This window comes from Malania oleifera, chromosome 6, assembly GCF_029873635.1.
Source record: "Malania oleifera isolate guangnan ecotype guangnan chromosome 6, ASM2987363v1, whole genome shotgun sequence".
Taxonomy (NCBI): Eukaryota; Viridiplantae; Streptophyta; class Magnoliopsida; order Santalales; family Ximeniaceae; genus Malania; species Malania oleifera.
The window spans coordinates 3,033,082-3,096,188 of NC_080422.1; the positions used below are offsets into that span (position 1 = coordinate 3,033,082).

General features: G+C 39.1%; 1 protein-coding gene across 1 annotated transcript; it reads left to right on the forward strand.

Moving 5' to 3' along the window:
* Nucleotides 1-17,457: 17,457 nt before the first annotated feature.
* On the forward strand, nucleotides 17,458-29,226 carry LOC131157602 (uncharacterized). Its single transcript, XM_058111887.1, has 2 exons — nucleotides 17,458-19,765; nucleotides 28,995-29,226. Exon 1 carries the CDS (start codon nucleotides 17,715-17,717, stop codon nucleotides 19,740-19,742), a length of 2,028 nt encoding a protein of 675 aa, XP_057967870.1. The 5' UTR covers nucleotides 17,458-17,714; the 3' UTR covers nucleotides 19,743-19,765; nucleotides 28,995-29,226.
* The last annotated feature ends 33,881 nt before the right edge of the window (nucleotides 29,227-63,107 follow it).

Here is a 63,107-nt window from a genome sequence, read left to right on the forward strand (position 1 = left end):
AATAAACTAATACTAATGTGTGGCAACATAAGTAATCCGTGTTCTACATATAACATACATATCATATCCAATACTGTTTAACAAATCTGGGAAAACATACGTGTATCAAAATCATGGCAGAACATACTGCATTTCATAACATAACTCATCTCATATCATAATAATAACATAAAAACATCCTAGTACGTTAGCTGGCTGTTGTCATGTATTACCCCCACATGACTGGGTTGTGTGGCCCAAAGGCGAGACCTGACAATGGTTAGCCGACCACTGTCAAGTCGATAGTCTAGTCTATAGGTCCGATGGATCTACCCAGACTGGTCCGTACACCAGAGGCAATAACAGCACACTCCTCAAACATAACCACATCGACCATCCAATCTCACACCACTCCGTACAGCGACGTTAACACAGATATCATGATCATGAGAACCATGGACACATAACAACGGTAACGTGCAAGTGCTAGCCTAAACCAAGCCAACTAGGTTCTGATATCATATACATATACTGAAATTGTGATACAGAGATATATCATATCTTTCATTTTCACATTAATCATATCATTTTACATATATAAGTGTATCATGAAAATCATCGGCCCGTACGCCGGTATTACACATTATATCATAGCTCGGCCCATACACCAGCTACATATAGCCCATCTCGTACGCTGGCACATCACATCACATAGCTCGGCCCGTACGCTGGCAAATCACATCACATCGCACGACTTGTATGCCAGCAAATCTCATCACATAGCACGGCCCGTACACCGGCAACTCACACCACATGGCACGGCCCATATGCTGGCAAATCACACAAAATCTCATCATAAAAAATCTCGGCCCATAAGCCGGTTTTCCCATCATAATAACCATATCACCACATTCCCAGAACAACAGTATGTCACAATCATTACTACTCATGCCACACTAAACTAGTTTTCCACGTATACAACATATCATTATCTTCAACAGGGTTTTCTTAAGTATAAAACATATACATTACATATGTATTTTTCCTGAAAACGAGTGTTATAAATATATGCATACATATTACAAAAGAACTAGTTTAGTTTATCCCCTTACCTTATTCCTGGAAAGCCCCTAATAAAATTGCCCCGCACCCGCAGGGTTCCTAACTCAACACCTTGAAAATGAAAAATCTTAGAATTAAAGTTCAGTATTTCGAAACATACAATATTTTCCTTAACTGCTAAAAACTCAAATATTTGGTAGAAAGTTTTCACCCAAAAGCATTCAAGTTTAACACCTGAGGGGTTTCCTGACCAATATTCCGAAACTGAAAACCCCCAGTATTAAATTTCAGTATTTTCATGCGTATGACACTTCTTCTAACTAGCGCAAGACCAAATATGGCTTAAAAAGCCTTCCCTCAACTTTGGGATGATTTCCAACTAGCTTTCTCCCACGATCCGCTCCAGCAGATTTGGAGAGAACTCCGCCAGGAGCGTCGTGGTGACTTCAGATCGCCAATCTGACGACTAGTGGGGCCAGAAACGTAGAGAGAAGGGAGAGGGAGAGAGGAGAAAGAGAGTTTTCTTAAAAATATGATATTTCTCCTAGATTTTTCACTCTTATAAAACAGGATTTCGTCGACGAGCCCGACCTTCGTCGATGAGTCCTTCACAAATTTCGTCGACGAGGCCCTATGTTCGTCGACGAAATTCAGGCTACCTTTGAACCTCTCTCGGTATTTTCTCGTCGACGAAGCCCTGTGTTCGTCGACGAATTCTCTTAAGCCTTCGTTGACGAATACAGGGGATTCGTCGACGAAGCCCTGAAACTCCCTGTCAGCTTTACCGTGATCCCAAGAAGGGGGATGAATTGGTATTTTTAAAATTTATCTCCTAGGTATTCCTCCTAATAGCAGTATGTTCACAAGCCTATGGTTAATCTAGTGCAAATAATGTAAATATACCAGAAATTAAATAAAGTAGTTTAAACAATCACACAAACACCAGAAAGCAGTAAAGAAAGGATAACACGCAGATATGTTATCGAGGTTTGGCCAACTGCCTACGTCCTCGCCTTGGCTAACCAGCACAAGGATTATCACAATAACTTGCTCACTTAAACGAGTGGAGCGGCACCTATACAAACCAGGTCAAATTACCACAGGGCTGACCTCAACCTTTACACCAATCCTTACCGGGCTGGATTACCGCCCCCTCAGGCCACGCCTGGAATCTCTCAGGTATACAATCAAATGGTACAATATATGGTGCTTTCACGTAAAGCAGATTTGTACCACAAATTCGTACAGACACAAACACCACAGATGATTTAAAATGTAAACTCTGTGTGGTCTAAATATTTCAACTCTCAACTATGTTTTCTATCAGTGTAGTAAGTACATGAGAGTGTCAAACAAGCAATCTGTGTATCTCAAGGTATTTCAATCAAATATGTTCACACAGAATATCAGATAAGCCTCAAAAATATCAATCAATAGAATATCTCAATCATGGAAGTATGTATATGCTTGGATTGCAAAATATATAGGATCTTTGTTTTCAGCAAAAATATTTGAGTGAATAAATATTGCAACAAAGATGTTTCACCTCAAACACAAATATCTCCTCAAATGGTTTTCAAAATAAAGAGATATTTGTAAATGATTTTGAAAATAGTTCGCAACCAAAAGCAAAAATGGGCTTCTTAATATATTGCAACAAATATGCAATCTCAGAAGACCTAGTAAAGTTTTCTTAGGATGAACTTATTGGCTAAGTACCCTAAGAATCCTTTTGGTTTAGCTCTCAATAAAAATATATCAATCTCACAACCAAGAGAGAGTAAACCTTCCTATCTGAGCACTCAAGAATACTTACAAATGATTTTACGAGTATTGAATGTAAGCTAGAGTGTATTTGGAAGAGTATGAGCGAATAAGAGTTAAAAGAAAGAATTTTTGTTTGAGAGAAATTTTCTTAATCTTTTTTGCTAATCGATACTTAATCCACCAAATGAAGGAGTATATACAGACATACTGAAAATTTTGACCGTTGGGGACCTATTAGGGATTGTTAGAAAAGATTAATAACATTTAAATCAATTTAACCCTGTTTAAAATTATTAACTGCGGTAAAAAAATAGGAGCAACCCGAGAGGTCCGGTCGACCAAACGTGTTTCGGTCGACCAAGACTCAAATGGTTCGGTTGACCAGGGGACTTTTGAACTGAAAGGCTCGGTTGACCGGAGAGGGCGATTTCCCAATTTTCTGAGTTTCGGTCGATCAGGGCATTTTGAACTGCCTGGTTCGGTCGACCAGACCACTGGGAATTCTTCCGAGGACCCTCCGGTCGACCAGGTAGTTGGAGAACAAATGTTCTCGGTCGACTAGATGGTCAACTGTTGACCCAGGAGGGTTTCGGTCGATCAAGGCCTTTTGAACTACCAGTTTCGATCGACCGAGTGGTCAATCTTTGACCCAAGGGAGTTTCGGTCGACCAGGGCCTTTTGAACTACCTTTGCTGGTCGATCGGGTGGTCAAACTTTGACCCAGGGTGTCTTGGTCAACCAGGCCAAAATGAACTGGCTTGGCTGGTCGACCGAAAGTGCATCGTGTGTGCATTTTGGTCCCGTATTAAAGCAAACAAGGCCTATTCAAGTGCCTAACAAATATATGTGAAAGTGTGAGTGTCCTAGGGACACTTGGGGTCCAATTTGAATACACTGAAAAAGTTCAATGTCGGTCGACCTAATACCCTAAGGTCTTTCTATGGTTATTTTTGGTTTGTATCTGGTTTGAGCTTACAAAATAAACCATGCATGTGATGTGTGTGCTTATTACAAACCGAATACCCTAATTACTATTACAGACAAATTTCACTAAAAATTATTACAATTACGAGCATGAGATTGTCTTCAAGCTTTGAGCTTTCACGTGCCATTGATGATATGCTAATATGAACCTGCACATGAACTAGATATTTATTAAATACAGGAGTATTTGTCATTATTAAAACCGGGCGTGACCTATAAGGTCAACACTCCCCCTTTTTGTTTTTCTCTTCCGAAATGCAATGTCGTCGATGAAGTCTACGGCTTCCTTTTGTTTCCGGTTTCCATTTCCCTTTCCTTATTATTTAAGTTTCATTTTTAAATTTGGGTCGTTACACCATCATCCTTGCGGTATCAACAAGTTCCTCAACCTTATGCATCGCCTCCACAACCGACATATCACCCAGTTGCAGCTCCTCAACCGCAGTATCAGCCGCAATAGAATTCTCAGAGCTATGCACCACCGGGATTCCAACCAACTCTAGCTCCTATTCTAGCAAAGAAATCTACTGATGATAGCATGGCGCAGATGGCGAACATGCTCCAACAATTCATGTGGCTTCATGCTACGACCATCGAAGAATTGAGAGATGTCGTGAATAAGATAAGTACACAGCTGAATACCCTGGAAAAAGGGAAATTCCCTGCACAACCTCAGCCTAATCCCCAGGCATATAGATATAGTAACAGTAACCGGTGCACAATGTTTTAGGGGATGCTTTTGAGTCAACTAAGGAAGTTATTACCTTGTGAAGCGGAAAAGAAGTTGCCCATCCTGAAATGCCCGCTGATCAACAAACAGTTGCTCCAACACCTGAAGTGACAGCACAGCCAGATGAGGGAAAATAAAAATTGAATGAAGCCAGCTCAAGTTTAATAAAGTCGAATAATAAGGAGGATGAGCCGGTTAAGGAGTATCAACCTGTGGTACCTTATCCTTATTGGTTGACATCTGATCAAAAGAATAAGTATCACACTGAGATCCAATAAATATTTAAACAGATGAAGATCAACATTCCACTTCTAGAGGCCATACAGAAAATCCCTGCATATGCAAAATTTTTGAAAGACCTATGCACAGTAAAAAGGAAATTGAACGTGAAGAAAAAGGCTTTCTTTACTAAGCAGGTTAGCACATTGATACTAAGTCAGACTCCACAAAAACTTAGAGAGACCTTGGTTCTCCCACTATTTCGATCATGATTGGTGAATCTCGTATCGGGAGAGCTCTACTTGATTTGGGGAGTAGTGTGAACTTGCTCCCATTTTTGATATATGAACAACTGGGTTTAGGTGAGCTGAAGAGAACTACTATGATGCTACAGTTGGCAGACAGATCTGTCAAAACTCCACAAGGCGTTGTTGAGGATGTATTGGTTCAAGTTGACAAATTTTAATTTTACTACCCCATGGATTTTGTTGTTCTGGACATACAACAACATGTTTCCACCATATATCAGGCCCCTGTCATTCTTGAGCAACCATTCCTTGCTACTTCTAATGCCCTGATTAATTGTTGAAGCGGAGTACTTAAGCTCACGTTTGGGAACATGACATTGGAAATGAACGTATTCAATGCTCACAAGATGTCACATGCAGTTGATGTAATAGATAATTTGGATATTTCAGAGCTACTGTCAGTACTTGATGTTGATGGCCCGTTTGAAAATGACTCTTTTGAACAGCTTGAAGAATTTAATGAAAAACTACCAGAATCGGAAGGGCGGATTCCAGAGATAGACAGTACCCCTCATATGAACTAAAACCATTGCCTAAAAAGCTAAAATATGTTTTCTTGGGTCCAGCAGACGGCACATTCCCTATGGTAATTTCTTCTCACCTTACTCTTAAACGGGAAACTGAGCTATTGCTGGTACTAAGGAAGCATCACGGAGCGATAGGAAGGACCATTGCAGACATCAAGAGTAGTAATCCGAAAAATAATATAATTTAAATAAAGAGGGAGAGAAAATAGAAACAGAAACAGAAGGAGGCCGTAGACTTCATCGATGACATTGCATTTTGGAGAATAAAAATAATTTCAGGAAATTACCCAGCTTCGTTGACGAACACAGGGTCTCGTCGACGAAGGTCTTCATAATTTCGTCGACGAACACAGGGCTTCGTCGACGAGAAAATACCGAGAGAGGTTTCCGGCTGCTCTGAATTTCTCGAAGAATACAGGGCTTCATCGATGAATTTTATGAAAGACTCGTCGATGAGGTGACGTGTCTCGTCGACGAATCTGGCAGTATAAAAGGAGGGAAATCGGGATATTTGTCATTTCTCATGCCACTTTCTCTCTCTACGTCTCCCTCTCCTTTCTCTCTTCGATTTCGGCCTCGCTAGTCGCCAGATCGACGATCCGAAGTCACCACAATGCTCCTGGCGGAGTTCTCTACAAATCTGCCGGAGCAGATCGTTGGGAAAACAAAGTTAGATTTCATCCGAAATTCAGGGTAAGGCCTTTTAGTCTCTTTTTGACTTTATGACAGTTATAGGAAATAATGTAGGCGGAGAAATACTGATATTATGTTCTGGCATATGTTGGTTTCAGGGTGTTTTGTAGGAGGCCCTACGGGTGTTAGGCTTATATTCCCTAGGGGTTTTCCAGTAGTCAGGTAAGGGAAATATGCTATGCTAGGCATTTCTTAAAATATGATACAATTTATTTAATTACAAAAATTATGTATTTAGTATGGTGTGGCTTGTGAATATGTATATGGTACGGGGATATGTTTCATGAATTTAGTTTTATGATTTTATGAATTTCAGTATTATGATCATGCAGGTTCAGTATTATGATTATTCAGTTCTCAGTATTACGTATGAATTACAGTTACAGTTTATGCAACATCATGATTATTTCAGTACTTCAGAATCATGACAAATCAGATAGATATATATATACAGAAATATATTATATGATATCAGACCCTGTTGGACTTGCCGCTACAGAGCACAGTACTGTTGCTATAGATACTATGTTACTTATTTAGTGCAACCACCTATTCAAATAATACGTGGTAAAGTCGACCACCTAGGCCCTTGAAGAGGTTAGGCTCCCCATCCAGATATGGGTTGAGGTGGGTAGGTCGACTGACGGAGTTTAGTGATTTATTCCTGATTGGCCAGCCAGGGTAAATCCAGCCTACGGGCTGCACAACCCTGTCATGAGGGGGGGCAAGTCATGACACACAAATAGCCACAGAGAATAGTTTTAGTTACTATTGCATACGTATGAATTTACAGTAACAGGGACTATACTTATGTACACTAGAAGTATTTGAATTATAACCATAATACTATCATGTTAAGCAATAGGAAAAAAGGGTGGTGTATTCTATTATTTGTACTGTACTTTTGTACTCAGTTATTCATGTGTATATGAAAACAGATTTCATGATATATATAGTAGCTCATTTGCCACACACTAGCAATAGCATATTTCTCCTTACTGAGCGTTGACTCATCCCAGTGTTGAAACATTTTTCAGGTGATCCAGGTAGGCAAGGAGATCAGGCTCGCAAATAGAGGGGCATCTGTAGTGCCCTATCAGAGAGTGAGTATCATTTTTGGGAGCGTTTTTTTTGTATAGCCCTCACCAATTGAGGATATTTTGGGAATACAGTTATATTTGTAAATATTGGAAAACATTTCAGAACTCTGGTATTGTATATAATGGTTATGGATATGTTTATATGATTCTGCTTCTCACTACTTAGGTTAATGTTGTGGTATCAGAGTATGTTAATTGTTACAGTGTTTTAAAAAAAGCAATTTCAGTTAATTAAGCAGGTCGTTACATCAAGGGTATCGACCCCTCGATTTGCAGTCACAACATCTTCCTTGAAGGAGACTCTAAACCAGTTCGAGATGCACAATGGAGGCTGAATCCAACCATGAAGGAGGTGGTAAAAAACGAAGTGCTAAAATTATTAGCTGCTGACATCATCTATCTGATATCCGACAGCAAATGGTTAAGCCCAACACAGTAGTTCCAAAAAAATTTGGTTTGACTATCATTGAAAATGCTAATGGAGAATTGATTCCATCTAGGAAAGTAACGGATTGGAGAACGTGCATTGTGGTAATTCCTTTTACTATTTCTTGGACGGATTTTCTGGTTATTATCGAATTGTTGTAGCACCTGAGGATCAAAAGAAGACTACCTTCACTTGTCCCTTTGGTACTTTCGCATTTCGCAGAATGTCATTCGGTCTATGCTATGCACCTGCTACTTTCCAGCACTGTATGATGAGTATTTTCTCTTATATGTTATATGATATGTGTGAAATTTTTATGGATGATTTTTCTTTGTTCGGTAAGTCCTTTGATATTTGTTTGAAAAATTTGACTGCTATTTTGAAAAATGTGAGGAAAAGAATTTGCTTTTGAATTGGGAAAAATGTCAATTTATGGTAAGTAGTGGTTTAGTGCTTGGTCATTTGGTTTCTGAGTGTGGTATAGAGGTTGACAGGGCTAAGGTAGAGTTGATTTCCTGGTTACCTATCCCTAAGATAGTTAGGGATATCCATTATTTCCTTGGTCATGTCGGCTTCTATAGGTGTTTTATTTAGGGTTTTAGTAGTATTGCTAAACCATTGTGTACTTTATTACAGAATGAGACTGAATTTTTGTGGATTGATGAATGTCAACAGGTTTTTGAAACACTAAAGAAACATTTGACTATTGCACCTGAGAAATCATGCATCCTTAGTACTACCACCTACCTATAAATTTCTTACTTCAAGTTTCTCTCGAACATCCTAGCCTTCTTAACTTCATCTCGAACAATATAAAGGCAGAAACGCGATAATTTGATAAATTTCGCCACGTACTACTAGACTGTAATTGAACCTTGGGACAAGCTCAGAAACTCCTGAACCCTAGCCTCTCTAACCAAGGTAGGATTGTGACAACCCGGATAATAATGGGATTTAAATAATAAAGAGAAAGGGAAATGGAAACAGTAACAGAAGGAGGAAGTCGACTTTGTCGACGAACATAGGAATTTCGTCGACAAGGGTATAAAAGGGCCTCGTTGACGAAGCCAAGTTTCGTCGACGAGGAAATACCGAGAGAGGTTTTGGGCAGTTTCAATTTCGTCGATGAGGAATGGGTTTCGTCGACGAAATTATTAAAGGACTTGTCGAAGAGATGATGTGGCTTGTCGATGAATCCAACCCTATAAATAGTGAAAAACTCGGATTTTTGATGAAAATCAACGCAGGAACGTCCTCTCTCTCCTCCCTTCGGCTCCCTCTCCTTCTTTCTTCAATTTTGGGCTGGATTTACGCTGGTTCAACGATCTGAAGTAACTACGATGCTCCTAGAGAAGTTCTCTCCATATCTGCTAGAGCGGATCATCAGTAGAGCTGAGTTGAAATTCGTCCCTGAGTTAAGGTAAGGCTTTTTATGCTGAATTTGGTCTTACCATAGTTGTAGGAAATGATATTTACGAAGAAATACTAATGTTTAATTCTGGGGGTTGTCGTTTTTAGGGCATTGATCAGGAAACCCTACGGGTGTTAGACCAAAATTTTTATGGGCTTTCTCAGTAGCCAGGTAAGGGAATAAATTAAAACAATTATTTTTCCATGCAAATTACCATTATTTCTCAGCAAATTGATTTTCAGAAAAACATGCATTATATATGAATATTATTGAGTAAATGTATATTGGGAAAATACTGTTGTATACAGGAATTACGATTTTAGATGGAACGTATGATTTAATTCAGCATTGTGTGGCATGAGTATTATTTTTCATGAAATGTATTATGTTATGGCAATTTTACGAATAAGCATGTTTTCAGGAATTACGTAATAATGCAGTATATGATAATTTTGAAATACATGATAATTGATTTATTTTCAAAAAGATATATATATGAAATGTTATGCATGAGGCCATATTTATGAAATGTTCGGCACGAGGCCGTATTTATGAAACGTTCAGCACGAGGCCGTATTTATGAAATGTTCGGTGTGAGGCCGTATTTATGAAATAATTTTGGCGCGAGGCTGTATTTATGAAATTATGAAAGATGCTATAATATCATGTATTATATGTTATCAGAATCCGGATGTTAGTTTAGTTCAGTTTCAGGAGCTCGATACCGTAGCTATATATAGATCAGATATTTATGTTCAGACTTGTGCTAACCATCCCACGAGGGGGTGGGAGATGGATAGTCGATGTGGCTTTCAGTGTAGACTTGTAGACGCTCACCTGGCAGTCCGGACCAGGGTGTGGCGGGCCTATCGTACTTACAGACATTTTTGACTCGGCAGTAGTCGGACAGCCATTGTCGGGTCTCGCCTTCGGGCTGCACAACCCATCATGGAGGGTAATACATGACATCAGCTAGCTATTCATCCTGAATATGTTTTCAGTATTATCAGATATAACAGACAATTTATGAATGATATGAGTTACTAGAAAAATATGAAAGTATATGATGATTCAATATGTTATGACAAATGTTTACAGATAAATGAAATGTATTGTATATGTATAACTGCATTATATATTCATGTTGCCACACAAATGTATTTAGTTTATTTTCCCTTACTGAGATGTGTCTCACCCCCGAACCTAATTAATTTTTTAGGAGACTCTAAGAGACCGGCGGGTCGTGACCGTCGTTGAGCTTATTGAGTTACCACACTAGGAGGGTAAGATTTTGTGCTAGGATCAGGATTGTTTTGTCGTATGATCTTAGGTCTATATTGATATTTTGGAGGTATATATAAATACAGTATTTTGGTGATGTACTAAACTCTGATATTATGTATATTACGGTTTTGATAATGTGATTTATATTTACTGCTGCTTAAGTTTCCGCTGTGATTGACAAGTGCCCCCATTACCCACGGGTTTAGGTTGAATTTTCTATTTATTATGTTACATGTTATATTGAGATTTTTGAGGTCGTGACAAGTATAGTATCTATTAAAGAATATGTCCCTGAATCGAGCCTAGGTCATCGGCACTAGAATTGCTCTCTACTCCTCCAATAGTCTAGTGGTCGTCCACCATCTCTCGGCCTCCCCTGTCAACTTGTACGTAGCATAAAGGACCCTCTTCTCGTCGGTGCAGTGAAGCACCGTCAAAATCTTCTCTACCTCATGCATCCAATTTTTCGTAATTGCAAGATTAGCTACTCCTCAAAATGCTGGTGGGTTCATCTTCATAAATTTCTCTATTGTACACCCCTGAGTTGGAGATGGACCTCCCTGCTCCCAGGAGTTCCGAGCAATCTTAGCCATAACTTGCTAAGCCACCCTACGTAACACAGCATCTGAATCCCCACCTCCTACACCAGAAGGCCCAGCTCCATCCCCACTATTGTGCGCGCTACTACCTCCTGGATCCATCCTGCAATATTACCAAATTATTTTAAGTATCTGCATCCTACAATACTATACTAACTAAAATACCCCTACTCTCTCATTACTAATTTAAGGTCGAGTCCTACCGTATGAAAATAGAAATCGTCAATAGTTCACTATGGTTTTCCTGGAATCGTCACCCTAGGAAAATCACAGAAACCACCCCAAAACTCTACTTCCAAACCGCAAAACAAAACCCTAAATTCTCATCCTAATTCCCCATATTAACTTCACCGATACCCTATTCAACTCTTCTTAAGATTCCATTTCTAAATTCTTGTATTATTTTCCACTGTACTCTAGAGTCTACAGAACCTAGCAACTTGGGCTCTGATACCAAACTGTAACTACCCAAAAATTACACCATTTTTTTCTTTTAAAAATAATTAAACACATAAACTACTCTGATATCACTGTTATAGCATCCCAAGCCTCAGAAGGGCACTGAGGTATTCCTGTACATAATAGACACACCTATGTAGTGGAAAATATAAATCACACAACCATAAATATACATACAATACCAGAATTTAGTGTCTCCAAACCATAGGTACATTTTTACATCTCTTACCAGTACCATCTATCCCAAAATACAACGATCTGTACACACTTACCCTATAGGCAGGGCAATCAAGAGGTCACTCTATCTATGAGTCTGATCTACTCGCCTAGTTGGCTCACCTGAAAAATGTTAAAGTAATTGGGTGAGAAGACGCTCAGTAATTGGAAATATGCTATTTCTAGTGCGTGGTGACCAAGTTGCTTAACTATTATAATAACATTTGAAACTGTATAAAATAGTAAATCTATACAAAGTATATCGTACATCCATCGTAGTTTAAAATATAACTATATCATCTAATTTTCTACTTTTCATACTGCTAATATCGTACTGTATTTATCAAACACTGTAAATCTATATACATATACATAACCGTGATTTTCCCTGAAAATCTATATGTCATGATTTGTCCCCTCATGACAGGGTTGTGCGACCCGTAAGCGGGACTTAACTCTGATTGGCCTACCAAGTAAGTCATTGTACTCTACCCTTTTTCAGTCTGACCAAATTGCATCCACTCCTAAGCACGGAACTAAAAAAACTACCTCGTCAAACCAAGCCCCCTCAATCCAGAATCTGGGGAGTCTGCAAGCTCTTCAAGCGCGGTTGACGGTACCCACATACTATCTATGATATGTGGTTGCACTCTGATCTATAAATAGCAACGGTACCGTGCTCTGTTATCTGTATCTATCTGTAATATTTCATCAAGGATCTGATACTATACATATATACATACATATATATATATATATATATATATATATATATATAACTATAATTTTTCTACTGTTTTCATCATGTTTCCAAAATAACCATATCACTGTAAATCTAAACTGTATATACTGTGATATATGATCACATATTTGTAGTATCTGACTGTAATAACTGTATATTTGTCTATAATATCTGTCTGTTTAATTTGTAAATCTAAGTGTTATGGTTTTAGGAAACATGGTATTCTGTAATTGTTGTAATATACTGATTTGAACTGTAATACTTGTTTGATAAATATTTGTTTGGTAAATATCTATCTATATCTGTATATACTGTAAATCATGATATGCTGGGAAAAACTATATAATTTCTATATCAGGTAAACATCCACTTAGGCCACATAGATATTAAAACTCATAATCTGTAAAACTAAATAATAAATTGGTATAAATATATAAATATACATAAAATTTCTAATATCTTTGCTAAAATCTCCTAGCATAGCATATTCTCTTACTTGGTTTCTGAAAAGCCCTTTTTTCTGTATCTGTCCCACACTCATAGGGTCCCCCACTCAACACCCTGAAAATCACATCTCTTAGAACAAAACATCAGTATTTCTCCATGTACTACATTTTTTATAACTACGGAAAAGGCAAATACTAAATAAAATGTCTTACCCTGAAATTATGATGGAATTCAAGTCAGCCCCACCAACGATCTGCTCCAGCAGACTTGAAGAGAACTTTTTCAGGAGCATCGTGGTGGCCTCGAATCATCGAACTGACGAGAATCCAGCTTGAAAACTTAGATAGAAGGGGGAGGGGACGAAATGAGGAGAGAGAGAGAGAGAGAGAGAGAGAGAGAGAGAGTGGCTTGTGCGAAAATTTCAGCTGAAAAATCAAGTTATGCTATTTATACACTGGCCTTCGTCGACGAGCTACGTTACTTCGTCGACGAGGGCAAGAAGGAAGTTCATCGACGAATGCCTACTCCTCGTCGACGAAATTCAGAATTGAAAAATAGTCTCTCGATATGTTCTCGTCGATGAGACACATGTCCGTCGACGAGACGCTCATGTGTGCTCATTGACGAATCCCTGTTTAATTTTCCCAATTTTAATTCTTTTTCTCTCCTTCTCCTATCATTAAATTATGGAAATTATCTGGGTCTCCACATATGTTTTCCCCCAAACAGTTAGTATATTATAATGTAACACTCACTCATGTGGCATGAGTATGATTATTTTACAGTATGTATATACAGACCAGAATATTTTATGATCGTACAAAACAAAAGCAATTTGATAATGATTTTCAGAAATAATATAGGCATTACATAAAATATGATATTATATAGTATAATATTACAGTTCAGCCGGCCTAGTGCCGTGACAATTCAGCCGGGCTAGTGCCATGATATTTCAGTCGACTTAGCGCCGTGATATTTCAGCTGGCCCAGTGCCGTGATAGTTCAGCTGGCCCAGTACCGTTACAGTTTAGCCGACCCAGTGTCGTGATCATATATATATAACAGTTTATTTAGAAATTATGATATGACATATTTTACACAGAAATATGAAATGAGTTATGTTACAGTTATATTATGAAATTAGTATATGATAGCAGAAACCTAATGGATTAGTTTAGTTTAAGAGCACAGTCACGTAGCTATTATGTCAGATTAGTGCCACCACACGTCTCAGATAAAGTGTTGGTGATTGGATAGTCGATTGAGCCTAGAGAAGAGTAGTGTGCCCCCCTGACAGTCTGAACTAGGCTGGGTAGGCCAATTGTACTTACAAACGAGTCAGTTTTGACTTAGCATGGTAGGCGTACGAGCTGCACAACCTAATCATGTGGGGGTAATACATGATATCAGTTAGTTATTCATCCAAGGGAGAATTTTAGTATTATACAGAAATAGCATATGCTTTACATGTTTATAGACATTTATTATGACACGGTATGCTTATGTTGAGAAATTAAATATTATTTTACTGGACTTATATAAGTATGGGTACAGATTTCCTGATTTATCAGATACAATTAATTACGTTACAGTTAATTATGTACAGTATATGTTTACAGCACAATAGAACTCATGTTGTCACACACTGATGATAATCTATCCCACTTACTGAAAAGTGTCTCACCCAAGAATCCAAACATTTCAGAAAATCCAGACAGACGAGCGGAGCGAGCTCCGAGGTAAAGGAGAAGTTGGTACAATCCTAGTTTAAGGGTACGTGGTTGTGTTGGGAGATATGTTTGTTATAATCCCTAGGATGTTTTAAGGACTTTTGGGGACGTACATGTATATTTATGGAGATAGTAGAACTCTGGTATTATATATGAGGTTCAGGTATACTATATTTTCCACTGCATAGATAGTATGTATTTATGGACAGGTATCCTCGGTACCCACTTTGGATCCGGGATGACATTGTGGATGTTATTATTAGTATCAGAGTAATTTTATATTTTTAGTAGTATGGAAAAAAATGTAACAAAATTTTCGAGTCGTGACAGGTAACCTCGGTAAGAAAATCCATTGAGGAGCCAATGGAGATTCTTTTTTGACATCAAAATCTTTTGTCCATTTGAATAGCCAAAATGAATTGGCTTCCATAGTTCTACATTCCCTTGCCCAACCATGCAAAAAATCACGTTCATTTTTCATGTGAATTAGCACATGGTAATCATCCATAACACTGATCGTTGGAATTTCCGTTAAACTCACGTTTTGACAATTGATAACCAAATTTTATCTATAGATGACTGATTCCTCAAAAATTTCATCACTAATGCAAAAGGAAACCCTTGCTCAGCCTTAACCATTTTCGCTTCGGAGAAAATAAATCTCAATTCAGCATTGATATTAACTGGCAATCTTATAAGAATTTTGAACGCATGTATCTCCATTTTTTTATTCACGGCTTGCGCATTAAAATGATTACAATTAACTTAATTCTATCCATATTTTGACTTGAGCATCGAAGAAAGCATGTGGAGGTCATTCACAATTGCACACAATCTTTTTTTACTTTTCTTGGTTATTGGTGATCGCCACACTCTATGGAGGATAAAGTTTGACTTTTGGCATCAATATATTTATTCCATGAATTTTAAACAAAATTATATAGAAAGGAACTAAGTTCCCGCTTGTTTATTCTATACGCCATTTAAGGTGGATAAATGTTGTAAAATATTCAAGCTACATTTGAATTAAAAAATCAATGAGAGAAAAAATAAAAAATAAAAATAAAAAAGTCTTGTTATTTTATTTCTATCTCCAATACTAATGTATAAAAAATGAAAATATATCAAAATACAATTGAAAATTTACAAAATTAAACATTAATAATATGAAAAATAAAATATTATCTATTGATTTACCATTATATTTCATTTTCTTTCTTATTATTAATTATGACCAAACAAAGATAAAAATAAAATAAAAAATAACTCCATGCATATTTTCTTTTCTTTTTATTCTTTTTTTCTAAATTTCAAATTGACTCAAGAGCTACCCCGCTCCCTTTTTTTTTATTAAAAAAAAAAAAAGAAGACGACTTGCACGGCTACAAATAACTTTTTGAGAGATAATAAAGTTGAACAAACAAAAATCCATCATTGTCGTCATTTTCACATTTGAATATTCCATTTTGCAATAATAATTTGACCTCAGCAATTCTCATATCCTACCAGTAATCCCATGTTTGGAAAAATCTTAAATTTGGATTTACATATAATTTGAATAAAATGTAATATTAAATTGTATTAAAATTTATCTAAATTCACCGAAATTCAAATCCAAGATCCAAAATTCATATTCCAAACGCAGCTTAATGGTTTGAAATGATCTAATTTAGTTGCACTTCTATCAAAGTCAAGGCCACTAACCCTTAAAAATCTTCTATCTTATTTATGGTATTTTTTAATGCTGCCCAAATTACATTTTAAATCATTGCATCAGTGTAAATCCGATGCAATTATTAGATTTAAATTACAATAATTAAAAACACATATAATAACTTAAATTGTTATGATTTGAAGTGGATAATGATCACATTAAAAATCTTTCAAAAATTCAATGACCACAAAATGCATTTTAAATCCATTCTTGGCAGAGTTGCTAAGATCACCTTCCTTGAAGATCTTTGGATGGTGAGATTAAAAGATGGAATTTTTTAAAAAAAAAACAAAGAAAAAAGAGAGACACAATGTCATCTCAATCATCATAGCTTTGATGGATAGAAAATGCACTACCTTTTTACAAAGTTCAAATTCTCAACGGCAGCATAATCAATACACCCATGTGTTTATAATTAACAAGAATCTAGGAACCATATATTATGTCCCTAAACAAATATCATGCCCTATCATTAGCTATAGGACTATTCTCAATCCTAGCTCACCTGCACTAAAACTAGAAAAAGCTTTTAGGGTATTTTGGTCCTACAAAATTACAAAAACTCATCATTACTATTGCTCAAACATTCATTATTTTACCTCATCAAAATGGCTCACACGTGAATCACACAAGAGTGTAAACAAGTGAACTTGGACTTGACACGATCCTTTCTCGATTTAATTTTAATTTAGGTTGAATTTGCACGACTCAAGTAACCAGATGAGCGAGATTTGAATACGAACATACTCAAACTTAATTAAACTTCTATTACTTTATTATTTTCATGTTAGATGGAATATATTATACATTTTATATATATTTAATCAAGCTGAACTTAAGTTTGATAATTTTGACAGCAGTCAAGTTAAAGTTTGAAGCTTAAAATTTTCAAGTCTAGTGGAGCTCAGGCGTCACTCTATGCCAAATCCACTCCACCTGAGTACACCCCTACAGCTCACACAAAGAGTGATGACCCATCCAACCACTAAATAATGAAACTACTGATTTGTCCATTTCAACCTTTTCCATTTGGTATATAAAGACCCACTAAATGTTAACCAGTAAGCTTCACTTTGTTTCCTTTTCAATTTAACAGCTGCTAACCATTTCCAAATTGCACTGGAAATGCACCTGCACCACCATAACCACCTCTTTTTGTTCCAAACTCAATTGTGACATTGATTAGACCCTTCACAGTTAAAAGAGAAAACTCTCTCCCCCATAGTTTCCTCACTCACCCTGCATAATCAGGTTCACTTAAGAAAAAGGTGAACCTCAAAGACACGAAAACAGAGAAGCGGATCAGTTTAAAAATGGCCACAACCTGCCATGCTCGGGAAGACGACTTGTTTTCGACGAATTTGCAGAAACGCTATAATGGTCTTGTAATGGTCAGGAAGAAGGCCGTCACAGGCAAAGGAGCTTGGTACTGGTATCATCTAGAGCCCATTCTCTTCCAGAATGAAGACACTGGTGCTGCTAAAGCCATCAAACTCCGGTGTGGCCTTTGCAGTGCCCTTTTCTCTGCTTCTAATCCTTCCAGAACTGCAACTGAGCACTTCAGGCGGGGCAGCTGCCCCAACTTCCACAACCCAGAAGCAGCACACAGTAATGACATGAGGTATGAACCCAGACCATACGATCAGCTTGCCTTGCCTGCACCAGTGGCTCCGCTTGCCATGATCACCGCCCCACACTTCTCAGAGCCACCCAACACTAACCAACCTCGTAGAGCACAATTAAACCAACCCCAAACAGAAACAGCTCTCAATTTGCTATCCGAGTGGTTTTATGAGTCCTGTGGATACATATCTTTCTCTACCCTTGACCACCCAAAGTTTAAAGCCTTCCTCAATCACCTTGGCATTCCCAATGCCAGCAGAAGTGATATCTTCGGTGCAAAACTTGATGCCAAGTATGAGAGAGTGAAGTTCAGATCTGAAAGTAAACTCCAAGAAGCTATGTTTTTCCAGATATCAACTGATGGCTGGAGGAAGGAAAAGCATAGGAGCAGTTCTGCTCACTTGAATGCGTTGGCAAATATTACCTTGAACCTTCCCAATGGTAGCAGTCTTTTCCACAAGGTTTTATTCCTGGAAACCAGCAATCCAAGTTCAGATTACATCAGAGACATACTGTGGTCAACAATCGTTGAGATTTCAGGAAGCAATGTATTCCGATGTGCTGGAATTGTTGCCGATGTTGGCAATGTGAACTCTGCAGTCCTTCGGCAACTGGAGCTACAGAACCACTGGATGGTGAACATTACATGCCAGTTCAAGGCAGTCCACAAGCTTCTTCAAGATTTTTTAAGTGACCTACCACTCTTTGGCTCCACAGCCTCTATTTGTTTCAAAATCGCCCAAAAATTAAAATACCACTACTTTGATGGCACCAGCAGCTCTCTAAGCCACCAGCCATATGGCTCCCTTGATTACTCCACTGCCATGATTTTAGCTGTTGACAATGTTGCCCAACTGTTTTCCCAATCGGGGCATGGCCTCAAAGAAAGAGTCATCTCCCTTGATCCATCTGACAGGGAGCTGTCTGACACAATCGAAGATTCAAAATTCTGCGAAAATCTAAAATCTGTTGCTTCTCTGATAAACTTTATAAAAACATCACTGCAGGAGATCAAAGAAGACCAACCATGCTTGGGCCAGTGTCTTCCCCTGTGGAAAGAATTGAAGGTTAGAATTGTTTGCTGGTGCAGTAATTTCAACATTGATGAAAAACCAGTAATGGAGCTGGTGAACAGAAGATTTGAGAAAAACTACCATGAAGCTTGGGCAGCAAGTTATGTTCTGGACCCACTGTATTTGGTTGAAGACAACTGCGGAAGGTACCTTCCACCCTTCAAATTTCTTACTTCTGAGCAAGAAAAAGATGTTGTGAAAATAATAAAAAGGCTGACCCAAAATGAAGAGGCACATATTGCCTTAATGGAGTTGATGAAATGGAGAACTGAAGGACTGGACTCTGCTTATGCGCAAGCAGTCCAAGCAAAAGAGAGAGATCCAATCACTGGAAAGATGAGACTAGTAAACCCACGTGGCAATAGACTGATTTGGGAGACTTATCTCAGTGAGTTTAGGGTGTTAAGGCAAGTGGCAGCAAGGTTAATTTTTCTCCGAGCAACCACTAGGAAACTCAACTGCAACCATTTATTTTTGAGTTGGGTTCATTCCAAAAACCACTCAAAAGAAACAATCGAAAGAGCTCAAAAGGTACTGTTTGTGTCTTCACATCAGAGGCTAGAGAAAGAGGCCTTCTCAGATGATGAAGGAAAGGACGCAGAATTGTTTTGTTCCAAGGACGGCAAGAGTTGTAACCAATTTTGAAGAACACTCACCTGCAGGATAGAGTAATGATTTTTCAGTTTCACCTGTAGGATAGAATAATGATTTTCCAGTTTAGATTGGATTTTTCAGTTCAGATTTATTCTTTGAATTCTAGATAAACAAATATTTTCTTTGGATCTTGATGTTTCCAGTAGAAATTTTCATAGCATATTTGCCGACTCTCATGCAAAGATTTATGCTATAATTTTCTTCACCGGGATCAAATTGCAAATGGAATTTTTTCTGTGAGGGTCCTTGTCCTAGACTAAACCAGCAAATCAAATATTTATACCAAACTTTTTTCTGTGAATTCAGTTCATAAATGAGATGGTAGACTAGACCATCCTCAGAAACAAACATTCTAATATGGTGTTTTGCTGACTTTGTTCATGAAAGAATCCCTAGAATTTTAAGAATGTCCTTTGGATAATTAACAATCACTAATAATATCAGATCAATTTGACTCACTTCAGGTAACTGTTAATGGCAACAATCAGCAGTTATTTAAGCAGTCATCTAAAAGAATCCTATTCTGCCTTTGGCCCCATAGAGAATATAGTTCATTCTTGAATCCCTGGAGATCATATTGTACAAACTCAACCCATGTTTTTCAGCCTTCTTTCCCCGTGGGAGCCTTCTACTAGAATAGTAACCAATGTATACTGATAATATCAAAAACTGCATTCTGAAATATGATGCTCAGAAATTATGTATCCATATTTAGAAAGCGATACTACATAAACTAGTACTGGTCCATCGAACTGATTTTTCAATCAGTAAAGAGCTTTAAAACCTCATCTTAAAGCATAGCTCAAGACCAACAGCAGCAAAAACAAAGATACAGAGATTCTTAGATACATAATCTGCACCATCAAAAGCATGTGACAGGAAGCTTCCAGTGTCTGGTTTGAAAGAACATCCTCCAGCCTCTGTAGCAAGACTTGCATAACAAATTCATTTTCTGAACTGCATTATACTCAAGTTTCAAACTAGTTTTTTCACAGTAGCATTGAAATGCTTGCAGATACTTTTTTCTTTGTAAATGATCATAAACATACCTTCAAAGCCAAAAGCTGCAGATATCCTTGTTTTAAGCTGAGCATTGTCCTAGTCTTTTCCTATTTGTACAGTGAAAGAATGTGTAGCTGATGAAAGTAATTGCTAGAGGAAGTATCGGCTGAGAAATGCTGATCACATGTGTGAAAGGTAAGGGAACCCTTCGAGGGTGCCAAGCCGAGCAGAAATAAATGCTGCTTTTAAACTCCAACGCGTCTTCACCTCTATTAGTTTCCTCCCTTTCTTGCTCCATGGAAACATCTTCAGCTCCGTTCATGTTTAACAAAAAAGATCGTTCTGCTTCTCCAATCATCATTATTGCTTCTAAAATTTCCCTGTGATATTCTGCATTCTAAAACATGCACCCTAACATTAACTATCAATAGCAATAAAAGTTGGCTAAGCAACTCCACAAAGAGGGCAAAAAAACAGAAAAGCAGTCATAAGAAATAGTTCTCTCAACACCCTTTGGCCTAAAATAGCATTAATTCATTACGTGGCATCAGTGTCACATACAAAATGCTAAGGATAATAGGGCTTCCAGATTTTCTCAATTGGGATCATTGATGGGTTTGATTCCTTGTTTAGTAGTTTGGAGGCTGTGAAGAAGGAAATGTGCAGTTAGAATGGAGGGAAAATTTGAGAACAGTATAGATGTGTGGCTGTCCATTAAGTATTGGGTGAGAGTTTTGAGTAGGAACATGACAGGTATGACTCAGTTAAAGGATGCTAATTTTTGGTTATTATTGAATCTGGAAGTGCAAATTGTGAATAAAAGAATTAAAACTATGCAATGTGTGACATGGCTAAAACCGAGGTAAGGGAGGTTGAAACTAAATTTGGACGGGAACAGATTGGGGAACCCAATGCCGGCGGGTGGTGGTGACATCCTTAGAGACCATACAGGTTCTTTTGTTTTTGGTTTTTCAAAATATTTTGGTTCTGTTCAAATAATGAAACTGAATTGAGAGCTGTGTTGGAGGGAATAAAGATTTGCAAATATTTTAGTCGTACTAGTATTGATATTGAATGTGATTTGAATATTGTAGTAAATTAGATAAGATCCAGTAGGTGTTCCTTGTGGTATTTTTGGGATTTTTGGGAGCAGCTTATTGGTTTATTGGAGATAGTAGATTTTTCAATAAAGCATTGGTATAGAGAAGGGAACAAAGTGGTAGATGCCTTGGCTCAACAAGGTGCTATGGGGAGGAATAGTTTGTTTACAAATAGTAGTCAACTCCCTAGAGTTATCAATGGGTTGTATAAACTAGAGAAGATGGATAAAGCTTATATGAGATATGTTTAGCTGATTTCTTGTTGGTTTTGGTTTATGATTTATGTTGTTTATCTTTTGTTTGTTTTGTTGCGTGAAATTTGTTTTGTAGGTACTTGTTTTGTTTTGTTTTGTTTGGACTTATAACCCTATTTTTTGGCTGGATGTTGGTGTTGTTTTTTTGGGAGGCCTTTAATTTTTTGTCTTTGGTTTCTCCCATTGATTGTCTTGTAACCACGGTATTCCTTCGCTAAAAGTGAGGGTTTATCAATGAATAAATGGAGGTGCCGCCCTTCTTTAAAAAAAAAACAAACAAACAAACAAAATGCTAAGGAGACTAGGTAACCTGGCTTGGGAAGGGAGTGTTGTAAAACTTGAGATTGTTCCACCTAACTTTATCACAGTTTACTATTGTACAGGTAAATAGAGAGTGAATAATTGTGCAAAATTATACTAGGTAAATTTCCAGGGAAGTGGGGGGTCACAACGGACCGCTTAAATCCCTCTTTCCTAAACAGAATTTTCCTTAGACATGTAATTAACACAATATATTACTACAACTATAACCGACAAAAGTTAACTACTGAATAAATAAAATGAAGAACACCAAAATTTAACGAGGTTCGGCTAATTGTGCCTACGTCCTCGGACACTATCAATCAATATTTCTCTATTGTAGAAATATTACAAAATGAGAGAGAGAAGAGAGAATGTGCCTAAGAGAGAAGTAGGCAAATTTGGGGATGAGATTACAAATTGAGGTGATGGGTTTATATAGGTTAGGAAATATCACTATTACAACCACTAATCACCTACCTTTGAAAAAATAGCCCACCATTGAAGACTTCAATAGCAATGGTAGGCTTCTAGAATGAGTCATAATTCAACAGGGAGAAGGAAGCAGCCTGACAGAGTAAGAGGAAAGAGCAATAAAAGTGAAATAAGGTTAACAATGACTTGTTCAATCTGTGCTTTATGCAAAATATAAGTCCCTATCCATTTGCTCAAAGCCAATGGGGATGTTTCATACACATGAAACCTGTTGACTTTTGCCAGGTATGCAAGGATAAATAAGCAAGTTTGAGTTGGCAAATCCAGTGCAGTTGACACAAGCTAGTAGGTTGGCATGTCAAAAAATGTTAAAGAGTCCATGATATGCTAACCTGGACATATGTCAAGGAAAAAGAGGTATGTTGCTCTTGCTTGGGAGGTCTAATGCTGAAGGTACCTCGTCCACCTATCCAACAAATCTCATAGACCCTATCCAGAATTCTCAACCATCCCTGGAAGGCTCTATTTTTTTTTTATTTTTTTTTTTTTTTCATCCCTTGAAAGCTGACTCTAATTTAGGACAGTTAATCCGATTGCTAAGAATGCCAAGCATTGAGAGGTGCCCAGCTCTGCATCAGACCTAGGTTTGAGGGGCTGCAGCATTAGTGTGCCTTAGGAGACTGCTTAGTACCCCTTGATTCTCCTTCATGGTTGGGCTACGGTTGACTAAGCCGCTGGTTTGAAAATTCATCCACAAGTCAGTTGAGAGACCATCAACATCCACTCACTTGGATCTAGAATCTAATATGTATATGCTGCAAGAGCAGGATCAGCTAGCTTGAGAATAACCATTCCTTATGACACCAGTGAAACTACTCATATGCATCAATATAAAGGTAGGTGGAATATAACAAGAAGTAGCGTCACCATTCAATCTCAGAATTTTCTCTACTCAACTTCTATTGGAAGGAATTAACAAGCAGAGACAAGTTTTTTAAGATAAGAGTCTATACTGTCCAGATTTCATCACTTCTCAAAAGAAAGAGAGAAAAACGTGATTTTTCTCATACTGTCCAGATTTCATCAAGACTCCGATCCCACTTCGTCTGTGGTCCGATCAATCTAAAATTTGGAGGAGAGGTTCACGACTCAAGGAGTTACAATCTGAACAGTGGAGATCAGATTTGGAGCTCGGGAGTTGGGGTTTTTACCCGTGAACAGTAACCACGAAATTGGTATATTCTCTCCAATTCTCTTTGTATTTTCCAAGATTGTCGATATCTTGATGAGATATATTTGTAGTCTCTAATTGAGATTAGAGAAGACTTTGTATTCCTATTATTTGATTGATAGTAGAGGTTTCAACTGGACTAGGTCCCGTGGTTTTTCTTCCTCACACTGGGGAAGTTTTTCCACATAAAAATTGATTGTGTTCTTGTGGCTTGGTCAGATTGATTATTTTTCTTATTATTTTCAGCACGTATAAAAGTAGAGATACACTATATTTGCTTGCATATAGGGGGAAGAATTATTCCGTTATGGTTGTTTGCTTATATCTCTCCCAACAAAGCGGTATCAGAGCCCGGTTAACAGATTGTCAGGTTGGCAGTTTGAGTTATGGAAGCAAATACTAGTAGAATGATTAATTTAAATGGTTCAAATTATCACATATGGAAAGGAAAAATGGAGGATCTTCTTTATGTGAAAGATTATTACCTACCGATGTTTAGTACTGAAAAACTAGAAAAAAAGTCTGATGTGAAATGAAATTTGTTACATCGACAGGTGTGTGGGTATATCAGGGAGTGGGTAGATGATAATGTTTTGAACCATATTAGTGGAGAAACAAATGCACGTTCTCTATGGAGTAAGCTTGAAGAGTTATATGCTAGAAAGACTGGAAATATTAAGTTGTTTCTGATTAAACAAATGATGGCTTTGAGGTACCAGGCCGGACTCCTTTATCTGATCACCTGAATACATTCCAAGGAATTATTAATCAGTTAGCTGGAATGGATATTAAGTTTGATGATGAGATACAAGGGTTATGGTTTCTTGGTTCATTACCAGACTCATGGGAGACGCTTAGAACTTCATTGTCTAACTCCGCTCCAGAAGGTGTAATCACGATGGATATGACCAAGAGTTGTTTGCTAAATGAAGAGATGAGAAGAAAAACACAGGGATCCTCTTCACAGTCAGAGATCTTGGTTATAGAAAATAGGGGGAGAAGTAAGAGCAGAGGTCCAAAGAACAAAGATAACATCAGAAGCAAGTCCAACAAGCTTGCAAATGTTGAGTGTCATCATTGCAAGAAAAATGGACACATCGAGAAATATTGCAGACAATTGAAGAAAGAAAACAAGAATGAGAAAAGGAAGGGAACGAAGAATGGAGATGACAAAGATGGTGATGATAGAGTTGCTACCACCACTCCTGCAGAATTCCTCGTTGTTTATGATGATGGGATGATAAATGTTGCATACCATGAGACCAGTTAGGTAATTGACAATGGTGCCTCCATTCATGCTACATCTCAAAAGGATCTCTTTACATCCTATAGATCTGGTGACTTTGGAACAGTAAAGATGGGCAATTATGGCTTGGTTAAAGTCATTGGACTTGGGAATGTGTATTTGAAGACAAAATGGAACGAGTTTAGTTCTTAGAGATGTGAAGCATATTCCTAACATTTGTTTGAATTTGATTTCTGCAGGTAAACTTGATGACAAAGGGTACTGTAGCACTTTCAGTGATGGCCAATGGAAGCTCACCAAGGGTGCTATGGTTGTGGCTCGAGGCATGAAACACTCTACATTGTACATTCTGCAAGCAAAGATCTCCAAGGACATTGTTAATGCAATGGAGGATAATGGTACAGCAGAGTTGTGGCACAAGAGACTGGCTCACATGAGTGAGAAAGGATTAGCTCTACTAGGGAAGAAAAGTCTACTATGTGGACTGAAAAGTACACTTATAAAAAGGTGTACTCATTGTTTGTCAGGAAAGCAGAGCAAAGTTTCCTTCAAGAATTCCCCTCATTCAAGAAAGTCAGAGATACTGGATTTGTTACATTCGGATGTGTGTGGCCCTATGAAGACGAGAACACTTGGTGGCTCCAGATACTTTGTGACCTTTATAGATGATCATTCAAGGAAGTTATGGGTATATATCTTGAAGTCAAAAGACCAAGTGTTGGCTGAGTTCAAGAAATTTCAAACCCTAGATGAGAGACAAACTGGGAAGAAAATGATGTGCATCCGGACTTATAACGGTGGAGAGTATTCTGGTCCATTTGATGAGTATTGCAGATAGTAGGGTATTCGGCATCAAAAGACTCCTCTGAAAACTCCTCGATTGAATGGCATAGCAGAAAGGACGAACATAACACTTCTTGAGAAAGTGAGATGTTTGCTTTCACAAGCCCGGTTGCCAAAATCCTTTTGGAGGGACGCATTAAGCACTGTTGTTCATGTGTTGAATCTTACACCCTGTGTTCCTCCACAGTTTGATGTGTCAGACCGAGTTTGGATAGGTAAGGATGTTTCCTATAATCATCTGCGTGTTTTTGAGTACCAAGCATTTGTGCATATTCCAAAAAATGAAAGGTCCAAACTTGATGAGAAAACGCGACAGTGTATATTCCTTGTTTACGGTCAAGATGAATTTGGATACAAGCTTTATGATCCAATTGAGAAGAAAATTGTGAGAAGCAGAGATGTCGTGTTTGTAGATCAGATGATTCAGGATATTGAGAAGGCAAAGAAATCTATGTCTGAGTAGGGTGACAATTTGACTGATGTGGATCCAGTTCCTTTGAAGAATTTTCTATCTCAAGTTGAGAATGATGTTCAGGATGACCACCAGGGTAGAGGTGATGTGGATGTTCCCTTACAGGTTCAGGGAGATGTTGAAACTAATGAGCAGTTGACAGTGCCAGAGATTCCACTAGAGATTCCATCTAGGAGGTCAGCCAGAGACCGACATCCTTCCACTCGGTATTCAACAGAACAATATGTGTTATTGACTGACGGGGGAGAGCCCCAGTGTTTTGCAGAAGCCATGGAAAATGAACACAAGACAGAGTGGGTTGAGGCCATGCAAGATGATATGCAGTCATTGCATGATAACCACACCTTTGAGTTAGTGAAGCTTCCTAAAGAAAAAAGAGCTTTGGAGAACAAGTGAATTTACAAGAAGAAGCCAAATAAGTTCTCTTCACGGCCACGGTACAAAGCTAGATTAGTTGTAAAAGGGTTCGGTCAGAAAAAAGGTATTGATTTTGATGAGATCTTCTCTCCAATTGTAAAATGTCGTCGATCCGTACAGTACTCAACTTAGCAACAAGTCTTGACTTGGAAGTTGAGCATATGGAAGTGAAAACTGTCTTCCTTCATGGTGATTTTTTGACAACCCGAATAAAAATGACATTTAAAATAATAAAGAGAAAGGAGAACTATCAGACGCCTCGTCGACGAACACAGGGGATTCGTCGACGAGGGCATAAGAGGGCCTCGTCGACAAAGCCCAATTTCGTCGACGAGTAAATACCAAGAGAGGTTTTTGAGTCGAATGAATTTTGTCCACGAGGAGTGGGTTTCATCGATGAAATTATTGAAGGACTCGTCGACGAGATGATGTGGCTCATCGACGAACCCAGTCCTATAAATACTAAAAACCAGATTTTAACTTCACAATTAAGCAAACACTCACCCTCTCTCTCTCTCCCTTCGGCTCCCTCTCCTTCTTTCTTCGATTTCAGGCCAAATTTACACCGGATTGACAATCTGAAACCACCACAACGCTCTTGGGGAAGTTCTCTCCAAATCTGCCGGAGCGGATTGTTGGTAAAAACAAGTTGGAAATCATCCCTGAGTTGAGGTAAGGTTTTTTAAACCAAATTTGGTCTTGCAGTAGTTATAGGAAATGATATACACGTGAAAATAATGAAGTTTAATAATGGGAGTTTTCATTTTCAGGGTATTGATTAGGAAATCCTACGTGTGTGAGACTAGAGTTTATAGGGGTTTTTCTCAGTAGTTAGGTAAGGGAATAACCTAAAGTAGTTATTTTCCATGCAAATTACTATTATTTACGAGTAAATTAATTTCCTGAAAAATATGTACGATATTTGAATATTATGGAATAAATGCACGTCTGGGAAAATACTGCTATTATGTTGAAACGTGTATATATGTATGAGATGCCAGAAATCATGATTTTTAGAATACAATGTATGGTTTTATACAGCAAATGTGCGGCATGAATATTATTTTACGTGGAGAAATATTATGATATGATGTTGATATGAATGCAGTATGGTTTGAGAAATTATGAAAGTATACAGTACATTATGATTCTGACAAATACATGATAAAATGATTATTTTCAGAATGACGTATTTATGAATGATTTTGGCGTGAGACCATATTTATGTTTGATTTTGGCGCGAGGTCGTATTTGTATATGATTTTGGCCAAGGCCGTACTTATGTATGATTTCGGCGTGAGGCCGTATTTATGTATGATTTCGGAGCGAGGCTGTATTTATGAAATGTTCGGCGAGGTCGTATTTATGAAATTATGAAAGATGTTATACTATCATGTACTATATGTTATCAGAACCCGGATGTTAGTTTAGTTCAGTTCAAAAGCACGGTACCGTAGCTATATATAGATCAGATATCTATGTTCAGATTAGTGTTAACCACCCCACGAGGGGGTGGGAGATGGATAGTCGATGTGGCTTTCAGTAGAGTGTGGACGTCCACCTGGCAGTCCGGACCAGGGTGTGGCAGGCCCATCGTACTTACAAATATTTTTTACTCGGCAGTGGTCGGTCAGCCATTGTCGGGTCCCGCCTTCGGGCTGCACAACCCGTCATGGGTGGTAATACATGACATCAGCTAGCTATTCATCCTGGGTATGTTTTCAGTACTATCAGTTATAACAGATGTTTTATGAACAATATGATTTATTAGCAAATATAAAAGCATATGATGATTCAGTATATTATAATGAATGTTTACAGATATATGAAATGTAATGTGTATCTATATTATCATTAATTGTTCATGTTGCCACACAGTTGTATTCAGTTTATTTTCATTTACCAAGAAGTGTCTCACCCTCGAATATTAAATGATTTTTCAGGAGACCCTGAGAGACCGGTGGGTCGTGGCCGCCGTTGAGCTTACTGAGATACCCCACTAGGAGGGTAAGCCTTGTACTAGGATCAGTAGATTTTTATGGTATGATCCTAGGGTTATTTTGATATTTTTGAGGTTGTATATAACTACAGTATTTTGATGACGTAGTAAACTCTAGTATTATGTAATTAATGGTTGATGGATGTAATTTTATATTTACTGCTGCTTAGATTTTCGCTATTTATGTTAGGCTATCCCCGCTACCCACGGGTTCGGGTTGATGTTATTATTATTTATGTTTATTATGTGAATAGTTAAGGGAGTCGTTATAGTTTGGTATCAGAGCAAAGGGCTAGTTACCCCGATCCCCGGGAACTCTCGCTTATAAATGATTGTGGTGAAGTAAGGCTCTCCGCCCGAGGGCTTACTGAATTGAGGGATGGCGATACATAACCCCTCAATCTCAGTGAGTGCTTTGATAGGTACCCATTGTTGCCACAGGCGCAAGGCCCATAAGGAAAGTGACAACGCCCGAAAGGGGGACATAACAGTTTGGTATCAGAGCCTAGGATACTAGGTTATGTAGACTCTAGAGTGCAGCAATAATAATACCAGAGTATAGGATAAGGGAATTTGAGGTCTGGTTTTGTAGTCTAGATGCAAGACTTCCGTGGTGGTTTGTGTGATTTTCCTGGGGTGACGATTTCAGGAAAGTCATTGTAAACTATTGTCAGGTTGGGTATCTAGGTTACAGGATTGAACCTTAAATTAATATCAGGAGAGATGAATTAATTAGGAGAATATATTATATGAATTGGATGATATGTATAGAGAAGAGAATTCTGAGTTAAGTTATTTGTTTTTCAGGATGGACCCTGGTAGCAGTAGTGCCCACGCCAGTGGGAGTGAGGGTGTTGGACCCTCAGGCACTACGAGTAGTGATTCAGATGTCGTCTTACGCAGCGTGGCACAGTAGGTTATGGTAGAAATTGCCAAGAGTTCGAGGGAACAGGGTGGTCCATCGGAAGGCCACGGTAGCTCGATAGAAAAGTTCATAAAGATGAATCCTTCGGCTTTCTCAGGAGGAATAGATCCTGTAATCACTGAAAACTTGGTGCAGGAGATAGAGAAAATATTTGCAGTGCTGCAGTGTTCAGAGGAGCAGAGCGTACTGTTTGCCACCAATAGACTGGCTGGGGAGGCTAAGAGATAGTGGTCGGCAGTGAGACTTTTAGAGCAGCAGAGGACAGTACCTGTGGAGATGACGTGGGAGTAGTTTAAATAAATATTCTTCGACGGGTATTTTCCAACCTCATCTAGGGAGGTTAAGATTGAGGAGTTCTTGAATCTGAAGTAGGGACAGCTTTCAGTGCAATAGTATGTGGCGAGGTTCATCGAGCTATCTCCCTTCGCGCCGTACATTACTCCAGATGAGGTAAAGAAGGTACGACAGTTTGAAAGAGGCCTGAGGAGAGAAATATACAGGCAGGTATCGATACTGAAGTTGCAGGACTTTGTCGAGTTGGTTGACCGAGCCACTATCGCAGAAATTGGTGATCGGATGGAGGCTGAGGAGTAGAGACAGAAAAAGAGATCCAAACCTTCTAGTTCCCAGCAAGGGGTTGGACGTGGTTCGTGCAAGAGGAGTGACTACTATAGAGATCAGAGGCAGGAGACTGGGAATCGCAGTTTTCAGGGTGTATAGCCACCTCCAATTTGCCCGACTTGTGGGAAGAGGCACCTAGGGGAGTGTCATGCCGGCCAAGGTGTTCGCCATCAATGTAGGGAGCCAGGGCATGTTATGAGGGATTGCAAGGCTCATATTGGTGCTGCTCCTGCTCCTAGACCTACTCGAGGAGGCTACCAGGTGCCACATGGAGGCCAGTAGAGGAATATGACCCCAGCCAGGGTTTTCACTTTGATGTCGGGTGATGCTAAGGCAGCCGGCGACGTGGTGACAAGTACGGTTAATATGTTTTCATTTAAAGTTATTGCACTTTTTGATTCTGGTGCCCCACATTCGTTTGTGTCCTTGGGATGTGTTAAATTGTGTGGGATTGAAACACGATCACTAGATGTCGAGTTATTAGTGGCTACACCGACCGGGTCAGCAGTGAGATGTAGTAGGATGCTTCATGGTTGTCCAGTTGATGTTCAGGGGAGAATTCTCTCTGCTAATTTGGTGGTGTTAGATATGCATGGATTTGGTATCATCTTCAACATAGATTGGCTAGTAGCTAATTCTGCTATTATAGACTATCGTGCAAAGGAAGTGATATTCAAACCTCCAGGAAAACTGGGATTCGTGGTCACAAGTGCAATCTCTACCTCAGATGGTCTCAGCAATTCAGGCAAGGAGGCTACTCCAGAACGGCTGTCTGGGATTCGTGGCTTTTGTGAAGGAAATGTCATAAAATGAATTGAAGCTTATCAATATGCATGTGGTAAAAGAATTTGCAGATGTGTTCCTAGATGAATTACCAGGTTTGCCGCCTGATCGTGAGGTAGATTTTTCTATTGATCTACTTCTAGGTACAGCACCAATCTTTAAAGCACCGTACCGAATGGCGCCAGCAAAGTTGACAGAACTGAAAGATTAGTTGCAAGATTTGCTTGATAAGGGCTTCATACGACCTAGTGTATCTCCGTGGGGAGCTCCAGTGCTGTTTGTTAAAAAGAATGATGGGTCTATGAGGATGTATGTAGATTATAAGGAGATTAATAAAGTGACAATTAAGAACAAGTATCCTCTACCCCGTATAGATGACTTATTTGACCAGCTCCAGGGTACACGGGTATATTCTAAGATCGATCTAAGATCAGGCTACCATCAGGTAAAGGTGAGAGTAGAAGATGTATTGAAGACGGCTTTCAGGACGAGATATGGGCATTATGAGTTTCTGGTTATGCCATTTAGTATGATGAATGCTCGTGCGATATTTATGGATTTGATGAATAAGATTTTTCATCCATATTTAGATCAGTTTGTGGTTGTTTTTATTGATGATGTACTGGTCTATTCGAGGATCTTTGAGGAGCATGAGATACATTTGAGACAAGTTTTACAGATGCTTAGGGAGAAGAAGTTGTATGCAAAATTCAGTAAATGTGAATTCTGGATCGAGAAAATTGTGTTTTTGGGGCATTTATCTCAGGAGACGAAATTTCTGTAGATCCCATTAAGATTGAGGTGGTAGTGAATTGGGCTAGACCGAGGAACATATAGGAGATCAGGAATTTCTTGGGGTTATCCGGATATTACCGTCGTTTCGTTGAGGGGTTCTCAGCGTTATCAGGGCCTCTAACATGACTAACTAGGAAGAATGCCAGATTTGAATGGGACGATAGCTGTTAGCAGAGTTTTCAGAAACTGAAGCAGAAGTTAGTCACAGCGCCTGTATTGATCATTCCGTCTGGGGGTGAGGGTTATACTATCTACAGTGATGCATCCTTGAAGGGACTTGGTTGTGTGCTGATGCAGCATGGCAAGGTAGTGGCATATGCGTCTAGACAATTGAAAGAATATGAAAAGAACTACCTTACCCATGATCTTGAATTGGCTGCAGTGGTACACGCATTGAAAATTTGGAGGCATTACCTATACAGCGAGCAGTGCGAGATTTTCTCTGACCACAAGAACTTAAAGTATTTCTTCACCCAGAAGGAGTTGAACATGAGACAAAGAAGGTGGTTAGAGTTAATTAAAGATTTTGATTGTACCATCACTTACCACCCCGGGAAAGCAAACATGGTAGCTGATGCACTGAGCAGGAAGTCTGGGGAATCAGCGTTGGCAGCTATGGAGATCCAGCGTCCGATCATAATGGATCTAGAGAGACTCGGCATTTAATTGATTGAAAGTAATACTCCAGTATGTATCACCAGCCTAGTAGTGCAGCCTACGCTGCAGGAAAGAGTTAAAGCCGCCCAGAAAGAAGATCCAGAATTGGTAAAGGTAATGGACAGAGTGCAGAGTGGTCAGGGAGAGGAATTCTACATTTTAGATGACGGAGCTTTGCGGTTCCGTTCTAGACTGTGTGTTCCTATTGATGCTGACATTAGGAAGACTATTTTGGAGGAGGCTCACAAATCTTTGTATACTGTTCATCCCGGGAGTACGAAAAATGTACAGGGATCTGCAAGAGTTTTACTGGTGGAGTGGTATGAAGAGGGAAATTACCGAGTATGTAGCCTAGTGTTTGACGTGCCAGCAGGTAAAAGCTGAGCACCAGAGGCTAACAGGCCAGTTGCAGCCGCTATTTATCTTAGAGTGGAAGTGGGATCATATATCCATGGACTTCATTTCAGGGCTGCCGTCGACATCACATGGCTAGAATGCGAGTTGGGTGATAGTAGATTGGTTGACTAAGACCGCCCATTTCCTCCCTATCAAGATCAGCTATTCCCTCAATCGTTTAGCGGAGATTTACATTCAAGAGATGGTTCGTTCTCATGGGGTGCCTGTATCTATTGTGTCAAATCGAGACCCGCGATTCACGTCATGATTTTGGAGGAGCTTGTAGGAAGCTCTGGGGTCTCAGCTATCGTTTAGCACGGCATTCCATCCTCAGTCGGATGACAGACTGAGAGGACGATACAAATACTAGAAGATATGCTCCGAGTATGTGTTTTAGATTTTGGGGATAGTTGGACTCAATTTATGCCACTGGTGGAGTTCGCGTATAATAACAGTTATCAAACCAGTATTGGCATGGCACCGTTTGAGGTTTTGTACGGTAGGAGATGTCGATCTCCTTTGTATTGGGATGAGATGGGTGAGTGGCGAGTTGTGGGTCCAGAGATGGTGTAGCAGGCTTATGACAAGGTTCGGCTTATCAGGGAAAGAATCAGTGTAGCTCAGAGCTGACAGAAAAGTTATACCAATAATCGCCGCAGGAATTTGGAATTCGACGTTGGGGATTATGTGTTTTTGAAGATAGCTCTATTAAAAGGAGTGATGAGATTCGGAAAGAAGGGTAAACTTAGCCCTAATTTCATCGGTCCATTTGAGATTTTAGAGAAAGTGGGGCCAATGACCTACAGGCTAGCTTTGCCACCTACGTTATCCAGGATGCACAACATATTCCACGTATCTATGTTGAGAAAATACGTCCCAGATCCTTCTCATATTATCAGCTATGGTGAGTTAAAGCTCAGTGATTCGCTAGTATATGAGGAGTTACCAGTTCTGTAACGACCTGTTTAATTTTCATGTTTTTTTTTTTATAACATAACATTTAAAATGCTCTAATACCAAATTGAATCCTCAACCTAAGCAGTAAGAAGCAGAAATTATATAAACATAACCATAAATCATTATATACAATACCAGAGTTCTAAAATGTTTCCCAAAATATACAAATATAATTATATCCCCAAAATACCCTTAACTAGCTAGGGCTATACAAAAATACTCTCACAATACTCACTTTACTGTCAGGGCAGTACTAAAGCCCCTCTATCTACGAGCCTGGTCTGCTCGCCTACCTGGATCACCTAAAAAATAGTTCAACACTAGGACGAGCCAACGCTTAGTAAGATGAAATATGCTATTACTAGTGTGTGGCAAATGAGTACAATACCATGAAAACATGTTTCTGTATAAACGCATATAGCTGAATCTGAAAATACAGTACAAGTAATAAAACCACCACCATTTCCGAGTTGCTTAATGTAACGACCCGAACAAATAATGGTATTTAAATAATAAAAGAAAGGGAAATGAAAACTGGAAACAAAAGGAGGCAGTCGACGACATTGCATTTTGGAAGGTATAATTTCAAGGAATCTTTCAGCTCCTCGCCGACGAATATAGGGGACTCGTCGACGAGGGTATAATAAGAGCTCATCAACGAGGCTGGGATTCGTCGATGAGAAAATACCGAGAGAGGTTTTTTAGAAGCCTGAAATTCGTTGACGAGGGTTGAAGTTCGTCGACGAATTTTCTATAGGACTCGTCGACGAGGTGACGTGGCTCGTTGATGAATCTCGCAATATAAATAGGGTTAAACATGATTTTTAGTTCATTTTGCTACGCCGAATCCCTCTCTCTCTCCCCATACGGTTTCTCCTCCTTCTCTCTTCGATTTCGGGCTGGATTTTAGCCGATTCGACGATCTAAAGCCACCCTGACACTCCTAGGAAAGTTCTCTGTAAGTCTACCGGAGCGGATCGTCGGTGGGGCTGAGTTGGAAACCATCCCAAATCCAGGATAAGGGTTTCTACTCAGTATTTGGTTAATTGATAGTTGTAGAAAGTGCTATACGCCTAGAAATACTGAACTTTAGTTCTGGAGAATGTTGTTTCCAGGGTGTTGAGTTGGGAACCCTGCGGGTGCAGGACAGATTTTCTTAGGGGCTTTTTAGAAATCAGGTAAGGGGATAAACTAGGCTAGTTCTTTCTAAGAAAATGAATTTATATATGTAGCATTTGATTACAGGAAAGTAAATATGTTCATATATATAATTTATATTTGAGAAAACCCTGTTGAAAGTGATGATATGTTAAATATACGAATAACCTATTTAGTGTGGCATGAGTAGAAATTAATATGAAATACTGTTTCTGGGAATGTGTTAATGATATGAATTTTTATAATGGAAAACTAGCGTACAGGCCGAGATTTTTATATATTTTGCTGGCGTACGGGCCGTGCTATGTGTATGATTTGCCAGCATACGGGCTGAGCTATGGATATATTTTGTCGGCGTATGGGTCGTGTTGTGGATGTGATTTTCCAGTATACGGGCTGTGCTATGATATGATTTGCCGGCATACTGGCCGAGCTATGGATGTGATTTGCAGCGTACGGGTTGTGCTATGATTTACCGGCGTACGGGTTAAGTTATGATAAAATGTGTAATACCGACGTACGGGCTAATGATTTTCATGATATACGTATGTATGCAAAATGATATGATTGATTTGAAAACTAATGATATGAAATATTCATGTATCACAGTTTCAGTATATGTTATATGATATTAGAACCTGGTCGGCTTGGTCTAGGCTAGCACTTGCACGATACCGTTGCTATGTGTCCATGGTCATCATGATCATGATACTTTTGTTAACGTCGCTGTACGGAGTGGTGTGAGATTGTATGGTTGATGTGGTTTTTAAGAAGTGCGTGAGTGCCCTTGGTGTATGGACCAGGTCTGGCAGACCCATCAGACTTACAGACTGTACTTTTGACTTGGCAGTGGTCAGCCAACCATTATCAGGTCCTGCCTTCGGGCCATACAACCCAGTCATGTGGGGGCAATACATGACAACAGCCAGCTAACCTGCCAAGAATATTTTTGTATTATTATTATATGAGATGAAATATGTTTATGAAAATGCAGTATGTTCTGTCATGTTTTGATGATATATATGTTTTCCCAGATTTGACAAATAGTTACTGAATATGTTTTGTGTGATATATGTATAACACGGAATACTCATGTTGTCACACACTGGTATTAGTTTATTTCCCTTATTGAGAGGTATCTCGCCCCAAATTTCATAAATATTTCAAGAGCCCCTGACAGGAGAGCGGGTAAAGCCCTGCTGATCTAGTACGGTAGATCTGCCCTTCCAGAAGGGTAAGTATTTTGATAGGGTCGGATGTATTTTGTGGAAATGGCCCTAAGACATCTTTTTGGGTTGAGTGTTATGTATATATGTATACAGTGATTTTAGTTACTCTGGTATTGTGATGTATGGTATAATGAGATGTATATGATTATTTGTTTCCTATTGCTTAGGCTTCCGTTATGTGTTCTGATGTATCCCTAGTACCCATGGGTCTAGGTGGATTATGATCTGCTGAGTTAGGATTTGTGATATTGATTTTATTATAAAAAAAAAATGGAAAAGAAGCAGGTCGTCACACTTAACATATCAGTATTTTAGGTTACTACTCAAAATACTTCTAATGTACATAAGTATATTTTCTCTCTCTGTAAATCTATATATACGTAATAGTAACTGAAAACATTTCCCTGTGGATAACTGTGTGTCATGATTTAATCCCTCATGACAGGATTGTGCAGCCCGTAGGTGGGATCTACACTGGCTGGCTGACCAGGGTAAATCACTATACTCCCTCAGTTAGATCGGCCACTCCTCAACCCATATCTGATGGGGAGTCTGTCCACGTCAAGGCCCGATCGACCTACTACCACGTATTATCTAAATAGGTGGTTGCACTCATAATTGAAATATCTGTAGCTACAGTACCGTGCTCTGTAACTGTATGGTCCAACAGGATCTGATATTATATAATATATCTATATATACGACTATCTTATTTACCATGATTCTGAAATAGTTGTATTAACCATGACAATGAAATAATCAGTAATGAACTGTAATTGTATCATTTGTATCTCTAAACTGAACGATAATATGTACGTCATGGTACTGAGAACTGTATAATCATAATACTGAAAACTATATAATCATGGTACTGAAATTCATATAATTATGATATTGAAAACTGTAAAACATACTTTCGTACTATTTTCATATTCTCAAGCCACACAATACTTTAATACATAATATTCATAATTTAATAAACTGTATAATGTTCTGCTGTGTAAAATAAACTGGTAAAAATATACGTTTCGTACTAAAAATTAATTTAAAATTACCTAGCATAGCATATTTCCCTTACCTGACTATTGGAAAGCCCCTATGGTATACTAGCCTTAACACCCGCAGGACTTCCTACACAACACCCTGAAAACAATATTTGTCAGAACAAAATATCAGTATTTCTTTGTCTACATCATTTCCTATAACTGTCAGAAGGCCAAAAATTAACTAAAAGGTCTTACCCTAAATTTGAGATGAATTCCAACTTCATTTCACCAACAATCCGTTCCGGCAGACTTGTAGAGAACTTTTCCAGGAGCATCGTGGTGGTCTTAGATCGTCGATCCGGCAACTGACGGGGCCGAAATCGAAGAAAGAAGGAGGAGGAGCCGTAGAGGAGAGAGAGAGAGAGAGAGAGAGAGAGAGAGAGAGAGAGAGAGAGAGAGGTTTTGACTGAAATTTTGCGTAAAAATCCGAGTTAAACACTATTTATACTGCGGCCTTCGTCGATGAGCCACGTCATCTCATTGACGAGTCTTTCAGTAATCTCGTCAATGAACCTTATTTCTTCATTGACGAAATTCAGATTGGCCTAAAACCCCTCTCGGTATTTTCTCGTCGACGAAGCTCGTCCTCGTCGACGAGGTCTTGTTGCACCTTCGTCGACGAATCCCTATATTCATCGATGAGGCTTGGAAATTCTTGAAATTATTATTATTATCTCCAAAGTGCGATGTCGTCGACGAAGTCTACTGCCTCCTTTTGTTCATATTTCCATTTTCCTCCCTCCTTATTATTAAAATACTATTATTCTTCGGGTCACTACAAGTGCAGATTCTGGACAGAAAGGAACAGGAACTACGTAGTAAGAAAATTCTTCTGGTAAAAGTTCTATGGAGGAATCACACAATAGAAGAGGCTTCTTGGGAGCTCGAAGAACAGATCAGACAAAAGTATCCACAATTGTTCCAAGAAGTTCATATGTAAATAAGAAATGTGAGTAAATATGTAATATTTCTTTTGCAAGTACATGTCATGTTTTAGGTAGTATGAGGCATTCTAGTTTTGGAGGAAATTTTCTTTTGGTATATGTAATCTCCCAAGACTTGAGATATAACCATGGTATTCCTACACCATAAGTGAGGGTAAGTAATAAAATAAGTAGACCGTTTTGCCTACTAAGGGATGATAAATTATGTAAATAGTAAATTTCGAGGACGAAATTTTATAAGGAGGGGAGGATGTGACAACCTGAATAAAAATGATATTTAGAATAATAAAGAGAAAGGAGAACTATCAGAGGCCTCGTCAACGAACACAGGGGATTCATCGATGAGGGCAAAAGAAGGCCTCGTCGATGAAGCCCAATTTCGTCGACGAGGAAATACTGAGAGAGGTTTTTGAGCCGACTAAATTTCGTCGACAAGGAGTGGGTTTCGTCGACAAAATTATTGAAGAACTCGTCGACGAGATAACGTGGCTCGTCGACGAACTTAGTCTTATAAATACTAAAACTCCGGATTTTAACTTCACAATTAAGCAAACACTCACCCTCTCTCTCTCCCTTCGGCTCCCTCTCCTTCTTTCTTCGATTTTAGGCCAAATTTACGCCAAATCAACAATCTGAAGCCACCACGATACTCCTGGGGAAGTTCTCTCCAAATCTGTAGAAACGGATTGTTGGTGAAAGCAAGTTGGAAATCATCCCTGAGTTGAGGTAAGGTTTTGTAAGTCAAATTTGGTCTTGCAGTTGTTATAAGAAATGATATACACGTGAAAATAATGAAGTTTAATACTAAGAGTTTTCATTTTCAGGGTATTGATTAGGAAATCCTATGGATGTGAGACCAGAGTTTATAGGGGTTTTTCTCAGTAGCCAGGTAAGGGAATAAACTAAAACAATTATTTTCCACACAAATTACTATTATTTACGAGTAAATTGATTTCCTGAAAAATATGTACGATATTTGAATATTATGGAATAAATACACGTTTGGGAAAATACTGCTATTATGTTGAAACGTGTATATATGTATGAGATGCCAGAAATCATGATTTTTAGAATACAATGTATGGTTTTATACAGCAAATGTGCGGCATGAATATTATTTTACGTGGAGAAATATTATGATATGATGTTGATATGAATGTAGTATGGTTTGAGAAATTATGAAAGTATACAGTACATTATGATACTGACAAATACATGATAAAATGATTATTTTCAGAATGAAGTATTTATGAATGATTTCTGCTCGAGGCCGTATTTATGTATGATTTCGGCGCGAGGCCGTATTTATGAAATGTTTGGCGCAAGGCCGTATTTATGAAATTATGAAAGATGTTATATTGTCTTGTACTATAAGTTATCAGAACCCATATGTTAGTTTAGTTCAGTTCAGGAGCACGGTACCGTAGCTATATATAGATCATATATCTATGTTCAGATTAGTGCTAACCATCCCACGAGGGGGTGGGAGATGGATAGTCGATGTGGCTTTCAGTAGAGTGTGGACGTCCACCTGGCAGTCTGGACCAGGGTGTGGCGGGCACATTGTACTTATAGATATTTTTGACTCAGCAGTAGTCGGCCAGCCATTGTCGGGTCCCGCCTTCGGCCTGCACAACCCGTCATGGGGGGTAATACATGACATCAGTTAGTTATTCATCCTGGGTATGTTTTCAGTACTATCAGTTATAACAGATGTTTTATAAACAATATGATTTATTAGCAAATATGAAAGCATATGATGATTCAGTATATTATGATGAATGTTTAAAGATATATGAAATGTACTATATATCTATATTATCATTAAATATTTATGTTGCCACACAGCTGTATTTAGTTTATTTTTCCTTACTGAGAAGTGTCTCACCCCCGAATATTAAATGACTTTTTAGGAGACCCTGAGAGACCGGTGGGTCGTGGCCGCCATTGAGCTTAGTAAGATACCCCATGTAACGACCTGCTTAATTAATTGATTTCTTTTTTCTTTTTTTTTTAATAGCAATTAACATCCTCTGAAACCATTGTGTTAACCTAAGCAGTGAGAAGCAGAATCATATAAACATAACCTAAACCATTACATTCAATACCAGAGTTCTGAAATGTTTTGCAATATATACAACATAACTGTATTCCCAAAAATGCCCTCAACTAGCTAGGGCTACACAAAATCGTTCCCAAAAATGATACTCACTCTCTATCAGGGCCCTACTGAAGCCCTTCTATTTGCGAGCCTGATCTGCTCGCCTACCTGGATCACCTGAAAAATATATCAACACTGGGATGAGCCAACGCTCAGTAAGAGAAAATATGCTATTACTAGTGTGTGGCGAATGAGCTACTATATATATCATGAAATTTGTTTCATATAAACATGAATAACTGAGTACAAAAGTACAATACAATTAATAAAACACACCACCCCTTTTTCCCTACTGCTTAACATATCAGTATTATGGTTATAATTCAAAATACTTCTAGTGTATATAGTACGATCCCTGTTTCTGTAAATCAATACGTAAGTAATAGTAACTGAAACTGTTCCCTGTGGCTATCTGTGTCATGACATGCCCTTCATGACGAAGTTGTGCGGCCCGTAGGCTGGATTTACCCTGGCTGGCCAACCAGGAATAAATCACTGAACTCCGTCAGTCGACCTGCCCACCTCAACCCATATCTGGATGGGGAGCCTAACCTCTTCAAGGGCCTAGGTGGTCGACCGTACCATGTATATCTGAATAGGTGGTTGCACTCATAAAGTAACATAGTATCTGTAGCTACGGTACCGTGCTTTGTAGCTGCAAGTCCAACAAGGTCTAATATCATATAATATATTTCTATACATATCTATATGTTTTACCATGATTCTGAAGTAATCATAATAACCATGATGTTATATAACGTATTGAGATCTGAATAATCATAACATGGAACTGCATATTCGTAATGCTGGAATTCATATAATCATGGTACTAAAGTTCACGTAATCATAATACTTAAATCCGTAAAATCATGGTACTGAAATTTATAAAAATCATGATACTGAAGTTCGTATAGCCATAATACTGAAATTCATAAAATCATGAAACTAGATTTATAAAACATATCCCCCTACCACATATACGTTTCACAAGCCACACCATACTAAAATATATAATTTTCGTAAATAAATAAACTGTATAATGTTTAGAAATTTCCTAGCATAGCATATTTCCTTTACCTTAACTCTAAAAAGCCCCTACTGCACTCTAGCCCGATACCCGCAGGGTCTCCTATACAACACCCTCAAAATGATATTTTCCAGAACTAAACATCAGTATTTTTCTGCCTATATCATTTCCTACAACTACCACAAGGCCAAAAGGAGATTAAAAGGCCTTACCCTGAATTTGGGATGATTTCCAACCCTGATTTCCCAACGATCCGCTCCGGTAGATGCGTGGAGAACTCCGCCATGAGCGTCGTGGTAGCTTCGGATCATTGATCCGGTGACTGGTGGGGCCGAAAATGAAGAGAGAAGGGAGAGGGAGTCATAGGAGAGAGAGAGAGAGCGGCGAGCGAAATGAATAAAATCCCGTCTTTCCACCTTATATACTGCAAGATTCGTCGACGAGTTTTTCATAAAATTTGTCGATGAAGCCCTGCATTCGTTGACGAAATTCAGGCTGCCTCGGACCCCTCTCGGTACTTTCTCGTCAACGAAGCCTTGTGTTCGTCGACAAAATTATGAAGACCTTCGTCAACGAAACCCTGTGTTCGTCGACAAAATTATGAAGACCTTCGTCGATGAAACCCTGTGTTCATCGACGAAATTATGAAGACATTCGTCGACGAAACCCTGTGTTCGTCGACGAAGCCTGGAAAAATTCTGAAATTATGATTATTTAATATTTTCTCCAAATTGCAATGTCGTCGACGAATGCTCCGTGTATGGCCTCCTTCTGTTTCTGTATCTATTTTCTCTCCCTCTAATTATTAAAATGCTATTATTCTTCGGGTCATTACACCCCACTAGGAGGGTAAGCCTTGTATTAGGATCAGTAGATTTTTGTGGTATGATCCTAGGGTTATTTTGATATTTTTTAGGTTGTATATAACTACAGTATTTTGATGACGTAGTAAACTCTAGTATTATGTAATTAATGGTTGATGGATGTAATTTTATACTTACTGCTGCTTAGGTTTCCGCTGTTTATGTTAGACTATCCCCGCTACCCATGGGTTCGGGTTGAAGTTATTATATTTATGTTTATTATGTGAATAGTTAAGGGGGTCGTTACAGATTTGGAGGAAGAGATTTATATGAAGCACCCAAAGGGTTTCAGAGTGAAATGGAAAGAGGATTATGTGTGCAAATTGAAGAAAAGCCTATATGGTTTGAAACAAGCACCGAGACAGTGGTATATGAAGCTTGAGTCTGTTATAAGGGAGCAAGGCTACAAGAAGACAACTTCAGATCACTGTGTGTTTGTTTATAAATTCTCTAATGATGATTTCATTTTCTTACTGCTTTATGTGGATGACATACTAATTGTTGGCAGGAATGCTTTAAGGATTAACCAGTTGAAGCAATTAAGTAAGTCATTTACTATGAAGGATTTGGGGCCAGCAAAGAAAATTCTTGGCATAAGAATCAGTCGTGACAAGAGTGCCAAGAAGTTATATTTGTCACAGGAGGAGTACATTGAGAAAGTGCTTCAGAGGTTTAATATGGACAAAGCTAAAGTGGTTAGCTCTCCTCTTGCTACCCACTTCAGACTAAGTACAAAGGAATGTCCTTCTACAAATAAGGAAAAGGAAGACATGGAAGGAGTTCCTTACGCCTCAGCAGTAGGAAGTTTGATGTATGCAATGGTTTGCACAAGACCAGATATAGCCTATGCAGTTGGTGTAGATAGCCGATTCTTTTCAAATCTGGGAAGAGAGCACTGGAATGCAGTGAAGTGGATCATGAGGTATCTTCGAGGCACTTCCAATTTGAGACCTGGTTTGGGAAATGGACAACCATTGTTAGTTGGCTACATAGATGCATATATGGCTGGGGATGTGGATACTCGTAAGTCTACTTCGAGCTATTTGATAACTTTTGCAGGTGGGGCTATAGCTTGGCAATCAAGACTTCAGAAGTGCATTGCTCTTTCTACGACAGAGGAAGAGTTCATTGCAGCAATGGAAGCGACTAAAGAGTTGCTATGGGCAAAGAAGTTCTTGAGAGAACCTGGTTTCGAGCAGTAGAGGTATGTGTTGTTTTGTGATAGCCAAAGTGTTATTCATCTTGCTAAGAATTCCAGTTTTCATGCAAGATCGAAGCACATTGATGTACGATACCATTGGATCAGAGATGGGTTGAACGATAAGTTATTGGAACTTGAGAAGGTTCGCACTGATGATAATGGTTTTGATATGTTGACAAAGACACTACCAAGAGAGAAGCTTGACGTTTGTTGTTCGATCACCGGGATGGCGATTCCCTCCACATAGTTCGAAAGGGGGAGATTTGTTGGGTTATTTCCTTCCATGTGGAGGAAAGCCCAAGTGGGCTTTATTAAAAGCCCAAAGCCCAGCCCTTTAGTGGGAAAAACCTAAAGGATGTTATAAAAAGAGAGGGGAGAAGGGAGGAGCCGTCACTTCTCAAAAGAAAGAGAGAAAAACGTGATTTTTCTCATGCTGTCCAGATTTAATCAAGACTCTGCTCCTGCTTCTTCTGTGGTCCGATCGAGCTGAAATTTGGAGAAGAGGTTCATGACTCTAGGAACTACAATCGGAACAATGGAGATCATATTTGGAGCTTAGGAGTTGGGATTTTTACCCATGAACAGTAACCGCGAATTTCTCTCCAATTCTCTTTGTATTTGCCAAGATTGTCGATATCTTGATGAGATATATTTGTAGCCTCTAGTTGAGATTAGAGAAGACTTGATGTACCCATTATTTGATTGATAGTGGAGGTTTCAACTGGATTAGGTCGCGTGATTTTTCTTCCTCACACTGGGGAAGTTTTTCCACGTAAAAATTGATTGTGTACACTTTTCCTCTTACAGGAGGAGCGAGTATACACTTTTCTTGACAGACTAGATGATTGATTGGATCATGTTCAGAGCGATTTTCTTCACCTAAAACCTTTCCCTTCAATTGAGCAGGCATATACTCACGTTCAAAGGGAAGATCTCTGACAATCTGTGATGATATCTGGAGCAGAAGCAGTGGCTAGTGGTGCTGTTATGGCCATCGAAGGCGTGAAATCTGGCCAGTCACAAAAGTCTGGGTCCTCCTCATGATCCAAAGGTCATTCTAATGGGAATAAATGCACTTATTGTGGGAGTACAAAACATACTCGGGAAACCTGTTTCAAATTACATGGCTACCCAGACTGGTGGCACGAATTACAAACCCAAAAGAAACGAGATGCTCCTACAACTGAAGACATTCCAAGTCGAGCAGCGGTGGCCACGGTTGAATCTCAACTCTCTCTTATTCCCGTGGCTGAACCATCTACCTCAACCCCAAATCAAGGTAATTTTGATCAAGTTTTTTGCAACTCTACTACTCAGAATGATGGTGCCTGGATTATCGACTCCACAGTGACGGACCATATGACATTTGATCCAAATGACTTCTCCAACACAACTCGGCCACAAAGGATTTGCATTGCCAATTCCAATGGGGCCACTTACCCAGTCACAGGGGTTGGAATCATGCCCCTATCTCCCTATCTCTCTCTCTAACTCACACACTTCTTGTTCCATCTCTCTCCAATAAATTGATGTCTCTGAGTCAAGTTACTGAAGAGCTTAATTGTGTTGTGCTGATATACTCTACTTTTTGTCTTCTTCAGGATGTTCTCAGCAAGGAGATTATTGGGTGTGGTACTAAGAGGGGGGGACTGTACTACCTTGATGACTTCAATTCAAGCAAAGCAAATCACACGCACCATCAAACCAACGCCATGAACGACAGATTTGGCTATGGCATAAGCGCTTAGGGCACCCATCATTCGGCTATCTCTGGCATCTACTCCCATCTTTATTTTCCCATTTGCAGAATGTGGACTTTAAATGTGATACATGTATCAAGGCTAAAAGCCAACAAGTTTCTTATCTAAATAGCTTGAATAAAACTAATATTTCGTTTGCATTGATACACTCTGATGTGTGGGGACCATCCCCGATGGTCACCGTTGGTTTGTAATTTTTGTCGACGATTGTACTTGAATGACATGGCTCTATCAGCTAAAAACCAAAGACAAAGTTTTCACCATTTTTCAAGCATTTCATGCCATGGTTCAGACTCAATTCTCTTCCAAGATAAAAATTCTTCGTTCCAATAATGGTGGTGAATTCATCAACCAAAGATTTCAAGCCTATTTCCAACAACATGGCCTCCTCCATGAGAACTCATGCTCTCAAACACCACAAGAAAATGGTGTCTCCGAGAGGAAAATTTGGCATATTTTGGAAACATCTCGTGCCCTACTCCTTCGAGCAATGGTGCCAAGTTGCCATTGAGGGGATGCTGTGACTACTGCAGTGTACTTAATCAACCGTATGCCATCTAAAATTTTACATTTTAAGACCCCCTTACAAATCCTCTCTACTCATATATCCCTTCCCTTAATATTGATGCTTCGTCCTAGAATTTTCGGGTGTGTTGCTTTTGTCCACCTCCACAAGAATCAACGTACCAAACTAGACCCATGTGTTGTTCGGTGCTTATTTTTGGGATACGGTTTACATAAAAAAATGTCTTTCGTTGCTATGACCCCACTACCAACCGAACCTATATCACTATGGACGTTACATTTCTTGAGTCCAAGAATTTCTATCCTTCACCAATACCCAATTCTTCCCTTTAAAGGGAGACTCAAGTAGAAGAGACGAATTGGTTAATGGCCCCCGTAGGTGAGCTTGGAACTAGAAATAGATAGGTTGAACCGCATGAGGTACCACTAGAGATTGAATATGTCGAATAGAGGAATGACGAAGCCGAAGAACCTGGAAATGAAGAAGCCAAAAATGAAGAAGCAGAAAATACAGAGTACCCTCACTCCTCAGTACCCGAAGACCCTCCTCCTCTTGAGAATGTCCCTGAGGTAAGTACTCCTATTGCACCTTTACATGCTAATATTTTGGATTCCTTTACTAGTTATATGTTGCCTTTTAGACACAATCGTGGGAAATCGCCGAACAGATACAGCCCAGATGAAGAAGGAAGGAAGTCCAAATACCCAATTGCAAATTATGTATATACTCAAGGTTTGTCCAAGCCGCTCAAGACTTTCACTCAAACACTATTCTCCTTCCATATTCCCAGTAGTGCTGAAGAGGTGTTATCTGATCCAGAGTGGGCACAAGCAATGCAAGAAGAACTAGAAGCCTTAAAGAAAAATAATACCTGGAAGTTGGTCCCATTATCAGAAGGAAAAAAAATAGTGGGATGCAAATGGGTATTCTCTAAAAAGTACAAGGCTGATGGATCAATTGACCGATACAAAGCAAGACTTGTGGCGAAGGGTTTTCCCCAAACGTATGGCATAAACTACTCAGAAACCTTCTCACCCGTAGCTAAACTGAATATCGTTAGAGTCTTACTATCTCTTGCAGCAAATTTGGGCTGGCCACTACATCAACTCGATGTGAAGAATGCTTTCCTTCATGGCAACCTTGACGAGGCGGTATACATGGATATCCCGCCAGGATAAACAAGATCGGCTAGGAACAAAATTGTTTGTAAACTGGAGAGGGCATTGTATGGACTAAAAGAGTCACCGCGACCATGGTTTGGCCAACTTAGTTCAGCTATGAGGAAGTATGGCTATCTCCAAAGTAACTCTGACCATACTCTCTTCCTGAAACACCGACAAAGCAAGGTGACAGCATTAATAGTCTATGTGGATGATATTGTAATGACCCGAAGAATAATGGTATTTAAATAATAAAAAGAGAGGGAAATGGAAAAAGGAACAGAATAAGGCAGCCGACTTCATTGACTAACGCTTCGCGTTCGTTGACGACATTGCATTTTGGATGGGATAATCCCAAGAAATTTTCCAGGCCTCGTCGATGAACACAGGGGCTTTGTCGATGAGGTTTCTTCAGGATCTCGTCGATGAATTTCCATCTCGTTAACGAGAAGATACCAAGAGAGGATTTTTGGAAGTCTGAAATTCATCGACGAGGGTTCAAGTTCATCGATGAACTTTCTATAGGACTCGTCGACGAGGTGACGTGGCTCATCGACGAATCCCACAATAAAAATAGTGATAAACTCATTTACTTGCGTAGGAAATTCACTGAAACCCTCTCTTTTCTCTTCCTACGGTCTCTCCCTTCTCTCTTGTTAGAAAAGGTGTATTCCCAAGAGGGGGGGTGAATTGGAATTTAAAACTTTTTCTCCTAGGTTGGTTTATCCAACAACAGTATATACACAACCTAGGGTCAGTCTATGCAATTTCCAAATATGCCGATAAATATAATATATGGAAATTCAAATCAAGTGCATCATTTAATAACATACATGTGCGGTAAATGTAAAGTGCGGATATGTAAACAAACACACGATATGTTATCAGGGTTCGGCCAACTGTGCCTACGTCCCCGCCTTTAGCTCGCAAGCCAAAGAATTTCACTAAGGGCTCACTTAAGGGTGGAGTGACACCATTTACAACTAGGTCAAATTAACACAGAGTTGACCTCAACCTTAACCAGGTCAATTAGCGGGGCTGACCTCAACCTACACGCCTTAACAGGACGACGCACCTAGCTTTCCTAACCGGGTCTAATCCAATCCGGGACTATTCCAGGGTTAGTCTCCCTCTTCAGGCCCGTGCTTGGAAATACAACAGTATTTAAAATACAATCAAATGGTACAATGAATAAGCTTTCAAGTAAAGCAGATGTATACCCAAATACGCACAATCACAAACACCACAGTATGATTCAATATGTAAGCTCAATGTGGTCTAAATGGTTCAACTCTCAAAAGTATTTTCTATCAGTGTAATGCGTACGTAAGAGTGACAAACTAACAGTCTTTGTATCACTAGATATGTTCAATAAATAAGCTCACACAAAGATGTCTAGTCTCAAGTATTTCAATCAGCAGGATATTTCAAGCATGTGAGTATCAAATGAAATATGAGCTCGGTTTGCAAAAGATGCGTAATCTTTGTCTTCGGAAAATAATATATAAGTGAAAGAATATTGCAACAAAGACCACTATCTCATAAACAAATATCTCTTCAAATATATTTATCAATACAAAGCACACTAGATATTTGAAAATGATTTTGAAAAGATTTTGCAAAAAAAATACTATAAGATCTTCTCAGGATATTGCAATGAAGGTGCAAGCTTAGAAGATCTAACAAGGTCTTTTTAGGATAGACTTATCAACAAAGTCCCCTAAGAATCCTTAGGTTTTGCTCTCTAATAAAATCGTGTCAGGCAAACAAAATAAGGAGAGCAACCCTATTCAAACACACTCAATCCACTTACAAATGATATAGGCAATGATAGAAGGCAAGTATGAGTGATTTAAGTAAGAAAATGAGTAGCATAGGATTTTTATTTTTCAGAAAATTCTTCCCTAATCAAGGTGGCTAATCACCCTTAATTTTCTCAAATGAACTCATATATATAGATATGGGAGAAAATATGACCGTTGGGGACCTATTTAGTATTATTAGGAAAGTTTAATGAAGTTTAGAGCATTTTAACCTTGTTTAAAAAATATTAACTGCGGTAAAAAATCAGGGCAACCCGACAGGTCCGGTCGACCAGGACTTAAGTGGTACGGTCGACTAGGGGTATTTTGAACTAAGTGGTCGGTTGACCAGGGCAAGGCGATTTCCCAAATTTCTGAGGTTCAATCGACCAGGTCATTTTGAACTGGCTAATTCGGTCGACCAGACCTCTGGGAATTCTCCCGAGCACCCTCCGATCGACAAGGTAGTTGGAGTACAAAAGTAGTCGGTCGATCGGGAGGTCCAAATGTTGACTCCCAGGTGGTTCGGTCAACCGGGGTCAAATGCACTATAAAGGCTCAGTCGACTAGGGTCTTGGTCAACAGTTGACCCGGACCAGTTTCGGTCGACCAGGCCAAAATGTACTGGCTTGGCTGGTCGACCGAAAGTGCATCATGTGTGCATTTCGGTCCCGTTTTGAAACAAACAAGCCCTATTCAAGTGCCTAACAATCATATGTGTACATGTGTGTGTCTTAGGGTCACTTGGGTCCAAAATAGAGACACCGAAAAAGTCTGGTGTTGGTCGACCGAAGAGTACACCCAAAGGTCTTTCTAAGGTCCTTTCTTATTCATGGTTTGTTTGAGCTTACGTAGTAAATCATACATGTGATGTGTGTGAGCTTATTACAAACCAAGTACCTACTTACTATTACAGACCAATTAAATATATTACAATATGGAATAAAACTTTGGTCTTCGGGCTTTACTTGATTTTGTGCACATCTTTATTTTAACATTCTTGATTCCTGCACAAAAACTCAAACACTCATTAGATACAATGAATATTTGTCATAATCAAAACCGGGCATGACCAATAAGGTCAACATCTCTCTTCGATTTAGGCCCCATTAGTCGCCAGATGGACGATCTGAGCCCACCACGACACTCCGGGCAAAGTTCTCTCCAAGTCTGCCGGAGCAGATCGTCGGTAGGGTTGAGTTGGAAACCATCCCAAATCTAGGGTAAGGCTTTCTACTCAGTATTTGCCTATTTGACAGTTGTAGAAAGCGTAGTATGCATAATAATACTGAACTTTAGTTCTGAAAAATGTCATTTTTAGGGTGTTGAATGGGGAACCCTGCAGGTGCGGGGCTGTTTGTTTTATGGGCTTTTCAGGACTCAGGTAAGGGGAAAAACTAAGCTATTATTTTATGAAAAATATATATATTATTATAGCATTTGAATTTAGGAAAATAAATATATTTATATATATTTTATATTTGGGAAATACTGCTAAAAATGATGGTATGTTAAATATACGAAAAACCTGTTTCGTGTGGCATGAGTTGAAATTAATATGAAATATTGTTTTCTAGGAATATGATAAAGATATTGGTTTTTTATAATTGAAAACCGACATACGGGCTGAGATTTTTATATGTTTTTCCAGCGTACGGGCTGAGCTATGTATATGATTTGCCAGCGTACGGGTCAAGTTATGGATATGATTTGCCAGCGTACAGGCTGAGCTATGTATATGATTTTCTAGTGTACGGGCCGAGCTATGGATGTGATTTTCCAGCGTACGGGCTGAGCTATGGATATGATTTGCCAGTGTATAGTCCGAGCTATGGTAAAATGTGAAATACCGGCATACGGGCCGATGATTTTCATGATATACGCATATATGCAAAATGATATGATTGATTTGATAATTAATGGTATGAAATATCCATGTATCACAGTTTCAGTATATGTTATATGTTATCAGAACCTGGTTGGCTTGATCTAGGCTAGCACTTGCACGGTACCGATGCTATGTGTTCGTGATTTATCATAATATTTGTGTTAACGCTGCTGTACAGAGTGGTGTGAGATTGGATGGTCGATGTGGTTTTAAGAAGTGTGTGAGCGCCACTAGTGTACGGACCAGGTCTGGCAGACCCATCGGACTTACAAACTGTACTTTTGACTTGGCAGTGGTCGGCCAACCATTGTCAGGTCCCACCTTCGGGCCACACAACCCAATCATGTGGGGGTAATACATGAAACAGCCAGTTAACCCACTAGGATTGCTTTTGTATTATTATTCATATGAGATGAATTATGCTTGGGAAACCATTATGTGCTGCCATGTTTTGATTATACATGTTTTCCAGAAATGATATATATACAGTTTTACTGGTTGTGTTTATGATTATATGTATACCACAGAAATGCTCATGTTTCCACACACTAGTGTTAGTTTATTTCCCTTACTGAGAGGTGTCTCACTCCGAATTTCATAAACATTTCAGGAGCCCCTGATAGGAAAGTGGGTAAAGCTTCACTGATATAGTTCTATTGATCTGCCCTCTCTGAAGGGTAAGTTTTGGTGGGAATAGTTGTATTTTTGTGGGAAATGTCCCTAGGTCTTTCTTTTTGGGATATGTATATAAATATAATTGATGTAGTAACTCTGGTATTGTGATGGATGGTTTTGTATTTATGATATTATGATTGTATGTTTCCTGCTACTTAGGCTTCCGTTATGTTTTTCTTATGTATCCCTGGTACCTACAGGTCTAAATGGATTATGATATGTTGAGTTTTGTGATATTGGTTTTATTATATTATATAAAAAAATGTTATGTGGAAATTAAGCAAGTCGCCACAGTTTGGTATTAGAGCCTAGGTTGCTAGGTTCTGTTGACTTTAGAATGCAGCGGAAATAATACCAGAGTTTAGAAAATGATTTAAGGTTGTTCTACAGTCTAGAGGTAGGACTTCCATAGTAGTTTCTGTGTTTTTCTTATGGTGACGATTTCAGGAAAACCGTAGTAAGCTATTGTCGAGTTGTGTTCCTAGAATGTAGGACTGGGGATTAGAAATAAGTTGAGAGTGTTGAGATAAGAGGCTAGGTTAAGTGGGTAAATTATAAGTATAGGATTTCTAAGTTGTGTTTTTTGTTTTCAAGATGGATCCAGGAGGAAGTAGTGCCTATGCAAGTGGCAGTTATGAAGCAGGGCCATCAGGTGCAGTTGGGACCAACTCTAACACTGTATTACGTAGAGTGGTGTGAGGTTATGGCTGAGATAGCTAAGAGCTCGAGGGAACAGGGTGGTCTGTCGACAGGCCATGGATACACTATTGAGAAGTTTACGAAAATAAATCCTCCGGCATTCTCAGGGGGAGTTGATCCTACAACCACTGAGAACAGGATGCAGGAGACCGAGAAAGTCTTGGCTGTGTTGCAGTGAACTAAGGAACAGAGGGTCCTCTTTGCCACCTAGAGACTGACGGGAGAGGTCGAGAGGTGGTGGACTACGGTGAGACTACTGGAGCAGCAAAGGGCGACTCCGATAGCCATGACATGGGACCGGTTTAAGGAGTTGTTCTTCAATAGATATTTTCCAGCTACTGTCAGGGAGGCTAAAGTGGAAGAGTTTCTGAGTCTGAAGCAAGGATATCCATCCAACAGTATGCGTCATGTTTCATCAAGCTCTCTCGTTTCGCCCCGTATATTGTTCCTGATAAGGCGAAAAAGGCGAGGAAGTTTAAGAGAGGCTTGAGGCGGAGTATATTCAAGTAGGTGGTGGTGCTACAAATCCAGGATTTTGCTGAGCTAGTTGATAGAGCAGCCTTGGCAGAGGTTGGTGAGTGGCTGGATGCAAAGGAGCAGGGACAGAGGAAGAGATCTACATCTACAGGTTATCAGCGGGGTCATAGACTGGGTTAGTGGAGGAGAGGAAATCATGGCAGAGGACAGAGACTGGAGACTGGAGGACGCAAGGTTCAGGCAGTGCAGAGTCCTCCTATCTGCCAGACTTGTGGGAGGAGACACTGGGGAGAGTGTCGAGTAGGTGGAGTTGTCTGCTACTACTGTGATAGACCGGGGCACATGGTGTGAGACTACCCTACACCACCAGATGTAGTTCCAACTCCCAGACCATACCGAGGAGGTTATCAGGCGCCACGTAGGGGCCAGTAGAGGAATATGGCTCTAGCCAGGGTATTTACTCTGACGCCAGGTGAGGTTGAGACGGTAGGTGACGTGGTGACAGGTATGGTTATTATGCTTTCTTTTAAAGTTATTGCATTGTTTGACGCAGGAGCCACACACTCGTTTGTGTCCTTGGGGTGCACTAGACTATATGGGGCATAAACACAGTTGTTGAATACTGAACTATTGGTATCTACACCGACTGGGTCAGCAGTGAGGTGTAGTAGGGTGCTCTAAGGTTGTTTAGTTGATATTCAAGGAAAAATTTTGTCTGCTGATCTGATAGTGCTCGATATGCATGGATTCGATGTGATCTTCGGCATGGATTGGCTAGCAACTAGTTTTTCCAACATAGATTGTCATTCACAAGAAGTGATATTCAGACCTCTGGGATAAGTGAAATTCAAGTTCGTAGGGTCGCGAGTGCAATCCCCGCCTTAGCTAATTTCAGCTATTCAGACGAGGAGACTACTGATGAGTGGTTGCTAGGGGTTTGTGGCTGTTATAAAGGAGATGTTAGAGAATGAATTGAAATTTTCTAACACACCTGTAGTAAAGGAGTTTATAGATGTTTTTCCAAACGAGTTTTCAGGTTTGCCACCCGATCGAGAGGTAGATTTTCCTATTGATCTAATTCCAGGTACGGTGCCGATTTCTAAAGTACCTTACCGAATGGCGCCAGTGGAATTGGCAGAATTGAAGAATCAGCTGTAAGATTTGCTGGATAAGGGCTTTATACGACCTAGTGTATCTTCGTGGGGAGCTCCAGTTCTATTTGTGAAGAAGAAGGACGGGTCCATGAGGATGTGTATAGATTACAGGGAAATCAATAAAGTGACAATCAAGAACAAATGTCCCCTACCCTGTATCAACGATTTGTTTGACCAGCTCTAGGTTACATGGGTGTATTCGAAGATTGACCTCAGATCTGGTTATCATCAGGTAAAAGTGAAAGTAGAAGACGTCTCGAAGACGGTCTTCAGGACCAGATATGGGCATTACAAATTTCTTGTTATGCCCTTTGGTTTGACGAATGCTCCTACGGTATTTATGGACCTAATGAATAGAGTCTTCCACCAATATCTAGAACAGTTTGTTGTTGCTTTTATTAATGATGTACTGGTCTATTTAAGGAGCCATGAGGAGCATGAGATGCACTTGAGGCAAGTTTTGCAGACACTACGGGAAAAGACGTTGTATGCCAAGTTCAGTAAATGTGACTTTAGGCTTGAGAAGGTCATATTCTTGGGGCATGTTATATCTGGAGATGGTATTTCTATGGATCTCGATAAAATTGAGACGGTAGTGAATTGGGTTAGACCGAGAAACGTTCAGGAGATTAGGAGTTTCTTGGGGTTAGTTGGTTATTACCGTCGTTTCGTTGAGGGATTCTTAGCATTATCACAGCCTCTGACATGACTGACTATGAAGAATGTCATGTTTTAGTGGGATGATAGTTGTGAAAAGAGTTTCCAGGAATTGAAGCAAAGATTAGTCACAGTACCAGTATTGGTCATCTCGTCAGGGGGTGAGGGGTATATCATTTACAGTGATACGTCCTTGAAAGGATTGGGTTGTGTATTGATGCAGCATGGCAAGGTGGTGGCGTATGCTTCCAGGCAGTTGAAAGAATATGAAAAGAACCACCCTACCCATGATCTTGAATTGGCTGTTGTGGTACATGTATTGAAAATTTGGAGGCATTACCTGAACGGCGAGCAGTGTGAGATTTTCTCCAACCACAAGAGCTTAAAGTATTTCTTTACCTAGAAGGAACTGAATATGAGACAGAGAAGGTGGTTAGAGTTGATTATGGATTTTGATTGTACTATCAATTACCACCCAGGGAAAGCAAATGTGGTAGCTGATGCGTTGAGCGGGAAGTCTGCGTGACCAGTGATAGTAGCTATGGAGATCCAGTATCCGATCATGATGGATCTGGAGAGACTCAGCATAGAATTGGTAGAGAGTGATCCACCAGTGTATATTGCCAGCCTAGTGGTACAGCCTACTCTGCAAGAACGAATTAAAGCAGCTCAAAAAGAAGACCTAGAATTAGTAGAGGGGATATACAGAGTGCAAAGTAGTTAGAGGGAGGAATTCGGAATTGCAGACGACGGAGCTTTGCTGTTCCGTTCTAGATTATGCGTTCCTACTGATACTGACATTAGGAAGACTATTTTAAAGGTGGCTCACAAATCATTGTATATAGTTCATCCCGGTAGTACGAAAATTTACAGGGATCTATGAGAGTTTTATTGGTGGAGTGGTATAAAAAGAGAGATTGCCGAGTATATAGCCTAGTGCTTGATGTGCCAGTAGGTAAAAGCTGAGCACCAGAGGCCAGCGGGTCAATTGCAGCCGTTATTTATCCCATAGTGGAAGTGAGATCATTCCATGGACTTCGTGTCAAGACTGCCGACGACGTTACATGGCCAAAATGCCATCTGGGTGATTGTTGATCGTTTGACTAAGACCGCTTATTTCCTTCTTATCAAGATCAGCTATTCCCACAACCATTTAGCGGAGATTTATGTTCAGGAGATAGTTTGTTCTCATGGGGTGGTCGTATCTATTGTGTCAGATCGAGACCCGCGTTTCACTTCACAATTATGGAAAAGCTTGCAGGAAGCTTTAGGGTCTCAGCTATCATTTAGCACAGCATTCCATCCTCAATCGGATGGGCAGACTGAGAGGACGATACAGAAACTAGAAGATATGCTCCGAGCATGTGTCTTAAATTTTGGGGGTAGCTGGACTCAGTTCATGCCACTGGTAGAGTTTGCGTATCATAACAGTTACCAGTCTAACATCGGCATGGCACCATTTGAAGCTCTATATGGTAGAAAATTTCGTTCTCCATTATATTGGGACGAGATGGGTAAGCGATGAGTTGTAGGACCAGAGCTTGTACAGTAGACGTATGATAAAGTTCGACTCATCAGGGATAGAATCAGTGCAGCTCAGAGCCGACAGAAGAGTTATGCCAATAATTGCCGCAAGAATTTGGAGTTCGATGTGGGTGACCATGTATTTTTGAAGATATCTCCGTTAAGAGGAGTTATGAGGTTTGGAAGGAAGGGTAAACTTAGCCCTAGGTTCATCGGTCTGTTTGAGATTTTAGAGAAAGTGGGACCAGTTGCCTACAGGCTAGCTTTTCCACCTACACTATCCAGGATGCACGATGTATTCCATATATCTATGTTGAGGAAATACGTCTCAGACCCTTCTCATATTATCAGCTATGGTGAGTTAGAGCTCAATGATTCGCTAGTCTATGAGGAGGTACCAGTGCAAATTCTGGACAAAAAGGAACAAGAATTATGTATTAACAAGATTCTCTGGTAAAAGTTCTATAGAGGAATCACACAGTAGAAGAGGCTTCTTAGGAGCTCAAGGAACAGATTAGACAGAATTACTCGTAGTTGTTCCACGAAATTTAGTCATAAATAAGGAAATGTAAGTGAATGTATAAATGTTTCTTTTGTAGGTACATATAATACTTTAGTTAGTAAGTGGTATTTTAGTTTTGGGGGAAATTTTCTTTTGGTATATGTAATCTCCCAAGACTCGAAATGTAACCACGGTATTCCTCCGCCATAAGTGAGGGTAAGTAATAAAATAAGTAGACCGTTTTATTTTAAGGAATAATAAGTTGCGTGAACAATAAATTTCGAGGATGAAATTTTATAAGGAAGGGAGAATGTAACGACCTGAAGAATAATGGTATTTAAATAATAAAAAGAAAGGAAAATGGAAACAGGAACAGAAGGAGGCAGCCGACTTCGTCGATGAACGTTTCGCGTTCGTCGACGACGTTGCATTTTAAATAGGATAATCCCAAGAAATTTTCCATGCCTCGTCAACAAACACAGGGGTTTCGTCAACGAGGATTCTTCAGGATCTCGTCGATGAGAAGATACTAAGACAGGATTTTTGTAAGTCTAAAATTCATCGACAAGGGTTCAGGTTCGTCGACGAACTTTCTACAGGACTCGTCGACGAGGTGATGTGACTCGTCGATGAATCCCGCAGTATAAGTGCTAAACTCCTTTTCTTGTGTAGGAAATTCACTGAAACCCTCTCTTTTCTCTTTCTACGGTCTCTCCCTTCTCTCTCTTCGATTTCAGCCCCATTAGTCGCCAGATCAACGATCTGAGCCCACCATGACGCTCCAGGGAAAGTTCTCTACAAGTCTGCCGGAGCGGATCATCGGTAGGGTTGAGTTGGAAACCATCCCAAATTCAGGGTAAGGTTTTCTACTCAGTATTTGCCTATTTGACAGTTGTAGAAAGCGTAGTATGCGTAGTAATACTGAACTTTAGTTGTAGGAAATGTCGTTTTCAAGGTGTTGAACGGGGAACCTTGCGGGTGCAGGGCTGTTTGTTTTAGGGGCTTTTCAGGACTCAAGTAAGGGGAAAAACTAAACTATTATTTTATGAAAAATATGTATATTATTATAGCATTTGAATTTAGGAAAATAAATATATTTATATATGTTTTATATTTGGGAAATACTGCTAAAAATGATGGTATGTTAAATATACGAAAAGCCTGTTTCGTGTGGCATGAGTTGAAATTAATATGAAATATTGTTTTTTGGGAATATGATAAAGATATGGATTTTTATAATGGAAAACCGGCGTACAGGCCGAGATTTTTATATGTTTTTCCAGCGTACGAGCTAAACTATGTATATGATTTAATAGCGTACTGGTCGTGCTATGTATATGATTTGCCAGCATACGGGCCGAGCTATGGATTTGATTTTCCGGCATACGGTCAGAGCTATGGATGTGATTTTTCAACGTACGGTCCGAGCTATGAATGTGATTTCCCAACGTACGGGCTAAGCTATGGATATGATTTTCTGGCGTACGGGCCGAGCTATGGTAAAATGTGAAATATCGGCATACGGGTCGATGATTTTCATGATATACGTATATATGTAAAATGATATGATTGATTTGATAATTAATGGTATGAAATATCCATGTATCACAGTTCAGTATATGTTATATGTTATCAGAACCTGGTTGGCTTGGTATAGGCTAGCACTTGCACGGTACCGATGCTATGTGTTCATGATTTATCATGATATTTGTGTTAACGCTGCTATACGGAGTGGTGTGAGATTGGATGGTCGATGTCGTTTTAAGAAGTGTGTGAGCGCCACTGGTGTACGAACGAGGTCTGGCAGACCCATCGGAGTTACAGACTGTGCTTTTGACTTGGTAGTGGTCGACCAACCATTGTCAGGTCCCGCCTTCGGGTCACACAACCCAATCATGTGGGGGTAATACATGACAACAACCAGCTAACCCACTAGGATTGCTTTTTTATTATTATTCATATGAGATAAATTATGCTATGGAAACCATTATGTTCTGTCATGTTTTGATTATACATGTTTTCCAAAAATGATATATATATATATATATATATATATATATATATATATAGTTTTACTGGTTATGTTTATGATTATATGTATACCACAAAAATGCTCATGTTACCACACACTAGTGTTAGCTTATTTCCCTTACTGAGAGGTGTCTCATCCCAAATTTCATAAACATTTTAAGAGCCGCTGATAGGAAAGCGGGTAAAGCTCCGCTAATATAGTTCTATTGATTTGCCCTCTCTGAAGGGTAAGTTTTGGTGGGAATGGTTGGATTTTTGTGGGAAATGTCCCTAGGTCTTTCTTTTTTGGATGTGTATATAAATATAATGGATGTAGTAACTCTAGTATTGTGATGGATGGTTTGGTATTTATGATATTATGATTGTATGTTTGCTGCTGCTTAGGCTTCCGTTATGTGTTTCTGATGTATCCCTAGTACCAACGGGTCCAGGTGGATTATGATCTGCTAAGTTTTGTGATATTGATTTTATTAAATATATATGTGGAAATTAAGTAGGTCATCACAGATATGATAATTACGGGGGATGACGTTGATGAGATCTCGAGGCTACAAGAACAACTGTCTACTGAATTTGAAATGAAAAACTTGGGAGGGCTTATGTATTTTCTGGGAATAGAGGTGGTGAGGTCAAGAAAAGGCATATTCCTCTCTTAGCGGAAATACGTACAAGACTTATTAACAGAAGTGGGATTACTAGAGTGTGAACTTGTGGATACGCCAATTGTGCAGAACCATAGGCTTGGAGAATATTTGGACCAGGTGTCAGCCGTGAGGTATCAAAGACTAGTTGGGAAGCTCATTTACTTATCTCACACTCGTCCAGACATTGCTTACGCTGTAAGTGTGGTAAGCCAATTTATGCATAATCTAGACCATATGGGTTCCGTAATTCGAATTCTCTGCTATCTAAATTCATCACCAGGAAGAGGACTAATGGTCTCCAAGAATGCTCATCTGAAGATTGAAGGGTACACGGATGCAGACTGGGCTGGAAATATCTTGGATAGAAAGTCTACTTCAGGCTACTTTACATTTATTGGAGGAAACTTAGTTACATGGAGGAGTAAAAAGTAGAAGGTGGTAGCATTATCCAGCGTTGAAGCTAAGTTCCGAGGCATGGCGAAAGGATTATGTGAGCTTCTTTGGCTTAGAGGTTTGCTAACAGAGGTCGGTTTTCCTCCTAACTCTGCAATGAATTTATTCTGTGATAACAAAGCTACCATCGACATATCTCATAACCCGGTTCAACTTGACCGCACCAAGCACGTGGAGATAGACCAACATTTCATCAAACAGAACCTGGAAGAGAAGAACATTCAGTTCTCTTTCATTAAATTTGAAGATCAGTTAGGTGACATTCTTACCAAGGCAGTTTCCAGCAGAAACTTCAATGACTCACTTGACAAGTTAGGTGTTAGAGATATCTACACACCAACTTGAGGGGGAGTGTTGGCGTGAGTCCCGCAATTAGCCAACTATGGAAATCTTAGATTTAGGAATTCCTTCATTCAAGGGTCAAATATGATTGTAGCCGTAAATATTGTATAGACATAGAATAGCTTCCTAAAATAGTTTCTTGTATCTCTGTATGTTGTACTCAATTTTATTTAAATGGTATGAATGAAAGTTATGTTTGACATCAACATGTATGCATATTTACAGCATGTAATCCTAATCCAGAAGTTGCTCCCCCCACCCCTTAGGTAAGCTCTAGAACCATTTGGCTTATAAAGCCTCATTAATTAGTTGGGTAGCTATCATTCCCAATCATCCCTGGGCATTTGAGAGAAGAGTGATATCCCATTTGATCACATGAGTTCCTCCCCAAAGGAATAGTTTTTGAATGCATTCAGCTCTTCTTCGACAGAGGTTGGTATTGGGTAGAGAGACCATACGGTATAGGGAAGGCTGGGAAGGGTACTGTTTAGCCTGTTGGAGATTGGAGGTGGTGGACAACAACAAAGAAAATAATTCTTATCAATTTATGGAAACAAATTAGTATTCAGCACCTTACACTTGGACTCACAGTGAAACACACACCCAAACTCAAAAAACACATGCATTCAAGTATATTCCACAATTACAATATACCTTTCTTTCCTTTTTTGGTCAAAATATTTTGATTCAAGAAAAACCTTAATGTATTTTCACGTTGAACATATTTTAAGATGAGAACTGATTGATCGAGAAAATCACTCATCAATGAGACGACAAAAACATGAAGGGGATTTTGAAAATCTTGTTTTAGAGTTCTTCATTCCAAAAATGATTTTTACGCTTGAAATAATTTTTGCACATTTGTAAAATGATTTTTCATGAAATATAGAGTGCCTAAGGTCCAACTAAGGTCATGGTTGTGAGAGAGCTTCAATTCAAATCAAATGATATGCATGCACAATTTAAAATTATAAACAATACAACTGAAAAATATAAAGTCTTCAATCTTTGCTCTTCATAAATCCATGGAATACGCTAAATGATGTGAGCGTGTAAGTGCTTCATGGCTTCCATTTTGCATCGGTTATCAGTGCTTATAGAAATGTAAACATGTTCATTCACTTAACGCACAAATGAGATGTTGGGTTTTGTCATAATCAAAGCAGGATAGGACTCAAAAAGTCAAAATTAGTGGTTACGAGGTCAATCCCAGAGAGAAAGCAAGTAGAATTAATAACAAACAATATATAAATGTGCACCCAAATCCTAAAATCCACCTAATTAGTCAATCCCAATAGTTTACCCATTCAATAATCTAACACATAATACCTAGAGGCTAATCTAGTATTATGAAAAATATGACATTAAAGTTCATTCAAGATACTAAAAGCATGAATATAGAGGCATCATGTTATTAATTGCAATAATTCTTTATTAGACCTCTCGATAAATATAAAGAATAGAACAACCTAATTAGTTCATAATGATTCTTTGTTAAACTTCTGGTAAACACAAAGAATAAAATAACCTAACTAGTCAAGAAATCAAAGTCATGCCAAGACATTCAGTTTGAACAATAACTACTACATCAATTTTTATTGACTGGAGAAACAGTTTAGGATTGAACCAATTTAGGCTTCATCTGGATCCGGGTACAATGAAATTAGCCGCTCATCATGAGGTTAAACATCACATATTTGGGAAGGGAAAACATTGAGAAAATGGAGGGGGGGGGGAACACTGATGTGCAGCTCTCTCTGTTCCATGCAATTCTCCCTACTGCCCCCCTGCTACTCCTCTCTTTTTTTCCTAACTTCAAATCCCCTCCTTTTATAAAGGTCTAGTTGTCCTCCCTTCTTATCTCCCCAAAACAAGATCATCTAAATCCCCTCCTTTTCTACCACCACTTTGATGTGAGATTTTCTCTTTCGAGATCTTTACATCTTCAAAAATCTTCAACACAAAATTTGTGGGATTTTTTCTTAGCTTTCCATAGATACAAAGATCACTCTTTTTAGAATTTTCTAGCAAAAGTTATGCTCCAAATACTGAAGGGTGTTTCAAGAAATTCGAAAGAGGAATTTGAGTTTGAAAAGAACTCTTGCTGAAGGGAATTTGAATTTGAAAAGGAAAGTTTCCTCCTTATCCCATGACTCCTTTAATTTATTTATTCCGTTGCAATCAGCTCAATGAGCACTATCCAACAAGACCAATATTGAATATTTTTGCAACAACTTTTTCACACCCAATTGTTTAGTTTAAGCTCCAAAATACCTAAAATATAAGATAAACTAAAAGTAACTCAAAAAAATAATAAATATGCATTAATAGATCATCAAGCTCATCCTAGAAAACTAAGTTAACAGGCGTAAATATACATATTTAGGCGCACATCATTTTGGACTTCTGAAATAGAAGTTCACCTTCACTTGACTACAGTACCAAGATTGTACACACACATCGCTTCCATCCACTTCGGCAATGTTTGATATGACATCTCCCAATCGCCAAAGACTTGAACAATGGCCTTCTGTTTGCCCAACCACATCTTCTTATACAAGATCGAATAGCCGAAGCGACGATCTATGTATTCTTTCAATGTGGTGATTGATGTAGACACATCTCCCTTAATCATATTTACTATCTCCCCAGCAATTAGGGATGATGTGATTTGGTTATGGTCGCAAGATAGCAGTTCATTCAAACACGTGTACAAACCACCATATTGAGTGATTTCAAATAAATTGTGTTTCATCTGAAACATTGCACGCAATCTCTCCATCCGCACTCAAAATCCTCCTTACATTTAGCAACCCATAACACTAGGTTATACTACACCACGTAGAAGTCATGGTGAGTTCAACCGAGATAAATACGCACCTCAACTATCAACTGATCCTCATACCCAAAGAGCATCCCCATACACAGCTCAGACAACTCATCCCAATGAGTAACTTGTATAGGAAACTCCTCTTGGCGTGACACATATGCAGCATCTAC

Bases quoted from the DNA above. Each gene is read 5' to 3' on its own strand.
- LOC131157602 (XM_058111887.1), top strand. From the start codon at position 17,715: ATGGCCACAACCTGCCATGCTCGGGAAGACGACTTGTTTTCGACGAAT.